The sequence below is a fragment of the Amblyomma mixtum genome, chromosome 9, assembly GCF_055824585.1.
Source record: "Amblyomma mixtum isolate Tamu chromosome 9, ASM5582458v1, whole genome shotgun sequence".
In the NCBI taxonomy this organism is placed as follows: Eukaryota; Metazoa; Arthropoda; class Arachnida; order Ixodida; family Ixodidae; genus Amblyomma; species Amblyomma mixtum.
This window is the reverse complement of record NC_143020.1, coordinates 58369987-58433530: the sequence shown is the minus strand read 5'-3', so window position 1 is coordinate 58433530 and position 63544 is coordinate 58369987. Positions and strand designations below refer to the sequence as shown.

Below are 63544 nucleotides of genomic sequence, written 5' to 3'. Positions count from 1 at the left end.
ATTTTTCATGAAAAAAACGGGAAAAAAAGTAACTAAATACGTTACTCGTTACACTAAAAAAAAAACGCGTTACCGCCCTACGTTACCTACCAAAAAGGTAACGCGTTACCGTTACCGTTACCGAAAAAAGTATCGCACGTTACTTTGCCGTTACTCTATGACCATAAATTTTATTCAGTGTGTCCTCGCTGTAAGAACTCAAGATAACAATTTGATAAATCTCATACTTCATAGAATTCCAACTTCACAAAGAAAGAACACTTGCTTCTGGGCTATTTGGTTTTGGTTGATATTTGAATAGGTTTTAGGCGCAAAAAACAGACGAGACACATAGGAATTAGGTAATAGGACGCAGGGCCATCGCCGAAACAGGACGATGGCGCTTCGTCCTGTTACCTTCCTATGTGTCTCGTCTGTTTTTTACGCCTAAAACCTTGTCAAATATGTTCACAACGAAAACAGCTGAACTCAACAAATTTACAGGAAATCTGGTGTGCTTCTGCTTACGAAATCACGCGGAAATCGTGTAGCAATAAAGAAATGCTTAAATGTCAGTTCCAGAAAAAATATATTTGCGCACGAAAACAATTTTTTTTTTACTTGAACCTGCATAATTATCGCAAAATGCGAGTGTTTATGTCAAGGTGTTCAAGGTCAGCTTTGCTCGCAATAACCAGAAACGTAGCCGCAGTTGCAGATAGAAACAGCCGGTTGACTGCAATCCCCTTTTCTGTGCTGTACCATTGTACTCTTTCCACGACTCTCTTGGGGCCATCTTGAAGTGAACTGGCGACATTCCTGAGTTGGTGAGTGGTTTGGGGACGGAGGCAAGTGTGTGACTGCGTGTTCGTGGTTTTTTTTTTTTTTTTAGTTGAGTGCGTCGTCAAGGACAGGTGTTTTTTGGCATGCACGCTAGCCGCAACACGGGTCGTCGAAAACACCTGTAGATTTTGTTTATTTGAAAAATCATTTTCGGCGTTTTTCTTTTTTCTTTCCGCCTCTTTTTCAAAAAGAGGCGGAGGCGGGCATTTGGAATAAAAAGTAGCTAGTAACGTGACACCTCACGTTGCCGGAAAATGTTAACGTAAGTACGTTACCCGTTACAGTTCCGAAATGGTAACGAGTACGTTACTCAGTTTCCGAAAAAAGTAAAGCGTTACCGGCAACACTGCGGGGGAGCCTCGATCGGTTGCACATGTAGCGAGCTGCATACGCGAAACTGCTCGCCCTACACCTTCTGTGGAGTACGGGGTCCACTGAGTAAGGCACTGGCGAGCCCTGAGCTCCGCCTACTTGTTTGTGTATTGCCAATGCACTCTTATTGGTTGGAATTACGCGCGAGCAGGAATAGTAAACTGCCGACCAACTGCCGAAGGTTTTGAAACCAGCCGAAAACAAAGAAGTTGAAAGAGCGCGCCGAGTCTCAATCTTAGCCTTTCTTTTAAACCACATTTTTCTTAAACTGCCTTCTATTTCCATCAGTCCTTAATAAACCAGTTCTGTTTGTTAAATTGGAATTACTGCCCCAACCGGCAACGTGTCGCCCGACGGGCGGACGAAGACCGGAAATGTTCATTGTACTACTAACCGCCGTGTATGCGACCACCGGCCAACGTGCCATCATCGTTCGTCGATCGCGACGAGCCTGCGACCAGCCCAAACAGACCACCCTACGTCGGAAGTTAAGTGTAGTTGTCGCATCCGAGGAGGACGCAATGGTTCCCACTGGATCTCGAGTTCGTTGTCTTAGCGCTAAATCCAAAAAAGAACAAAAACATGGTAAAAATGCGTCAAGCGCCCAGCTAGCGCACTGAAAACATGGCGCAGAGGAGGAAGCATGAAGGAAGGCAGTCGGAGCGCCGCCGAAGAGCGAGGTGCGAGGCTTAGACGGAACACGGTGCGCATATTCTGAGTAATTAATGTCAACGCTCTGGTAAAATCATATCCAAGTCGTTGAATAATTAAGGAGAATGTAAACAGTAAAGTAAACAGAGTATAACGCTTTACAGAATCTGTACAGAGTGAGTCAATAGTTTCTAGGTCGCACTGTCAGGTTTTCTGCAGTTTATTATGACACTTAATACGTGTGTAAAGCTACCAAGGCTTCCAGACGTGAGAATGATGCCTCTCCTAACACATACACTTATTTCGAGGTTCAGGGATGGTGTTGTAGACGTTCCAGTACGCAGCTTAAAAACTAACTCCGTAGCCCGGGGACCTTTGACCAGGGGAGGGGGGGAGGTGTACATTATATAAGGAAGCCTACTGGGAGTACTATCGGGGTCAAAAGTCTGTGAACCATGGGTCCCTCAAACGAAGCATATAGCTTTATTGTTAGCCAGCAGCTGGAGACCACACTTGTGGAGATGAAGGAACAAAGCTTTGACTTTCACCTCCCCAAGCGGGCTCTTTAGCCCCCGGCTAAATGTCACGTGTTCCTCAAACCAGCCGCCGCTTTCGTTTGAGGAACACGTGGTTCACAGACTTTTTTCCCCGACTGTACATATGCTTTCATAGCATGTATGCATAGCAGATATCTGAAAATATATTCACGTGAATAGTGAACAACCAACCTGTCATTATCATAGACACGTGTCCAACTCTCCTTTGTTAGTAAGGCACGCTGTTCAATTTGTCTTATGGCAATAGCTGACTCAGGTACCTTGTAAGCCTTCTTGAGCATTTCTGCTTTTTTTTCCTAATTGGCAGAGCGAAAACAAATTCCCCGCATGTGGCAAGCGCTGCTTTTTCAGTGGCACTTCTTTTGCTGCTTCCCAGATGCGATAGCTATTTATGTAGCTTGTTGTTTTTTGCAAGAACAACTTTTATTAGCGGTTATCTTGTCACTATGACATTGTTTTTAGCCTCAAGATGTTGCACGATGGTTCTGGCATAAATGCGGCAAGCAGGTGCCGCGACAATTTTTCATTGTGACGGTAGACACAACGGAGAAAGAGTGTAGCGTCTTTTAAGTTCCCAGGTATGATTTAATTTAGGACGGTGCATTTGTGAAGTTCCTGGCGAATCTATGCCGCTCTGAAGTAGCAAACCTCGCATCAAATCATTTGGAGCTTGCGGTGACTGCAGACTCAACCACCAAAAACAAAGTCTGCAGTAGCTTAGCTTGCGTGCTAATTTACAACTTATTTTGTGTCATATGCGTGTAGCCTTGGGCAGTGAAGCTCGCTTTTTAAACCCACCTTTCTCCTTCGCACATAGAACGAGAGCCGTCTCCATCTCCAGCCTTCGAATTGTCAACAGCGGCAGCGCTAGGCCTATAGTTGATTGCGTATCATAGGATAGTGCAGGCTCTCAGAAGATGGAGACGCGCAAAGATGGACGCACCAGCGCCTAGTGTGTTCATCTTTGTGTCTTCGTCTTGAGCGCCCTTTTACGGCCTTATAAAATCGTCAACCTTAAGGCGGGGGTACCACGGCGGCCATCTTGGACAAGACGTTAGTTCAACCACCAGGGCGGCTCCACTTGTCCGTGGAAGCGAAAAAGCGCTCCTTCGAGACGGTCTGGTCCTCCTCTCTGCGTTACCTTGACCTCCTCTCCCTCGCGTTGTGGCAGAAGGAGGCGGTTAGTCACGGAGGGGGATAAACGCCATGACAATGACGACCGCGCTCGAACGTGTTTGGCACACGGGTACTGCTTCTTTCGTCCCTACCCACCCCTTGGCGGCCCTGCCATGGTGTCTGGCGATTCTTTTTTAGGAGGCACTATTTCGAATGTGACCTTTTGCGGGGCTAGTTGATGTGACATTGTGTTCAGTTTAGTCAGCGCCCGTCCTGTCCGTCTTTCTGTGTGTTTTGTGTAGAATTTAGCGCTGTTTTTACTTTCCTGAACACGAAGTCTCTATATCTGTGACATTTACAGAAATCATATTTTGTTTCCATTTTTTCCAGAGTTGTACACGTTGTTTTATAGTTGTTCTTTTCTCACGACCCTGACAAATATTTTGATGACTAGCAGCGGCAGCCACGGCAAGCAATATTACAAAATAAAGCTTCGTAGGTTCCACTGGCATCCATAACAAAGGGCCACAAGACATCTATGGGCTATGGCCTTCGTAAAACTATGGATGATGTCGAAATGGATGCAGCGGAATAGTAGATGACCTCTTGGTTTCAAAGGGTTGTTGCCATGTGTGTTGTCACAGCCTTTTCTGCGGTCAAAGGCGCGTGGCGCGTAGCTTGTGTGCTATTGATTCCCGTTCACCATACAAACGTTTATTTCGCAATTCCAGGAAAAACACCAGCAGTGAAACATCAACCCGAGATTTCGAAGCATGACGAGTGTTTTTATTGTTTACTCACACACTGCCAGTGCTACGTAGAATTCTAAGAGACAGCTGATATGGTAACAGTAAATAAGAGAAAATGGGCAGAATAAGGCATATCAGAATGGTACAAACATATTGCGTTCAAGTCGTTGGGTCAGTAGCTGCGGAGAGGTAGTCTGTGACGTTGAGATACGTTGCAAGTAATGCTGATTTTCTTTTTTTCCGCCCGCGCATCCGTGTATGATAACAAAAATCCCGAAAGTGCTTAGGGCCGCAGCCGGCAACATTCTTTTCGTTCACTTTTTATTGTCAAATAAACTACTACCACCCCCAAGGTTCGAAAAACGAAAAGGAAACACTGGCTGCAAAACTTCGACTGGAGACTGCGGGACATAGCTGGCAAGAGCTAATAAGTACTCATTACAATCGCGTCGGGTTTCTCCCTACTGTGGCCTTAGCATAGCATTTCCATCCATTCATTGGAACTGCATTTTGTTGCCACACGAGGCAACGTTCCTGCTTTTGTGATATCGTTAGTGACCAGCACGAAATTGTGTTAATTCCAACAGTTCTAATTCCCTCCTGTCTTGTGAACACGGATGTGAGCGTGCGGCAGCATCTGTCTAGAAAATAAGCGATCGAATGTGGATATTGCACTACCCCCCCCCCCCCCCCTCCCATCTTTTTGTACTGGCACTGTTTGTGTAGTAAATTAGTATAGTAAAAGGCTCATTTTTTCTCCATTCCGGGGAATGCGGGAAGTCAGAGCTATACGCACCGTGGTAGTCCTCTAGCTGATGTCCGCAAAATAAGTGGACTTTTGCTTTCACGTCACTTTTCTACTGAAATCGCTTCTGCTGCTCTGTTTCGTTTGCTCTAGCATAAGAAAACATTTTGTGCTCGCGCTGAGGTCTGGGGCGAATCGATCCTTGCACAATTAGTGAATTTCGGCGATAGGTAGCGGAAATTTGCAGATCTGGCCTCCCAGTGGTCTGCATTGTCCAGGAGCCGATGCGAAATATATGGCGGCCTGGCCGCCTCCCGTCTCGCTACTCACAGCGTTCCCTGTGCTCCTTCTAACACGTAGCGCCCGGTAGCTCTCTCGCTGAAAAAAAAAAAATTTTTTTTAGAATAGCTGCGGAAACTGCGCAACGGCACCGGTTGTCAGAGCGTCAGCGAACACGGCATTCGTCCCGTGGATACATGAGCCCGACAGAAGTCGAGTTCAGTCCGCATTTTGAGGGAATGGGAAAAAAAAAATCGAGGAAGAGAGTAGAGGAGTCTCGGTTTTCCTTCTCAAAAGTTGCTCTTTCGAATACTCAGCTCGACCTGCACTCTGACGGCATTTCTTTTGATCGTGATAGTACGTTCAAAAAAGCGCTTGAGTAAGAGGCCTCAAGGGTCCAACTGCAAATTTTGCAGTAACACTTATTTCGTCGATCGTGTTCAAAAAACTGTGCGAAAAAATACCCAGGAAGCGAGAAAAAAATACGCCAACTGGCAGTACGGTTTTCTTTTTTTACTTTTTCGCGAAGTGTTGCAGTCACCTGATGCGCTAACCCCTGCGCCTTGGCAGCGACACGCGGTACGCCGGAGTCTCTAATGTCAAGTGCGAGCCATCTTGGGCCGGCACAGCAGCATACTCGATATCCGTAGCGGCAACTATTTTTCTGAAGAAACATATCTGTTCCAAAAAAAAAAAAACAACAGTGGAGCGAAGGCATAAGTCTAAACAGATCATATCAACATTTTGAAAAGATATCATCTACCAACCACGCGCACGGATGTCGAACCTGCTTCTTCAGCCACACCTGACTGTATAGTTGTTATAAAGGTTATTCGCGTGACAAAAGCGTGATAAGCCACTTGCCCAGAAAATTTGATAATGGCATCCACTCCAGAGGCACACGAGGGGCATAGTTTGTCAGTACCCTCCAGTTGATGCCTTCTGAAGAAATGAGCACTGTTAGGGCACCCCTGTTGGCACCCTCATTTTTTGTACGATGTGCACGATGATCGGCTACCGGGATACAGGGTCGCCACAAACGAGCCTCCTAGAGCCCTCAAATCCTCAATAGTCCTGGAAGCCAGGCTAGTCGAGGAAGACTGCATACTACATGTCTACTCGAAACGCAAAGCTCAACTTAGCAACTAATTTCTCCTGATGAGAGCTGTGCCCGCTTCAGCACTCCTGCGTAACACAAAAACTGCAACAACTAAAACTCTTTATTATGAGAAATAAATAACCATCCAAAAATATAAAAATCGGAAAAGAGAAACAGACAATAAAGTGGCTGGACTACCAATTGTTTATTCGCAAGTCTGGGGCTCAAATATATACAGGGCACTCAGTAACACGATCCGCGCACAACTGCTATCACATCAACCCTCCTTCGTGGAATCACAGTTTGCAACGACTTCAGCATCTTCAATCTGACCGTCTATCTCCAAGTTCCGGTTTCCTGCTTATTGTACAAAAGTATCTTTGCAGAAGCAGCGTCAGAAAATCATTGCAAAATACAGTGATATACAATAAATCGTCAAAAAGAACAAGAAACAACAAAAGCGACAGAACGCGTTCAGCGCATAGCAGTAAATCCACAACACGCAGAAAGGACTTCTTTATTAGAAGTCATTTGCTATCAAGGCCTGGTGATTATGAAAAAACATATAATGCAGCAGAACAATCACTACAACATGCGGCTCCTTTCTTTGCAAAGGAGCTCCTTCCTCCTGCAAAGGCTCCTTTCTTTGCAAGAACCTCGCGCGCTGTCTTATTCGCGACTCCTGCCAAGAACCTTGATACTGTCAAGTGCCGGCTCCCATTTCCACTCTGCGCAGTGAAGAGGTAAATTAGATCCAGTTCCCTTTTCTAGCGATTTTGAGTGCTCTCATGCTGCGAATTTCATATACCACACCAACTGCACAATCTGCAAAGCATTCACCATGCCTCTTTTCGCACTGGTGCTTTTTTCTTCGCCCATTACGTGTGCACAAACCGCTGAGCTGTCTCGTGGCCGAGAAAACAACAGGCACGCCATACCTGGCCGCAATATTTTTCAGGCTGTGTAAAAGCAAGGCTTTTCCCTAGTTGTCTAAGCAGGGATAAGATTCCTTATAAAGTGCTAGCATGCGTCAAGGTGCGGTTACCTCGTCAACACTCTACATATTCGCAGGACAGAGCCGTCGTCAGCAGAAGGTGCTAAGGCACGGTCAATGGAAGATAAAAATATATTGCATAGCACCGGTGCAACACCAGGAACAAACATGTTTGTTCCAAAAGAAACAACAGTGGAGCTAAGCACAACAAGAATCTTTGCACACCAATACCTGGTAAAATTTGAAACGATGTATCCCCATTGAAATCAGTACACTCGCGCATACTGCCTCAGGCAGTTCTGCGCGTGGCACAGACTATAATAAACCTTCAACATCAATTGAAAATAAAAACCCAACGTCCGTCTGCTTTCTCAAAAAAGGTGTCACATCTGTCACATCCTTGGTAGCGAAGGGAAGAACACGGCTAATTTGCGGTTGACATGAATTGCTCTCGGTAACAATACATCTGAAAAGCACATCGGGCATATGCGTTACCTCTAAATGACCCTTCTTGCACTTGCTTGGGCTCCATATCCTTACACGGGCCTATCGTTATGGTGTTCACTGTGCAGGCTTGTCTGCTCACCTGAACGAAGTTTTTCTATAGCGCGGATTCGTTGTGATGACAGCCCCAACCACCAACAAAAAGGCCTCCCTATAGGAGGCCTATAGGGACCCCTTTTTTTTTGGAGGTTGGGGCTGTCATCACAACGAATCCGCGCTACAGAAAAACTTCGTTCAGGTGAGCAGACAAGCCTGCAGAGTGAACACCACAACGATAGGCCTGTGTAAGGATATGGAGCGCACTAGCTCCTTTTTGTTTTATAGTTTGGGGCTGTCATAGACTGGCTTTCTCCCAAAAGGACGGTAGGCAGGGAGTAGTTGTAAGCTACTTCGAAGACGACGACCTATGACTTTTTTATGGTGATAAACAAGACGATTCGTGGAGATGACAGCCCAAACCTAAAACAAAAAGGCGGCCCTTTGTTGTAGGTTTGGGTGGTCATCACCACAAATCCGTCTTTTTTACCACCATGAAGAAGCCATAGGTCGTCGTCTTCGAAGTAGCTCACTACTTGCTGCCTACCGTCCTTTGGGAGAAGGCCATTCTGGGCAGTTCGCGTTAGGCGATCACTTCCGCCAGAAGCTCCAGGACTGCGTCCATGCCCGACGCGCTCCAGTGGACGCAATCCTGCCGCCTGGCCACTCCTATCCTCCTAAAAGAAATAACAGTCGTTATTTTGAGCGGAAAATGTTGACATATTTACTTACCTTTCATAAAAACAGTATTTCACGCGATTTTTCCGCAGTATGAACAGGCGGTCTATCTGCACTGGCACCACATTGTCTGCGTAGAAATGAAAGCAATCATTAGATTTTATAGACTACGTTACGAACTAACTTACCGTGGTTCTGTTGAGTAATCCACGTGTTGACTACTTTCAAAATGCGCCAGTGGGTGCTGTTGTGGGCTGCACGGGCGACGGGTGGTAGCGTGAGCAAAACAACCACGGCACAGCGCCCGCGCAGCCACTCCACAATCTCCCGCAGGGTGGCCACGAGCTGCCTTGCGTCGACCATGGTACGCGCCTGCAAGAAAAAAAAAAACAGGGAAATGAGTTTGCACGCATAATGCCGATGCCGTAAACAAGCGTACCCTGGTAAGGTCGTTGGTGCCAACCAGGACGGCGACCATGGGCTCCACGTGAGCCACCCTGCGTAGTCTCCCGAGCAGAGTTGCCGCAGTCCCTCCCGGCATTAGGGTAGGACTTTCTGCGCGGCGAAATTTACGAGCAGTTAGGCACTGCAGTTTCAGAAAATGAACCATATTTGCTTCTACGGCCAAACTTACCGATCTGGCTTCGCGGAAGTCCAGAAGCACGCTCCGCCAACCGCAGGAGCATGCTGTCCCCAATGAGCTGATGCTCGTAAATTTTCGCAGGTTGGTTTTGAAACATCTGAATCAAAAAGAAAAAAAATTACTTTTAGGGAATCCCCAGTTATGCCGCGAGTATATGGAAAAAGCAATACTTACTGCTGATGATCGAGGATCCTTGTGACGGGACGACGGGTCGCAATGCGGTTGCTACGCTGCTGGCCCGTAATTTATACTGATGGGTGCACCCGGCGACCTCTCTCAGCTTACGTCATCAGCGCAGGTGTTTCCCGTCTCGTGGACAAAACTGGCGCTGTACCAAGAAGGCTCTTACCAGGAAAGGAAAGGCTGCGAGGCGTCTCTCGGGGATAAAGGCCGCGGAGGATCGCTCGACACCTGCAAATTTTTTTCAGACCCGAAAGTGGACAAGTTTCTTTTCATTTCCTGCCTAGCCCCTGCTGCCTTGCTACAGAAGGTCGTCCACTCTTACTTAGAATGCGCTAGCGCGTGGCCGTCCTCTTTGGAGGGTGGTGGTAGTGGTTTATTTAAAAAAAAAACCTTCTTCTGCGCCACTTTGCTGTGGTGAGCGACTGTGTCGCACGCGGTGGCCCTCTGAAGAGTGCGGCCTTCTAACTAAGAGTGGACGACCCTGTACTTTCTCGACAGCTCCCTAGGAGTACTCGCGAAGTCACATGGCGACATTTCAAAGGTTTTTCATCACCGGAAGCATGGCTCTGTTCGTTTCCACAAAGAATGCGAGAGTGTCTTCCAGGAACGAGACCTTCTAAAACAAGCCTTTCCGAAAGCTCACTTACAGATTTCCGCAAATGTTCCATTCATCTTGCAGTTTTGCAGGGTGCAAAATGTCCCATTATCTAAAGTGACCATGCACTGCAATGGGCGTCGCGCAGGGAAGCCAGTGCTTTTGTAAAGGAAAACTTCAGTAACCGAAAAGCGGGGAAAGTGGGTAAGCTGCTGTGTGCGCTAACGTAGATGCAAGATCAACAAATAGCACATGCCTGCAGGCAGGCGTGATGCCATCTTCAATTTTTCGTATCAACACGTGGCTTGTTTACTCGAATATAGGCTTCACAAAACGTTTGACGCCGGGTATAAAAGCTAACTTCATTGGCTCATACTTATTATGTTGGGTATTGTACAATCATAACGAATCGCTGCACTGATAACTAGGTCTGCAGGCTTGCAAAAATTTGCAACCATGCTGAGCCCCTCTGACCACGCACCGCAAAAAAGAAAAACGTACATGGGTGCTTCGCTGCCTTACTTGGGGGTTTCAGTATACCACGCATCAGACAGGGCATTACACCACCTACTCCTTGCTGTTCATTCCTCCAGCGTCCCCTGTCCCTTTCAGTTCATTTTCTTTTTCCGTACAATGGTCCATTCTGCCATCCTATTCGTTATGTGAACGCGTAGCAATTTTTCTGACCTCACACGTTTTCTGGGTATCGCTTCCTCGACTCAACATGGTAACCATCTTTCGTCCCAAGTATTCGCTACCTGTCCGACTCAGTAAAGCCGGCACAGCTGCACCGGGTCCTCGCCTCCTGGAATATCTGACGATTATGTCGGAGGCTGGATGTCCACGCATTGTGCATGGGCATGCAGCACGCTTTGACAGAGCTGGTTGTCCTGCAGCTGCGAAGGTTGCCGAAAGCGTTTGCAGAAACAGTAACCAATTTTCATGCAATTCCACAACTGTAGTAGAGGAAAAGCCGCAAACTAAGCTACCTCGCTGCACATGACGCGAGCGCTGCACAGCTTGTACATTCCGTTGGGGAAACGTTGTGAGCGACGCTTACGATAAAGAATAAATGTCAGGTTTTTCGAAATGACCTACACGGTTCTCTGCATCCTGTTACGATTATGTGAACACGTGCGCTGCTTTTGTCGTTGCGAGATAAAAACGTCACTGGTGCTAATCTAATGCTAATCACGACTGTACTTCTGCTTTCCTGTTTCAGGCAGGGCTGGCTGCGTTGTTTATAAAGGAGGATGATACAACATCATACAAAAACCTTCTTAGTGAATCTGCAAGAATCCAAACGCCGGTTACGTACCCTGCAGAGCTAAAGCGCCTTCAATGTGGCGGCGTGGCCTATACTGGGAGCAGGTACTAGGTGGTGCACTGACAACAATCGCGCATCTCCATCATGCTTATGACACGCTTTACACTCGCACTAAAAGGACGTCTTCCAAGCCGCTAATTGGAAATTGTAACATATCTCCTGCTGATACAGCATGATTGATTCGAGTGCAGAACACCCGTTTCCAAAGCTCTGCCTTGTTAGAGCTGCGTGACAAACGCCCTTGCAATGTATGTCCCATACTACATAAACCTCGTGTGTCAAAAACCCCGTGCCAGAAAGCTTGCGACAAAAGCCTCGTACCAAAACGCATTTGCTCAGCAGTGAGTTTGGCGAACACACTACACTTGGTCCGGCAAGGCGAGTGTGTAGTCTCAGCAGCCGTGCTCCGCTGTAAATAAAGTTTTATTTTTTATTCTGGTTCTTAGTGCGAACTTTTTTTTGGTAATGAGCAACTAAATATAATGTACATACCTGAATACAGCTACTCTCGCTCTGCTAGTGACGACGACCCCTTTCCGCGATAGGCCTAACGATTCCGCAGGTTTCGTGTGTGCAATTTCCGCAACCGTCGAACGCGAATTCACGTTTTGGGGAATGCAAATGGCCAACAAATGAAGTTTTCACAACGGTGACCTAATATCGACTATTTTCACAGTGCAGGATGCACATACAATGAAAGGAAAGCTCTGGTCGGACCCAGACTGCCGCGCTCTTGGGCAACATGCAGCAGTCACCGGCGTCGCTTGTGGATTAGGAATAAGGACGTTTTATTTCGCCATCGAACGTACTTCAGGATAAAGCGATTCAAAATTGAATATCACATCGGAGAAAGCAGGGACAATTAGAAGCGTCGGTCCTACGCGATGTCAGCAATCCGGCCACCGAATGTTTCCGAGGCGCGCGATCACATCGGCGGTTTCTACAAAGTTGTCGCGCTGCATAAACAAGCAAAGGAACAACAAGTACACAAATAGGATTAATAAAACAAAAGCGTAGCTCTCGTTTTACCTCACGCGAACAAACATAGCTGTTTGCATACAGCGCTGTAAAAAGGAGTACTGGTGTGCAGTCGCCCTGTGTTATTGGCGGAGCGAAGGGATGGCGACGTCAGTGCGGGCCGTGTTCGTGACTCGAAGGGATTCCAAAATCTCGAATGCCTTCGCGGAGCTCCATTGACTTGATAGTATGTCAGCCAAATGCCATTGAATAGTTCGTGCAGCTGCACAAGGCGACATCCGACTCGAATGACACTCGGTTGGAAGGTATTTGAAACGCCCGTGTAGCAGAGATATTGCTAATCTCAGGCTCGTGATGCTTTCTTAGATAACAGCATGCGATCAGACGCGAAAGCAATTACATCTGCTATGACATATTTTGCAAGTATTTGCGAAAACAAACTAATTTTCACAATGTGCTGCAGCACCGATCGTCACTACCTGCAACACCCATCGTCACTATCATCATTTCCAAATAGCACCTCTTTTTGCCAAAAAGCATTTATAATTGTGGGTGCAGGTGGTCTCCAGAGCAGTAACGGGCAGTGCTGGCTTCAATAGGCAGAAATGAAAGGGGTGAGTCATCTGTGGACACGCCTTCCCCGGTGCACTTTACAAGGCTACGCTGGCGAACCTGACCGCGTCTTGTCGCTCGAGTCTGTTGACTGTCAGGACCACGCATGTAATTGCGAGCGCATAAAGGCTACTGGCAGTGTACGTTCCCCCCACCCCCCGCAGTTGTTGACGGAGCAAGCGTCGTTCCTGGAAAGAAACGCGCAACGCACCGCTTTACCACGACGGTGAGAGCAAGGGTTGGGTGCCGCGCTAAAGATTTTTATTACAAACCCCACTGCGCCCAGGGCGGGTGCGCCCTGACAAGTTGTACCCACTCCCCGCAGCAGAGGCACACAGGTCTGTCTCCTCTTTCTAGCCTGGCCTTGGCTGCAGAAGAACCTTGGATTGGAACGGCCGCATGTCAATCGCCTTCGCAAAACATCAGCTTCGCAGAACTGTGAAACCCCCTCCCTATTGTAAACAGCGTGACGTCAAAAAGTTGTGGCCCGGTTGGCAGAAGTGACAACTTTTGGTTCTGAGCCGGTGTTGTTGGTCCCGAGGGCTCCTTCGCCGCCTTTTTACCCCGATTAGAGACGCCTCGCCGGCCCTCACAGGATAGAAGAGGGGAAACGCTTGCGCTGAATGACTTAGGCCGGGTGGCAGGAGCGCGCTCGGGGCGCCAGTGTATCCGGCCGGTGCCTCATAATAGACCTCTCCCTGATGTAAACAGTGTGACGTCAAAAAGGTGTGCCCCGATGGGCAAAATCGTCGAATTTCGGTTCTGAACCGGTTTTTCAGGTGCCGAGCACTCCCCCACCAGCTTTGTTCCCTGATTCGAAACGCCTGGCAGCCTTCTTCTCCCAGTGTGAGCCTTCTCGGTACGGCGCATGTTTTGCCCTTCGGACCAGAAGCACGTGCGTTGATGACGTGTGTCTTGAAGGAAGCCAGTTTTCTTTGCACGTGTTGGCCTGCCAGCAAATCTGTATGCGCAGTCGCGTTTTTTTTCTTTTTCAGGTGAGAAAAATGTAGAGCCTAAGATGTGTGTCCCAGAAAATAGTGAAAACATTTTTTTTTTCTGTCAACTTGAAGGAGCGAAAATTGCTAATTGATCACGTGCACTCAGTGGAGCAGATTGTCAATGAAAACTACCTCCATGGGGAAGTGACAGAAAGTGTGTGTCCTAAGTGAATCAACTTGAAATTCGAGGCCAATACAATGGGGTTTTGTTACGTTTTGCGCTAATAATAATAAACACAATCTTTATGCGAGCATAAAGTGCCTCTAAACAGATATGCGAAGCTGAAGAGATTACCGCGCATGCGGGAACACTTTATTTGCAGAGCCATCGCTATATGTGCTCATTCATGTGCAAGCAAACATTTTGACTTAGAAGTTACATTCAGCCAGAGCAATGCCTACTCCCAATATCTTAGAATGTCATGAAATATTGAGGAAAATAGATGTGTGTGTAAATGATGGCAGATTTTTTTCACGTTTCATGACCATGCACACAAAAGCAACCGCTGTGGCAAATGCTATTTCAAGGCCGGAATGCGAAGACAATGCAAGCATGCTGCTGCGGTATGCTTTTTTGTAAACAAGCATGAGGAACCGTCCTGGGCAAGAGGCTGAAGCGTTCGTCAGATCTGGTAAAATGTAGAGTTCCGGACCCTTCCAATTAGGGTTTTTTCATAACCACGCTAATGAAAATCTGGTCGCCTCAAGTCGTTCCGGATTCGGCACGAGGCTAGGGCAGCCTCCTTTGCTACGTCTCCGTGCAGGCCCAATGGACACAAAAGCGCCCAATTCTCCGGAGTCGGCCCACGTGCGTGGGGACATCAGCACGTGGACGTTACCTCTCCCTTTTCGCAGTAACCGTTGCGAATGTCAAGGGCCGTCGTCTCGATGATTGTTCTGCGTACCAAGCACCGCGGCGGGCTGGCGGGGGACTTCCGCAATCTTCAAGAACGTCCCCAAAGGACAAAGGCCCCCTTCCGCCCTTTTGACGGTCTCGCATTCCGACCCTTCGTGACGGATGTCTTCTGACGGACAGGTGTCAACAGCCCGGGGGAACATTCGTCGCGTCCGAGAACTTCACCTCAACTTTACCTCGAGGGCCTCCTTTTCTCCCCGGCTCAACGCGTGACGTGTCCACAGGTGCGGGAGTGGAAGTGTGTGCGCGCGAGTGAGTTTCTGGCCTCACCTGCCCTGGAGTTGACGTCATCATCCTAGGGAAGCTAGGGAAGAAAGATGGTATAAAACTCGCAACGAATGCCGTCGAAGAGCACTACTTTCCGATCTTCACTCATGTAATTATGTAAATAAACTCAGCCTTCTTTTGCCACCTTCTAACTCCGTCGCTCTGCGGCACTCCTGTCCTTGGCCTGGAGGTGGGAACGGGCGTCGTGCAGACCGTGGATCCGTCGAGCCGCGACCCCGAACCTCGTCTTCAACACCATGCACACAAAAGCAACCGCTGTGGCAAATGCTATTTCAAGGCCGGAATGCGAAGACAATGCAAGCATGCTGCTGCTGTATGCTTTTTTGTAAACAAGCATGAGGAACCGTCCTGGGCAAGAGGCTGAAGCGTTCGCCAGATCTGGTAAAATGTAGAGTTCCGGACGCTTCCAATTAGGGTTTTTTCATAACCACGCTAATGAAAATCTGGTCGTAAATGTTTATCAGGTAAACGAGCACCATTTTGAAAATATTTATGGTCTTTCTTCTAATTTGTGAATACGGATCGACACTAACGTCATATTATGTTCCCCGCTTTGTAAACCAGGTCAAAAAACAATTCGCGATGTAAAACCTGCTTCCCACATAACCTTGCTGAATTATCCTGAAGTCCTTGATGGTGTTGCTGAGAGGGCTTCGAAATCTGCTGAAAAATAGCTCTTAGACAAAATGTTTTCACCAATGTCATCCACAGACCACCCAGCCAAAGGACTTCATACCGGTTTCCAATAAATTTCACCAGAAGCTCTCGGCCCCTCGTGTTCACGGAACTATCCTGAGTAGTAGTAGTAAGTGGCTTTTATTGTAAATGAAAAAGAAGGTAAAAGGATTCTTGCCAGCGCCGGCATCTGCTATCATGTCTAGAAGCACCTGAGCTGGGGGATGGAAATGGAAAGCGAGATAACAGTGAAGGGGAAAACAAAGGGTAGAGAGAGAGGGAAAACCTTCCCACCTGCTTGTATTTCCATTACGCGAGGCGATACAGCCAGTGGGAAGGACCGCGAAAGTTGCCGGCGACCTGACACGTGAGGCGCGCACTTCGGGAGAGGGCGACCGCGCTCTCTCTCTCTCACACACACATACACTACGCTCGCCCGCTCCGCAAGCTCCCCTCTCACTCGCATACACCAAGCTGCCCCGCACGCCCGCAGCACAATTTTCTCCATTCTTGACCGGAGCGGAATTCCAGCCATGACTAACAATGAGGGACACCACCGCTTTTGAGCACCCGCGAGCAGATTGGCACTTGCGCTGGCACGTGGCAAGTGCCAGCGGTGCGAGCAGCAAGCCCACCATAGCAGACTTCCATATTTATGCAACTCACCTACTCCTATCTAGACACTACACGCGCATTCGTGCAGCGCCATGCGCAGCAAATGTCGCTGTACTATTGTGGAGCAGCTCTTCCGGAAACCGCCATTTACAAGAGCTAGTTTTGAATCATAATACCCTGTAGCCGAGACTGACAACTGATTGCATTTCTAACGATTTCGGTATCCGTGGTGTGCACACCGCTGAGGGAAAGTACTGGTATTTCATGCAGTGCAAACAATGGCAAGAGATGCTGGCATTGTTTTTGCTGCATTGCGCGCATGCATATCACCAGCTATGCTCCCATATACCTTTCAAGAATGTTATCCGTGCATTCTTTTTTTCTTGCAGTGTGTGATTGACATATAATTTTGGGGGCATGCTTTGCCACTACAATGCTAGTGAAATCACACTGTCCACACATGCACTTCGCCACTGGTAGAGGCAGAAGCAGAAGGCTTCATTCACTTCCATTGATGTGCATTTTCAAAAGACAAACACATGTTCCTTATAAAAACAGGACCATTTTATTGCAACATCTGCTAAGCACGTTCAGATGCCTTGCACAACTCCCCCACACATCATGGTGGCAGCCTGCAACCAAACAAGTCCATACCAATGTCATATGTGAGTCTATTTTCAGGAAGTGACAGGAAATGTCAGTGCTCAAAAGTGGGTATTAGCTTGCTCTTTACTGCTCAACCATTGCAGTTACTTTCCATTGACTTAGTGTTTCAGTAACACACAAACACATATGCTTACCTCCCGTCATACAAAAATGTGAGGGCAGTAACGGAAAAGGAAAGAAAATATGTGCATAAACATAGCAAGTGGACTGAAAAGTCCTTACATACATCTAAGTAATTTGCTGCCACTGTAACAATGAGAGCAGATAAGTTAGGATAAAAGCCTGCTGAGCACGATAGAAACATATTCTGCTTACGCCATACAGGGTGATACAAAGCTGCTGGAACAATGATACACTGCTTGTTTTGATGTCACCAGCAGTTCACGAAGAAAAAGCTTACCAGCAGAAGGCTGTATCCATTACACACAAGCAGAAAAATGTGAGCTGTGAGGTTGAATATCCCTTGAAAGTGTATATTGATACTGTGCTTCCAAGGAAAGTGAACCCCACAAGCGGGCTAGTAGCAAAAGAAAAGACGCAGCTATAGAACAGAAGAAAGGAGCAGGCATAAGAAGTACAGCATGTCCAACTAAGCTATACTTGGGGAAAAAGAAACAACTCAACAGTGCCGTTGCAACGGACATATAAAAGCCCCACATTTTTGAAAATATAAAGCGGAAAGAAATGAAAACACAGTTTCATGTTTCATATAGCAGGGATCTCAACGGTTACATTTGAAAATCAATTACAAGCATATTTAGAGTGCATTCATCCACAAATGTGCTTCAGCGCCTTTTCAGCTAAGGAAAACACCCAACTCAAGGAGGGCTGTGTAGCTTTCAAGCATTTGTATGAAACAAGTGATAAGTTTATAGCAAAAATACCCTCTATAATGATTTTACCTCACATATACTCACCTACGAGGTCATAACAGGAGGGCGGAAAGAAAAACTATATTGTTGCAAAAGAGCAAACGACTAGGCGAGGTCTGATGGTCTGCAGCGGCAAGTCTTCAGGGAGTGCAGACATGTTGCATGCCATTTTCAAAATACAGTACCAGCATTTTTTCCAGCGCTAGATGTGGTGCGTATAAAAATTAGGCTCCCCGTGATTTGAACAGGACAGGAATAGAGGTCACAACTGGCTGTGGTCCTCCACTGGATGTGACCTGGCTGGTGATGGGAACACAAGAAAGATATCAACATAGGTTACAATAACTTATAGTTCATAGTTGCTCAACCATGAGCTAATCACACAGGACAACCCATGAGATAGAGGTGTTTCTGACAGTCATCGTAGTGGTTACACAGTTCTCCCTGGTTGAACCGACTACTGATTGTCAAGCAGGATGTGCCATGAGAAAGAGGTGTGTCCTGACAGTCATAGTAGTGGTTACACAGTTCTCCCTGGTTGAACCGACTACTGACTGTGAAGCAGGATGTGCCATGAGACAGAGGTGCGTCCTGACAGTCATCGTAGTGGTTACACAGTTCTGGCTGGTTGAACCGACTACTGATTGTCAAGCAGAATGTGTCATGAGACAGAGGTGCGTCCTGAGAGTCATTGTAGTGGTTACACAGTTCTCTCTGGTTGAACCGACTACTGATTGTCAAGCAGGATGTGTCATGAGACAGAGGTGCGTCCTGACAGTCATTGTAGTGGTTACACAGTTCTCTCTGGTTGAACCGACTACTGATTGTCAAGCAGGATGTGCCATGAGACAGAGGTGCGTCCTGACAGTCATAGTAGTGGTTACACAGTTCTCGCTGGTTGAACCGACTACTGATTGTGAAGCAGGATGTGCCATGAGACAGAGGTGCGTCCTGACAGTCATCGTAGTGGTTACGCAGTTCTTGCTGGTTGAACCGACTACTGATTGTCAAGGGAATGTGCCATGAGATGGAGGTGCATTCTGACAGTCATTATAGTAGTTGCACAGTTCGGGCTGTTTGACAGACTACTGTATTTTCAGGTGTACAGGTCGCATTTCTTTCTGAAATTTTCGTCGGTGCGACTTATAAACGGAATAAATGCGGGTCGCACCAGCTGCTCCCGAAAAGGTGCTTGTGTGCTGGTATGGATGTGCTGCGCGATGCCTAACTGAGCCGACCACTACCGCGTCCCTTATAGTCCATGTCACTTTGTTATGTTTAACCCAGCAACTTACAATTTTGAGATTTGAAAATATCGGTGCGCGCTGTCTCTTGAGCGAGCGGATAACTGTCTCCAACATACTGTTATCTTGTGCATCCGGCAGTCGGCGGCGGCAGCTAAAATGAGTGCACGCCATTTTCATAATGCAGTACGATGATTTTTTCCGGTGCTAGCTGTGGTGTGTATAAAGATTGGTTCGCCCAGTTAGATAGGAGTCAGCAAATACCGTGCATGGCCTCTGGTATAGCCAGTAGGGAGCGCATGCATGGTGACACCAGACAAACTTCAGGGTTTGGCCATACACTGCTGCTATTATGCCGTGTCACTAACATAACGTGCACACATTTTAGCCGACGATGACGAGCGCCAGACGCGCAAAATAAGGGTATGATGGATGCAGTTTTCCATTTGTGCATTTTATTTACTTTTGACTGCGCCTTTGCGTGCCTTCCGTATGTATCTCAATAAACATTTTTAAAAGTCCTATCTAGTTTTTAGATTGTATATGAGCTGCCACAATTGTCGGCGCAATTTTTTTACAGGTGATCCTCAACGACCCCAGTGGACAGGTGCGTCTTGTACACCGGTGCGGCTTATGTACGTTTTTTGGATAAACAGCCATCTGAAGGGGGATACGACTTATACACCACAAAACACGGTACTGATTGTCAAGGGGGATGTGCCATGAGATAGAGGTGCTTCTGACAGTCATTGTAGTGGTTACACAGTTCTCGCTGGTTGAACCGACTACTGATTGTCAAGGAGGATAGCCACGAGACAGAGGTGCTTCTGACAGTCATTGTAGTGGTGACACAGTTCTGGCTGGTTGAACCGACTACTGTTTGTCAAGCAGGATGTGCCATGAGAAAGAGGTGCATACTTATAGTCATCGTAGTGGTTACACAGTTCTCGCTGGTTGAACCGACTACTCGTACGGGAAGTGACATGATTGTTTTCAGACAGTGGCATTGCTTTTCTGCTTCAAACATACATAGTTCACTCCTTTTGGGCACACGCTTCTTTCTTCCGTTTGGAAGAAGCTGTTTTTTTTAGTTGGCTTTTCTCTATGGCAAGCCTATTCCATTCTGGTCGGCGGATTTCCATTGAGCGGGTAGTTCGGGGGTCAATAATTTCTGGAAGAATGCAGTCTCTGTAGAATCGAATAAGACTTTGCTCCATTTTGTTCCTCCAGAACTCATCATCTCGCAGCAGCTGCTGCACATGAATTCCTTTTGTGGTGTACACAACAAAGTCACAGTACGACCTCCCAGTAATGTGAAGCTGGCCCTGAATTTGATAAAAGTATTGGTGAGACTGCGGAAGCGTAGGAGCAGTACTGCTATCTGTTTTCGCACAGATCTTTCGAGCAGCTTCCAGTGGGTCCTGGTCTTTTGTTGTGTACGGACATTTGACCTCCACAATACCATCAGTACCAACCAGACCATCAGGTGAAGCAGCCAAAAAACCATGCTCTATATCTACAAAAAGCCCGCACTGCTGCACCTCATTTTGCTTCAAAGTTTCATACAAGCTCAAGGCTTCTTTCTCATGGTGCCTTCCATGTTCCAGGGCTGCTGTAGTGAAGCTCTTTCTGTGCACAAGGCTTTTGACAAGTACGTCACATGGAGTAGAGTCCTTCCGTGTACAAACGGAATGGAAGTATGATGCTGTAAGGCGATGCTGCCTCTCAGCATGCCAGGCTGGATTATCAGCCTGACCTCGTGTTGCGTTTTCAATTTCCTCCTGCTGCTTGCGATCAACTTGCAAACACTGAAGCATTTCTCTAGTCTTTTCAGAGAACTGTTCAGGTGGCATATCTGGCTGTTCACAGTTAGGCCCATAGTGACGAAAAGATTCGCAGGCCATAGGATCTTTGTGTCTAGGCTTCTGCTGACCACAGTCATCAAAGAGCCGTTTCCTCTGCAGCCTTTTATGCACTCGTTCGTCATTTTTTTTTGCTACATACTTTTTCAGGACAGGTGCTGGACTCTTGTTAGTTGCAGCTTTAGCAGCTATGGCATGCCACTGAGGTCCAAGCTGAAAACTCAGTCCAGCACCTTGGCACCGATGCTCATAAGAGCCTTTTTGGCACCGGTTGATCTGTTTGCCACCTGAAAACTTGGCAGCAAGAGACATGTAGTTCTCTGCAAGGTTGCTTGTATCCCCTGTCACCAGGCGGGCAGCCTTGTCAGCAATAATATTTGCTGCAGTCATTATCTTGACTTTCAGCATTTGAGGAATGCACCCCCAGGAATTTTCACTCTTCGTTCCATCACAAAAATACATTTTGCATTTCTCATGGCAGCCAAATACATGACTTGGCCCATTCAAGAGATCAGCAGTCAGATCTTGTGCGCTGCGCTTTATCAGCTCTTGCCTCTCCTCTGAGGAGCCCTGAAACTCCCGCAGGGTGCGGGCATAGTGGCTGATTGCTTTGCGGGCACCATTTTTGATGCGTTTTATTCTAGGGCCACTTAGGATGCTGGCACTCCCTTTGCATTCTTTCACAACACCGTAGAGGCGAGTGGTATAACATTTGACTGCATGATTGGCACACTCGCTCTTCTTTATGAAACGACCGTAGTCTACCTTCGTGCTGATTTGATGGTAGACAGATGAATCACCATCCCCTATGAAGGTACGGTATTCCAGGCCATGCATCTCTGTACTCATTTTGAACCCTTCCACAATAATGTCAGCCTCCATAGCACCAGAGCTTGCACTCCAGTTTTTGTAGCACGCATGCTCTTTCACCTGCTTCTGTTCTCTTGTGTAGTACTCACAGGTACTGCACAGTTTGTTCCTCACACCCAGGTAAAGCAGCTTCTGCGTGCGTGCTCCAATGATTACCGCAACTCCAGAATTTGCTGAATACCTGTGGCCATGGCTTCTGTGTGACCAGCCGCCGTCAACCACCACCGTGATGTGTGGAGTGCTCTGGTCCTCACAGAACTCCCCTGCTTCAGCCGCCAACCTTCGCTCCTCTTGGCCAGCTTTGAGCATATGCTCTATGAGCACATGCTTCCAATGCTGAAAAACATAATGGTTGTTCCACATGAGTACAGAAATTACCACCCACAACGAATCACAACACACAAACGTGGGTATGAGAGCATGCTGGTTGGTTCTTCATGCTTTTGAAGTGCAAAAGATAAGGACAATGAGAGAGGCTGAAAAGGGAGGGCGTGATGCATAGCTGCAAGCCCTGAGCTTCCTGACCACCCATTTTGCATGTGGTGGACTTCCACAAAGACCAATCCGTGTGTGTTGTCCCTGTGGACAATGACGGTGTGTGCAGTTTTGCCTTGTCACTCGCAATATGCCGCTGCATAGGTGCTTAAACTTTATGCACACCGTGATGTCACAGTCATGTCTGTGGACACCTATGTACTCACAGTTATGAGGTAAAACATGAAATAACAGTGCACAAAAGACCGAAAAATGAATAGTGTTCTTGTTGTGCTTCCTGCTAGCGTGGCACACAAGCTTGGGTTTAACATTTTCCAATCCTCTCCACAAGTTCAGGCTTAGTTTTCTTTGTTGCTATTTGAAAAAAAGCCACAATTACTACACTGCTGCCTGGTATTAGTTTCCAAGAACACTGCCAGTGAGAAAACACACAAACTACATTTGCACCTTTTGCAAGATAAGTGGACAGTTAGTAAGACACGCAAAGCTACCTAGCCAAGTGTGCACAGAATACTAAGCATAATATGTCCCTGTCTTTTTTTGCGCTTCATGCTTCGCCATTATGACCATACTAAGCATGTTTTGCCCCTTGACGTGGCCAATCCCCATATGTTGGTGCTTGCAAATCATGCAAATACACGAGAGCAGGTGCCAAAACCAATACTCTGAAATACAAGAAAAATATTGCAATGGTAGGTACACCGTCCTACCTTTCCAACACAGTCCTCCCGGCGCATAAATGCTCCTTTGCTCATGACTGGGACCTGCATAACTGACATCACCTCCTCCAGGTGAGAATGGCCACACCCTATACTCATAAATGCCCAGACAGCAGCATCATTGACGCCAAGCTCAAGGCTGTTTCCGAGGGATGCCGGTTCCGGAACCGGGTCTGTGGTGACCTTTCTGACCTCATTACAGCCACTGCATTGAAAGATCAGCTCAGACCACAGCCCTATTTTTCGCTCCTTTTGAAATACAAAGTGGCCCTCTTTCGACTGAGGGCAACTATGAGTGTCAAGATGCCGTATGGCAGCTATGAAGTGTGTCAGTGACACCACCCTCCTCCCCGAAATAGCCTTAGGCTGTGGCGTCTCCACTGCATCTGTGACTCTTTCAAAGGAAAGGTCTGGTAAGGGTTCGTCACCGCCGAGTCCCAGACCATTCCAATAGTCAGGTCCTCCAGCATCTGTAAGGCCCATACTGGGTTCCACATGTGGGGGAGTGGACATTTCTGCACCTCTGCTGCTTTCTGGCAGGGTTTCTTTCTGCCTGAAATATGTGGTGAAATGAATATACTCTTAAGAACAGAATCATTGTAAATAAGTCCATCATTGTAAAATAAAGCTTCAAAATACAGCAGACAATGCTCTCCATACGAAATTGTGATGTATCCAACAGACAATGGTAGCAATTTGGTTGCATCATGATGAAGCAATAAAACCATAAATGGTTGCTCATGCTCAGAAGTGTGCAGTCTCATCGACTGCAGAATAAGCATGTCTGGCCGTTTATCAGAAATACTGCAGCAGATGTGCAGTGAAGCTGCTTCACACAAGTCCTTGCTGTGTGCTATACTAGTGCACGCAACCTCCAAGAAATAGCTATATTTCAGTTTTCATTTCCATTGTTTTATAATTTCAGTCATGTTGAAGACATGATTGTGCGCTAAAATGCGGTACAACTGGCAATACTAAAAGCATATTATGTAATACAACCACAATGCGTAATGTGCAACATGAACTACTAAGAGCAGGTTACATGCTTTTCATTGTCTTTTATTTTCCTTCAGTAAATGTTTCAACAAGAACAGTTATAGTACACCATATCTAATAATCTTGATTTTTATTTTGTAATCCTGCATTGTGGAATGGAAATGATGTTTTTGCCCGATAGCCTAGGTACTTCACATGCCTGCACAGGATCGCAAGACTACATTAGTGCAGCCTGGTGATAACTTTATACCGTGACTGCCAAGAGTGGGCTGTTTGAAGTTTGCTTCAGGCTTTTGATACAGAATCCTAATTTGATTGGTTTGATTTGAATGATTGAAGTCTTTATTCAGACAAGTTTGGTGTGAGGGACAGGACAAAAGGCAATTCACTTTTGCCTGACGAGTCCCTGTCACTCATTACACTGCTAACACTTCCTGTTTTCTAGAACCACAAACAACATACACTCAAGGCAGACCGACGTCTTGATAACATGGTTGGCATGGTTCTCACTGTGTCAAAGGAAGTACACTGGATAGTGCACAGAGCACAGTTTTCATCTGGGGCACTTGAACATCCATCACTTTCATCACAAGTTTTGCTCTCTGGCCCCTTTTTCAACACTACAGACAATAAAAAATGAGCAGTGGGGCTTCTTCGACATCCCTAAATTGTACTTCACAATTTATTCTTGCAGCGAAGTAGGAGAAGAAAAATTTACTTGCAGTGAATACGAAACAGAAGCATGCACTGACTAGTGCGTTTCTCTAGCCAGAGTTATGCAGTGAATTTCACGAGCACAATTATATTTCTTTGAAAGCACCGGCCTCATAGCACGAAACTAGAAGATAATCAGCATCATAGGCGCGAGCTAGGTGCATGAATGAAGAAAATTGAACCTCCTCAGCAAAAAATTTCAAGTGCTAAGAACTAGTTTATCACCGGTACTAAGGTATCTGCAGTAGCTACGGCTCGCAGTGCGCTTGTACGATTTTTTATCACGCTTTGCCCCTCCCTCATCATAATCTACACATAAGCTGCCAAATGCCACTCGCATAGAAAGGTGTCCATCCCCCCACAACGTAAACTGCCGCTTCCACGCACTGCACTGCGAGCTCCTAACGAAATCAGGAGGAATGCAAAACGCAAACGCGAAATGTTTTGCGCAATGCAGAATCAGCAGGTGATTTTATCGCCCTGTATAAGCTGTAGTATACTTTTTTAGAAATGCCAACAGTTTATAGACTTACTTCAGAGCGGAGTGAAGAAAAAAATTCCATCTGCCACATCTGGGATCCAACCCGCGACGTGCGCATGCTCAGGACGAGAGTCGTCATATACATAAAATATCCCTCAATGCCCTCTGTGACTTTTAAAACTCATCGCTTATTTCTAAACACAAGCCCCTCAACTCTCCAATTTAGAGCCACTTCTACAGGACCCCAGCTAAGGAACAAAGAATTATGCAGCAGATTTCTGCTCTCGCCTTACGAAATGTCACAGTGCCGTGACACTGGTAATCTTGCACACGCGTTCATGAAAAACCGCACTCGATAACACACACTACGAGGTAGCTCACGCACGCGACACAGGTACAGTTGGGACTTCAATGCACATACTAATAACAAAATTGCGGTCCGAATGGCTCACCTGCGTTTGGCCCTGACATCAGCCATGCGCGTACGACGCTTTGTGATCGTCGACCTTTTGCTTTGAAGGTATCGCCGCCGATTCCCCATTTGACACTTTTACACACAAAAAACTGGCAAGATAACGTGATAAAAAACGGCGCTGCACATAAATACAGAAGCACAGTAAAAAAAAAACACCAACAAGCAAAACAGCACGATACGCCGATGACAGCCTGCGGAGCAGCCGAAGAAGCGACCGAAAGGCAGGACAGGCTTCAGCGTAGTCAGCCGTCCGTACCGGGGCGAGAGTTGCGGGCGTCACACACACATGGGAGGCGCTGCGCACACGTTTCAGTAAACCCCAATAGTTACTGTCTCGTACGTCTTGCTTCAAAATGTTTGACAGCGCCACTGTCGTTGACCGGCGGAACTCCATTGTTGAGTCAAAACGCCCGCGAGATTCAAATGCAGCAGCCCCGTCGACCAACAAACGGGGCGAGTGCGAGCTAACATGAGCCGTTTATCATACCCAAATTTACATCACTGGTAGTTTAAGACCAGCGACTTCAGTTCCTGTCAAAAAAGCCTGGAATATAACAGTGATCTTTCGAGCTGGATGTATTTTGCGGAGGTTACGGCGCACCAAAAAATAGCGCAATTGAATGGCGCAGTAATACCGTTCTGTTTGTAATAGCGAAATTCGGCCTTGAGCAGATCCTTGAATATTTCCTAAATATTTCGCGTGCAAAATTTGTTCCCTATACGACGTTTACTTGCTTCTAAAACTTAGATCAAAAGAGCGCAGTTTCTAGGTTACGACCAACTTTGAACAATGAAAACTAAAAAATTATGACATGTAGCTCAATGAAATTTTCAAGAATTAACAACATGGGTACTATCTACAATCCTGCTAAATATGTTTGTGATTTATGAACTGGACTAGGAGTTATTAATGCGCCATTCTTTTAAATTTCACACTTTTTTATGGCACCAGTTCTAAATAACTACCCAATATAACTCAATAAAATGCCTGTGAGGTCCTTGAGTCACACTTAATCTAAAAGCTGCAGAAGCAGTTTTCTTTTCGGAGCAGTAGTTTTCGTAACCAGCAAATCCAACGCAGGCAAGTCGAGCAAAAATATCGTTTTATGCCCCTCGCTTTTTTGCTCACTGCTATCATACTAACGTGAATAGCTTTTAGCGACACATACCATCGCAAAGAAGATACAATTATCTTTACAATGCGCTCAATATCATTTCTCTAGCGCAAACGGATGAGCCACACCGCTCACACAAACATGACGAAAAATGGCTGCTGACCGCCGCTAGCGTGGTACCGCCGCCTTAAACCCTTGCTAGGCATCCCAAAATTTCTTTTGCCATACTCGGTGGTGTTCCATGAGCGAAGTCATGTGCACTGATGTTACCAAGTAAGTACTCAGGAGCAAAGACCGAGTCTTTGTGCAGGAACTCTGCCTCGAAGACATGATCGAAAGGTTTGGCGTCATCGCGTACGACTGTACTGAATCACCGACTTTGGACGACGCTATAATGACAAGCTCGAGGTCGCATCTGCTGCTATGAGTGCATCAATTTCTTATCCGATGATAATCATTTATCCCAAGTGCCCCGGCGAAGGTTATCCAAAAGAAAAGGCAATCCCTTAAAGAGGGAAACCGCTAAGTAAAATCCGAATCTATTACAGCCCGCAAGAATAAGTGATGGTTTTCCGCAGACTAGGGCAGGCACGTAGCCAGCAGTATTTTTCGAGAGGGGACCAAGTTAACGTTTCGTATCGAAGGTCAGGGACGGGGGAGTTTAGGCTAAGACGCCGCTCCACCCCCCCCCCCCCCCCCCCTAAACCCTTAGATACATGCCTGCACTATGGCTCTAAAAATATAAGCCCAATACCATAGCACTTAATGTTTGCCCTTTGTCGCTTCAAAATTGAGGTGTCATGAGACGCATGAATATGCGTCACAATATGCATATTACACAGAACGGCGAAGAGTTCGTCGACTGTCAAATGTTACCAGAGAAGTCTGTATCCTCATGATTGTACTGTAAGAATTCAGCCCCGAATTAAAAGAAACTACTTGGGACAGTCGTGATGTTTTATCTCTCGTTCTTACTGTCACGTGTTTAAAACACGCATTACGTTTCCAACGCAACAAGCTGCATAATACATGCAGCACAAGTATGCACAAGAGCTGTACGTTTCTTCCTTCCCAGCCGCCCGCGACCGTCTTCCGAGACCGTTTTTTTTTTGTGGTGTGCTGCACTCGCTCGTTGTGACGTTCCCTTGGACTCCCCACCCCCCCTCCCCCCCTCCGCCACTTCCCTTTTTTTTTCTAAACCGCGTCTCCGGGATTACTCTGCTCGTTGTCCATTGAGTTCCTGGAAGGTCCTTGTCGTCAAAGCCGGCAACATTCTTGAGCGCGATGCATTCCATGGGTTCTGCCAGGTGGCTTTGGTTCTGGTGACCCTGATGCACGTGCACAAGAGATCGGCCATGTGCCCCTGTCATCTTAGCCTCTCTTTCTCCCCTTCACCTGAAAGGGAACAGGACCTCACTAAAGAGGGGCCGAAACGACGTTGCCCCGGAGGCAGTCGTGTCGTGACTCGACAGGTGTGGCGCCCACCTGCCGCCAAAGAAAAGGGGTACCTTCCGCCCTGTCCTCTCGTGGTTGCTTGGCCTACAGAGTCAGACGCACAAAACTGGATGTTCTGAATGTTTCAAGACAAAAGCCACATTTGGAGCGTTCGGAATCGATTAATACTGTTGCAACACTATTACACATTTATATTTCGATATCCTGATCCTGAACTCTAGTCAGCCAATTAAGCAAACGAGGGGAGGGGAATGAGAGGCTCGTTATAAATAATTATGAGAGAAGCCAACAGCCACAGAAACCAAGGGACGTAGAGGATTTTTAATTTATTTATTTCGTGCTGTTGTTCGATTTAGAATATTACTGAGTATGTTATCACTCAAAGCTAATTGATTAGAAAAGCAGAAGAAAAAACAACCACGTGCCGCCGGTGGGATCCGAACCCACGACCTCCGAATTACGCGCCCGGTGCTCTACCGCTGAGTTTCGGCGACGGCTGTCAAGCCATCGAACGGCGAGGGTGGAAGCTGTGTGAGAACCCTCTTATGCTTCCTATGGCGTCAAGGCTGCTTGAACAGAGGCCCTCGCTAAGCAATTAAGCAAACAAGGGGAGGGGAATGAGGGGCTCATTATAAATATGAGAGAAGCCAACAGCCACAGAAACCAAGGGACAGCCAAGTTTTATGTGGCTTATTCCCGCGCTTTTTAGGTCCTTCATAATCATTGTAACTCTGTGAAGAAAATTCCGGCATGGATGTTCAGAGACAATAGTTTACGGCAATGGTTTTCAATTTTTATCATTTGACACATTTAATTTTTATTGCTGCCGTTATTTATATGTAACGGTATGCAGAAAATTGTGGCATGGATGTTCAGAGACAATATTTTACGGCAATGGCTTTCAATTTTTATCATTTGAGACATTTCATTTTTATTGCTGCCGTTATTTATTTGTTTCTTCATTTATACATTTGTATTTCTGCAGTGGTATCTTTACCCGGCTGATTTGCATCTCGTGGCAACTCAGCATGTGTTACTGTTCGTGCTCCTGTGGTTTTCGTTCAAAATTTACTAACGATTTTTAAATCTTAGTTACCTTGGTACCTTTTATTTTCCAACATCAACTTTTACCTCGTGCAGTTGCGGGGTCTCTGCCTGTGCCCTTCTTAGGTACAAGAAATATTACTGTTTGTTGCCGCAATAAATTAAATTTTTCAATCGGTCCTCGCTTGTCAGAAACCGCACAGATTAAAATTCGATAAAAGGAATCAGGTTAATCACAGCGCTGCGCACCGAGCGTTGAAGATACTCTAGCTTCATCCATTCTTGATAACCGTCCTTTCGTTAAATGTTCAGCTCAGGTTCACATCGACAAATTTAAAGCGGAACATTTATTTCATGAATGTTTCCACCGTTCAGGCAAATACCACAGAATCATGCGTTCCTTGAATTCCAGAAGGCTCATTAGGATGCTGAATAGTCAATCGATATAAAAAAGCTACGGGGACTCTTAACATTGCCCTAGGAGTGGAATCATCAGTTTTCTCATTTGTTGAAGCTCCTTTTGCAACTTCCGCACACGTTTGGATCAGTTAATTTGGCCATGATCGACTGCTAGCTGCAGTAGCTTGTGTACATCGCATTCTTTTTTTTTCTGATTGTATGACGTCCTACCAAGGAAAAGTGCAGGCAAAAAATAACGAAGCGAATAGATGGCGGGCCACTCGTGAACTAAAGCATTCTTGTTATGTGCAACGCCTACAGCTAGGTCGCCTGAGGAACGGAAATGGCGGTTTCCTCGGGGCAGCCTTGGTACAATGCAAGAACGCTCCCCCTCAGGTACGGCGGGTCAGCAGAGGACAAGGCGGCGAGACGCGCTCGTGCGAGCGAAGTAGCAGCAGCGTTTGGAGGGAGTGACAAGCCATCCGCACCAGTGGCATAGCCAGAATTATTATTCGGGGGTGGCGGGCTCATGTTCCAGCGTGACCACACAGAATTTGTGGACGGATCAAACTCAAGAACAATAACTGCATTGTCATTGTGCATGAGATAACGCTACGCAATGTCTAGACAAGTGAAATATGTATTTTTTTAAATAAAAGAATGTAATCGTAGGTCTTAAAATTCGTGGCAGATATAGCTAATACAATTGCATGCAAGTTTTTGCGTATTCACTAAGGAAATAAAGTAGCACACGATGTCTAGAACTATATCAGTCCGAAAGCAGCAAAGCAGTGCATGCCGCTGATATGGGAAACGAAAAGGCCATGAAATCAGCAAGTACAGGACGAATATTTTAATGAATCTTTGTCGTTCAAGAACCTTTACATTTTTGTACACATGCAACGGCCAGGGGAAAATCTCAGTGACGCTATGAATCTTTGTCGTTCAAGAACCTTTACATTTTTGTACATATGCAACGGCCAGGGGAAAATCTCAGTGTCGCAGTCCTTCGTTCCAGTGTACTGCAACAGCAGCAGCAGCTGTCACCGGTCATGTATTGCGAGTAATTGCAGCGAAATTTTAGTCGCAACTGCGAGCAAATGAAGAAACGAGTTGTGAAAGATATACATTAGAAGTGCGAAGATAAAATCGAGTATTATAAATGCGAAGATACAACTTTATAAAGGACAAAAGAGTGCCCCTGGAAACAAAGTCACAGCATGTATACACAGAACCTCGCAACAAAGTATTTAAATACACGTATGTATCCATTAAATTGGACGCGCATTCAAAATGGACTGAGGTGTACGTCATGACATGTGCGTCCGCGCAAGCCACCATAGCAAGATTACGTGATTTCTTCGCTCGATACGGCGCGCCGGAGACTGTTGTAAGTGATAACGGCACACAGTTCACCTCATCCGAGCTTCAAGCGTGCATGAAAGAGCACGCCGTTCGACAAGTTTTCACTTCTGCCTATCACCCGAGAAGCAATGGGCTGGCTGAAAGGTTTGTGCAGACGGTAAAAAATGGCTGAGGCTTAACTTAGTTAAGCCTGGAGAATGCGAAGCATCATCGTGTCGCGTAATTTGGACTCGCACAACCACAGCGACGGCGCGAGGTGGGCCCCCGTTTCTCCACTGTCGTGACGTCATCGTGTCACGTGGTGTGACGTCATGTATCTAGTGATTTGGAGGCGCACAACCACAGCGACGGCGCGAGGTGGGCCCCCGTTTCTCCACTGCCGTGACGTCATCGTGTCACGTGGTGTGACGCATGTATCACGTGATTTGGAGGCGCATAACCACGGTGAAGGGCTGAAGTGGTAGCTAAAGTAGTATGCTTCGCATAAAAACGCCTTACGCAAAGGCACAGCCACAGAAAGCCTTGAAGAAACATTATCCAAGTTCCTGATGGCATATCGGAACACACCGCATGCGACGACACTTCAGACACCATCTTATCTTTTCCTTGGTCGTGAGCTGCGCACTTGTTTGGACGCTTTAAAGCCCGCCCTATCGCGTACAGTCGGAGCAAGCCAGTTTCAGCAAACGATGCTGCGAAGTGCTGATCATACTGTGTTTCAAGTGAATGAACAGGTTTTGGTGCGCAATTTCAGGAGCGGACCAAGGTGGCTCAAAGCAACTATCGTGCAGCGCACCGGGCCAATGTCGTACGAGGTCAAGGTGCAGACACCCCAGGGATCCTGCATGTGGAGGCGATACAAGGACCATTTGCTACGAGCCTCGGCTGCGAACACGCCGTCACCATTTGCGGTGGGGGAGGAGAACGACATCTGTCATCCAGAAATTTCAGATTGTCCGCCACCCTCATCAACCGCTTTCTCCGCAACTAGCCCTGCACCCGTGGTCAGCGGAAACAGCCCTACGAGGCGGTACCCTCAGCGAGTCATGAAGCTGCCTGACCGATACCAGCCATCGTGACTCTCCAAATTGCGGTGGAGGAAGTGACACGTGCCGGCGTTCTGTGCGAGCCGAGAGAGACGTGTGCCGGCGTTTCGTGTCTACCGAGTGAGACGCGTGATGACGCGCCAAATGACGTCAGCAGTGGCTCTACAAAAGCGAGCGCCTGCATGAGCGCCGCGGCAGAACGCATCTCAGCTGTTGCCCAATAAAGTGCTACGCAGCGTTCTTATCGCTTCTTACTTGCCGGGACCCTGCGAACACCACAGTCATCTCCTTCACCCGTAAAAGTATCAAGTCTAGCTATACTTATACCGTATTCAAAATGATCTACTCTCTCACGTATCACATTACAAATACCTTGGCGTTTCTTCATATCTTTCATGTCATTCGATATCTCATCCATATGCGCCGTCGCCTCCAAGTCATTATAATCTCCGAAATCCACCATCTGATATTCGAAAACTAGCATAGCTCACTTTTGTTCGTCCACAACTTGAATTTGCTTCTTTCATTTGGTCTCCCTGTCACAATAACATGATCACCACGTTAGAATCTATCAAAAACATGGAAGCGCGATTCATTTCACGATACTACAACTACTGTTCAAGCGTCACTCAGATTAAAACCGATCTTTGGCCACAATCACAAAGCACACGCCGCCACCTCACTCTCCTAACGCTATTTCACAAATATGTACATACACTTGAATAGAACAAGTTCATTTCACCTCGATGTCTCGGCCCGCACGTTGGAAAGATTATGTAATCAGCTCAGTTTCGCAATGATATAGGTGATACATTCGGAGTCAAATCATCCGCACTACCACGAGCCATGAGATTACGGATTGACATAACAGACAACATCGCTTCCACATATAATCTAGATTCTTTGCATACCTAACTCATCACACATTTCACTGAAACCGTCATTTAGCACGCCTTCGTTCAAATCATTGTTATCTCTTATTTTTTGTTCTTTACTTTGCTGCAACTGTCGTGCTATTTTGATGTTTTCTTACTTATGTTTCCTTTTCTTTTCACTCCTATATGCTTGCCTTAGGGGCGCTACGCTACTCACTGTTACCACGTTCCGCCAGCACAATATCCTTTATTGCTGGTATTTATTTTGGTCGGATGTTTTAGGGGAATAGCTTTCCTTTGTAGCCGTATGGCTGCGCTCGGGTGGATGTCAACGAGTAAGTACTCCTATTTGGTATTTATTTTGGGTCGCGCATTTTTTCTTTTATTTCCGCGTCTCTTCTTCTTCTCTACTAATTTGTTGATATGATGTTTATCATGACTGTATGTTTCCCTTTTGTTTCCTTTGGTTATGAATGCAGAGTATAGTATTTTTACGCACTACTTACGCAATGCCCAATGGGCCTCTAAGGATTTCAAATAAATAATTAAATAAGCACAAGCGACGCCACTGGAGCCTCCTGTCAATTCTGGGAACGAAGGTTGTCTGCTTTTTGGAGGGTGCGACCCAGGAGACTGTAGCTATGAATTTGGCAACATCCCGCATTTGCATCGTGGGGGAGCGGGAGGGCGATACGAATAACTTAATAGACAGTTTTAGCTGTGCGTCCGCAAGGGCTTAGCGTACGCAAGGAGATTGCGGGGACCGTAGTGCGCATGCGCAGAACGCAAGCGCGATCCGTGCGTCTTGCGTACGTACGCAAGCCAGCGGACTTTGCGTTGCGTTGCTTGCGTGGCTTGCGTGGTTAACGTGGCAACATGGTGGCGCCCTGCACGCCCGCTTCGGACCAAATACTGCATCGCCGGTGCATTTTTCGACGCGATAGCTAGCTCTAAACGGTTGTATTCACTTTTATTTTGTGCATTCTCATCCCTCCGTAACGATATATGTGACAAATAGTAATCGTTTTTTAGATAAATCCAAGAATTTCTTGATGTTAGGCCTAACTATCTACGGCGTACGCTGTCGTCATAGCAACGACCTGCGGTAAAGTACTTCTCCAACTTTGCGCGAGAATTTATATTTTCATTTGATTCAATTGATTTACATTAAAAAAGAAACAAAGCCTTCGTATACAACCACCACTGCCATTAATAAAAGCGGAAAAGACGCGGGTTCGATCCCGGCCGCGGCGGCAAGAATTTCTTTGGAGGAGAAATTCTAGAGGCCCGTGTACTGTGCGATGTCAGTGCACGTTAAAGAACCCTAGGTGGTCGAAATTTCCGGAGCCCTCCACTACGACGTCTCTCATAGCCTTAGTCGCTTTGGGACGTTAAACCCCATAAACCAAACCAACCAAAAAGTTTCCTCAGCACACAGTTCACAAGCTTTGACTTCCTGTCGCTAGATGGCGCAACTGTACCCGTTCTGCGAAGAAGTTCAGTCGAGATTAGACGTAAATCAGAGAGCTGTTGGAAGATTAGCACTAGGTGCCCACGGCAAAACCACAAACGAGGCAGTACAAGGGGATATGGGCTGGGCATCGTTCGAGGCACGGGAAGCTAAGAGTAAAATACTATATGAAGAACGCCTGAGGAAATTGGACGATAACAGATGGGCAGCTAAGGTATTTAAATATTTATACAGAAAGAACGTTGACTCACAGTGGCGGAAAAGAACTAGAAAACTAACCAATAAGTATGCCGGTCATGAGGACGGAGAAAGAAACGCATTAAACGACAGGTTAAAAACGCGGAAGTTAAAAATGGGATGAATTCAATGGAAAAGAAACATAGTGTAGAACTATATCGATTCTGGAAAAGGCAGATCAGGAAAGAATTTTTCTATGATAACTCAAGAGGGAGTGCCCTACTTTTTGAAGCTAGATCAGGGTGTCTTAGAACGCGCAGCTGTGCAGTGTGTGGTAGATCTGTGGAAACAATTGAACACCTCATAATCAAATGTGATGGTATCCATCCGGATGTCGATGCAGGCACTGTCACTCTTTCTGAGGCCCTAGGGTTTAAAGATAACAATGGTCATGTAAATAAATCTGCAGTGGAAGTCAGCAAAAAGCGATTGGAGGATTGGTGGCTGAAAAGCAGAGATGTGGCATAAGGTTAGAATTGTAGGAAACCGTAGGCAAAGGTGATGAAGAATCTTAATGAGAATTGCCAACACCGTAAACAAACAAAAAAAATAATAAAGAAAGAAAAGCTGAGCATGGTGGCAATTGCCACCACCCCGTTTCAAAGGGGGCGCTCCTATCCATCCATCCATCCATCCATGCGAACGAGGGCTGCACGGCGGATGCGGCAAACCAGGCGGTGGTTGCAGCGACGAAGCGCCGATTGACAGAGTGGTGGACGCTGGTGCGACACTAGAACAGTACTGTTTCGTCGGTATTTGCGTGTGTGTTTGCCGCTTCGCGTTTGATAGTAGTGTTTTTATGTGTGTGTATATCCAGCCACCTTTGGTAGGCGCCCACCCGTTACAAAGGGAAGGCTACATCATCATCATCAGCAGCAGCAGCAGCATCATCATCATCATCATCATCATCCCGGGCGCTCCAAGGTGGATGTAGAATGGTGGCGAAGGCTGGGCCCCAAAATCGGTTTAGCGCGACTGCAGCACAGCCACTTTGGGCGGCCGAAACACTCACATAATAAAATTCAAAAGCACAAATTAAAATGCTATAAAACAACAAAAATAAATGAATATTTTAATGCCACGTTTTATAAGTTACGTAAACTATTTCAGCTAAACGTTACGCCGAATTCTGTAATTTTTTTCAACGCTCTTGTTGCGCTCTCTGTTGATCAGTGTGCGGTGCATTTGCAGCGCGACTTTGCAGGCCTAGTTTCGGTACCCGGCCACAGTGGCTGCGGCAGCTTGCGAAGCGATTTGTTATCTCCAGCTGCCTGCTATGGCGCGCCTTGGAAAACGTGCAAATTAAGCTCGCCGGTCTCCAAATGGCCCCTTTAAGAAGTTTTTGTCGTCCTTGCCCGTCGCCTCTCTGTCACCGTTTGGCAAGATCTGCACTCCGCTGCACCGCTGCAGCGTTTCCTTCGGTGTACGGCCAGTGCGAAACCTTTTCCCGAGGCTTCGCGCTCATCGCTTCGAGCGCTTAGCTCTGCATTTCAAGATGAGCTTGCGGCATGTGAAAAAACCTTGCTCCGTGGCACATTGTGACAGCATGGGTTGTACCGTGAGTGTCTTACCAAGTTACTACCACGCTTCCCTCTGGACTTTCGCAGGTGAGCTCTTGCCGTTGTCGTCTGCTGTATATATGCTTTTTTCGGGCTGTCCGCGCCTATCGTAGCTGTAACCGTTTCATGCGCATTTGGCTTCATGTTATCGGGATATTTTAGTAAATTGCAGGGCACGCACGTGCAATCATAAGATGTCCAAAAGACACAAATCATTTGTCTTATTTGTAGCTAGTTTCGTGCAGCCGACTGTCATGAACATGAAATTGATACCGGGGTCTCATGAGCAACCTCGTGCCCTCTACTTGCCGCATGGTCAATTTAAAACCAACTTCGCTGCATAACAGCTCTGAGCATGACATTAATGGGTTTTGCAGCACCGTGAAGCCAATTTGAGGATCTCCTCGCAACTGACAGTATCGAAACTCAACCATGTGTATGTGCGCCGCATTGACTGTGCCCTAACTGAATTCGGCCAGCAGTAGTTATTGCCGTTTTACGTGTACATGACCGTCAATGTAGTTTTAAACTCATTGCGCTGCATCGCTCTCGTCACTCTTTGAGCATAGAAAAGCAGCTTGCCGCGTGTATCAGGCGAGCGTAACCGCACTCTGAGGCTTGGAGGCTTGGCGCGAGCATTTTCTGCCATAGTTATAACGTACTGTATTTAGGTGAAAGGAGTCTTGGCGTATTGACGTTTGGAGTATATGGTATTCATTTGGGTGCAGTTGTATAACGTGGACGCTGCATCATGTCCAGGTGCAAAACGTGGGTGCAGTTCTGCCGCAACCTCAGCCTGGAGAAGACGCCGTGACAGCTGCGAGACCTGAGGACTTCTTCCAAGCACTTCGAACTGTTTGTGTATCTGCGGTCAGGACGGCTGCGTCTCCATGCTGTGTCTACTCGAGGAAAAAGTGGCTGTATTGAATGTCCTTGCACTTCACTTTAAACTGCACTTCATGTATGTTTTAGTTTGATTAGAACTGCTTCAAATTACTTCGGTTAGCGACAAGAATCAGGTCTCGAGGTTGTGCGCAGGCCCTACGTATGGTGTAATGCTCTAGCGTTGAGCAGATTTGTTGATGCTAAAACTTGTTTTCAATATTGTCATGCAGGTGTAAACATAGCTGCTATATTCTTTCAGTTGAAGAAACGAAATGTGTGAAGAGTAATCCTTGTGTGCTGCATGGTCTATGTGTTGATGCGCCTACTTATGTCATGTCATGTTTGCCTCAATGGAAGCTGTCGTAGCATTGTTTTCTATACTTTTCAATTTCCTACTTGGCAACATTCGTGGAACTTCGGGGCTTTTTCCTATCCGCACTGTGACCATTGAGATGAATAGCCAGCTTAAAAAAAGTACTGCTTGAGCTGCCTGTGACGCGCATTTTTTGTTGGCGTGCTTTATCACTGTATTTCTTTGGTTGCTGTAATAAACCATAAATATCAAAACCATACTTGCCGTACACTGTATTCCAAACTGTGCATTTGAGCCTGTGCTTTGTGCATCATACCTTGATGTACTCAAAAGTACTGGCACCAGTATATTCACCAATGTTTCCACTACGAATCATGCATCCTTAGCCAGCGTCTGGAAGTGTTGCTGCCTTTCTATGCTGCCTTCTTTGCCAGTGACTTTCATTTGGTTCCCAATTGCACATTAACAAGGCCATAACTAGCAGGAACGCGAGCACATTTGACTGGCAAAGGTTCGTGCGCGCTGAAAGGCAACCTTCTAGAGATACCGGTTCGAAAATGCGGGTCCTATAAAAAGACCACTTTATAATTCGCGCCAAAGGCATACGTATGCGTGACGTCATTCAACGTCACTCATACGTACGTTTCCCCCCGAAATGGGGGCGCGGGGGTGCCCCATGAGTCGCCATTTTTTGGACCAATGGGCGTCTATGGAGCCTTCGCTACCATGGTATATCTACCTTGGGCGCTACGCTAGCCACTCCCAACTAAAACTGTCGTTGCCAGGACGGGTGGCACTGCGCGTAAGGTGCGCCCGTAGCGTACGCACAGCTTTTGCGGACGTACAGCTAAAACTGCCTAATGTTGAACAGTGACTTTCTCAAACACTGATAAAAAATTATAAATGCAATGTAGCTTCCATCCTTGAGCGAAGAGTGAGGAAAAACAATCTGCTGTTGGAATTTTTTTCTTTCTTTATTACCATAACATGAATTAAATGCGTATGCGTATCAATTAAATCATACGCATAAAGCACAAAAAAAGTCACACACACAACGGTGATGTTCATTAACCCGCGTTTGTTCTCTCACCCACTCCGCCGCTTCCGATCTCTTAACGTTACACCTATCATATGTTACGTGGTTAGCCTTACATAAATAGCACAATTTATTTCTCATTACACTTCGAAGAACTGCGTATTCCTCAGTCCTTTCTTGAACCCTAGGTCAAAAAGAATTGCTACTTAGGCTTTTTCTCAGCGCACTGAAATGTAATTAGTAAAGAAATTTGTCTAATATTTGCAATCTTTTCCAAAGTAAGCAAGCAGAGGACAGCAGTACACTAAGCGAACTCATCTGAAAGCAGCATGGATTGCTTTTAAATGCCAGGATATTTTATGTTGCATTATTTTTGGTATTTAATGCCAAGAAGTTACACGTGGGCTATGACAAGAATCGTAGTGGATGACTGTTGGTTAATTTCGATGAACGAGGTCTTTGATGCGCACTGATATCACGCAGCATTGGTGATTAAAAAAACCCGAGGTGGTCACAATTAATCCACAGGCCTCCGCTACGTTGTGCTTCATAGACAAATGAATTCACGGGGCCACTTCCTACACTGGTCATTAGGGAGAGATGTTACCACAGTGCCTTTCAGTATCTGGAAGAGGGAGAGTGAACGCAATTGGTGTAAATGGCGAGTGGCTGTTCCTGCAGATGTTCGTTTACCCTGAAGAACTTGGCACTGATGGAGATCGAAAATGGTGCTACAAATGCAATTGAATCCTTTTGACTAGCATAGAGAAGCGTTTCAAATTGGCTTTCTAGGTCGTGATGGAGCCTATGTATTTTTCGTTCAACTGTTTACATCGCTTGCAGAGCAAGCAGCTAAACTGTTACATACTTTTGGCTAGTAGCGTGAGCAATAGCTCCTTCTAACTCCTGCAGGTAGCAGGACTTGGAAGGTGCTAGGTGCTGAAAGTTGGAGAAGACCGAAAGGTGACACTATACCGAATCTTGTAACGTACTTGCAGCAGTAACTTTCTTAGCAGCCATCACAGAACGTGTCTCAGCGACACCCTTCCATGTGTAACCCATCAGAAATCTTAGGCTGGTTATTCAACGCTCGCAAAAAGCAAATAGGAATTTTGTTATTAATTTTATTTTATTCTACCTCAATGCCGCAGCAAAATACATGTCGAACCTATGTCAGGCCTATATGCTGGTACAGCTGCGACGACCAGGCCGGCAAGCCTGGTCATTAAGATATGCTCCACCGCAATGCATGAGAGAGCAACTGGAAGCATGAACGATCTGGTTCCGGGCGAACACTATTTATGGAAGACACGGTGACTCGAAGCAAGAACCGAGCCCGCAGCTTTGTGTTCTCACGAAAGTTCGCGTACATGGAGTTTAAATCACTGCGGGTTCGTGGTTAGCGTGAGCCGAACCATGGAGACGATGGCCGAGTGGAGCGCACTCTCAACTTTAATGAGAAAACGGCTCACAGCAAGGAAAATATCAACGTTCGTGGAGCCGGCTTTGGCACATGGCAGAAAATCCCACATATGCGTCATGTTAGCATGGAATTACGCTGGAGTAATATTTTGCGTTTTTGCGCTGCAATCGAACGACCGAAGACGTGGTGTTTGTCGTGCGCGTAGCAGCGCAAGCAGTTCGCTCGTCTCTGCGAAGCTTTTGGTAGTTTAACGCCACATTCGCGACTTTTGAGGAAATGGAATTGTAGAAGGTGGCCATTTGGCCAGACAACGCAAGGACATCCTGAGTATGACCTCAGAATGTATGACCTGAGTATGACCTCCTGAGTATAAACTCAGGATGTCCACGTCGGAATGTTCAGACATCTTCAGGCTTTCTAAACTGGTCCTGAAGCAGTCCAGCTGGGATCCATTTTTCCATCCGTGTCGCATGCTCAGATCGTTTTGAGGATTTAGGTTGGGGACATTTTCAGTGCTACTTCTGAATTTGTATCAAGAACGTTTTTTTTCGTAGGAGTGCTGTAGTCAAAGCTAATATGAAAGAAGCTAACCAGAATAAGCAAAAAAGGCGCAGCACGGGTTTACTGTGCCCAGTGCCACAGAGAGCTATAGCTCTCTTTTCCCTAAATCTAAAGTTGAATGGTCCAAAAATGTAAACATTGTAACCTCATGCAAGCATCGAAAAATATTTCGAGATAACTCCTCAAGGCGCCTAATTTTCACAGGCACGTAATATGTCTGTGTACACACTTTTTAATGAACCTACAGTTCTTAATAATGAGATCCTGAGTGCATGAGGTAAAGTTGGTTTGATCTCAGTCCCACGATATTGTTCTGCAATAGGACGATTGTAGGATATTCAAGGAATTTTCATCCTCCAGAAGCCTAGCAAAGTACAATCTGAGGACATCCTCATGACGATAATCTAAACCGTGCAACCTTATGGAAAGCATGCAAAATTATTGCAGGATATCTCCTCAAGGCACATAATTTTGGGGTCGCAATGGTCTACTTGATTATATACATGTACTAGCGCGATGGAAAGAAGCACGAGAAGAGCGGAGCCTAGGCGCTCTGCTGTTCGCGTTTCTTTTAAACACGCTTATACTTCAGTGGTAACAAAAAGATGCCAGATTTGTTTGTGATGCATTCTAGGACGACTCTAACGTCTTTTTCTTACCACCCAAGTAAACACACCGTCAAAAGAAATTCGAACAGCGGTGCACATAGGCACCGTGCTGTTTGTGCTTATTTGCATCGTGATTGTACAGACGTTTTAATGAACCTACAGATTTTAATTAAAGATATCCATAGTGCGAGAGATGAAGCTAGTTTGATCTCAGTTCAGTCCCACAATAGTCTCCTGCGATAGGACGATTGTAGGACATTCGAGGAATTTTCATCCTCCAGTTGTCCAGCAAAGTACAATCTGGGACATGCTCAAGACGATAAGGCATCGCTGCCCTTCAAAGGTGCTCAGAATGGCCTCTTCAGAATAAGGACGTTCTGAGCATTTGAGGACATCCTCAGGACAATTAGTGCTGCCTGGGTTATATCTCTGGCTCTCGCTCAATAGATGTGGCGACGACGAAGTTATGTCGTGCACTCGATAGCGAGACCAAATCTTGTGCTCATCTGAGAATATCAAAGGGCTGCCACATGACCTGGAATTTTTTTCCCCAAGGGCCTTGAAGGTGCACTGAAGAGGAATCTGAACTCGTACTTTTTTACCGCTGGAACTCCATCTACACGTTCCGAGTGTTCTTGGAAACTTTGAATTATGGAACTGTGCGGCCGATTTCCCTCATTTAAATCCGATTAAATGTCCCAGCTCCCACCTTTTTTTTTAAGGAGTTTACCAACGCATGGGGTGCCTTTCAGGCAGTCGCGTGGCAACTTTGCTTTCGCAATTATTTTGTTTCTTTTAGGTTTCCGTGAATAAATAGGTCTAGTCAGAGACTACCTAGTTGAATATTAGGCCCACCGAAGTGAAAATACGCGTGCACTCTTTGCTTTCGCCGATCACTACGTATCACCCCGCCGATGGCAGGGCAACAAGCTGCCACGGGACTGGATGAAAGGTTGGTCGACTCCTCCCACCATTTGCGGGGAATTAAAAATAAAAGAAGGGTTGAGCTCGATGTTAATCTGCTTTAAATTAGGGAACTTGGCCGCACAGGACAATAATTCGAGGCTTCCAAGAACGCTTGGAACATGTAGACCGAGCTGCAGCGCTAAACATACGAGTTCAGATTCCTTTTCAGTGCACCTTTAAAGCTAGTTCCTTTAAACGGTACATGATGATGCTAGATTTTTATTGGTGCAAGTGCATCTAAGGCGAAAGAGCGCCAGACTCGAGGTTTTTGGCCAGCTCAGGCTAAAATATGGCACATGTTAAAATCAACTCCAGGTGTATAGGGCCTACGAACAGTTAGCATGTTCATGATTATGGTGTGTCATGAGGATGTATAATTGAGGTGGAATGGCCTAAAATGGTGTATAGCACCTAAAGGTTGTGGTAAGAGCAGTTATACATAAAAGACGGTAGCCTAAACCTCGGTCCTTGCTTGGGCAAAAAGAGCGACGCATCTAGCAGCTCAGCCTTCTCAGCATTGAGGACGGGCTGAGGTTACTTTAAATAAGATATCTTGCCAAAAGTCTATATGTGTAAAATGTTTGTAAGCCCTATCCAATAAAACGTGCGGTCATCACCTGAAAATAAAGAAGAGTGGAATGGTTTTTTGAATGTGGACAGTTCTGGGAAGTGTCGTCTTTCTGTCTCCAATCTCGGGCACGTGATTGATATGTGCACAACTGAGATGTGGGGTCCACATCTCGCCCAATGTGGTGCCGGTGTAGCCTTTAAAAGATGTGAATGTGTGATGTATTGATATCCTATCCTCAGTCTGCAGATAGCAACTTCTTTGAATCAATTTTGTTCATCTGTGGCCTATCTTCCAATCCTTGGTTTTAACGTGTGTGGTTTTTTTTTCTATTTGTTCCAATCCTGCAGGCATTCTTTGCGGAGTGCACTCCTAATATGAGGCCTGAGTATGGTGTGGAAGTTGGTTTACATGAATAAGACTCAGTTTGGCAGCTGACGCAGCAAGGCTATCTGCTTCCTCATTTCCTTCTATGCCACAGTGATCTAGTACCCAGTATAATGAGCCATAAGGCATTTCAAGAGGGAATTCATAACAGGGTTTTTACAGGGTTTCCCGGAGGACAGGGCCATAACCACACTTAAAGGAGCTGAATAAATAACAGAGGTTGGGATTTTCTTTTGTAGGATGGATCTGAAAGCCAACAGGATACCATGACATTCTGCATTAAATATTCTTGTGTGTCTATTCATTGTTCTCGTTTCGGAAGATTGACAGCTGCAAACTGCACTTGCAACTGAAGAAGTCTTGGAGGCATCAGTGTAAAACTCCCTGCACCAATACTTTGCTTGTAGGGGCATGAAGTGCTGTTTTATGCCTATTGGCAACCCATGCTTGCCAGCCTCACGAAACAAAGTGTCGCTGTCAACTGGAACTGCAGACGGTTCAATTAAGAGCCACAGATTTGATGGAAAAGATCGGAAGAGGCCCGTCGAGTGCAAACTCTGGTTCGCTTGGCATGGAATGACCCCTTTGAAACCTGCCACGTTTAGGTTTGCAGGCGTAAAATTCAATTTACTTTGAAGGTGGTTGATGAGTTAAACTCAATTCCGTTATTTATGTTAAGATCAAAATTTCATGAAGCAATTAAGGCTTCATAGCTAATGAGTACATCCCATGGTAGAAGGCAGGGATATATGTGTGGCAAAACAAGGCTATAACAGCCTTTGCTGCAATATGTAATTGCATCAAAATAATTGCGCCTTTTATAACGAAAGAAAATTCTGCCTTACAAAAAATGCTACTTGATCACTCAGAGTCTGAGTTTTATTGCTCACTGCAAAACATAAAAACAGTTTTATTTCACAATCAATCTGCTCACAACAAAAGTGATGCGCAGAGGTCAGTCGATATAAACGTCAGTCAAGATCGACTTAAAATTTCTTGAGGTGAAATTTCTTCCACAACCACCACTGGCCTTCAGGCATTTGCAAGATGTCCTCCTCACTCCAACATGGAAGTACGGCTCACGAAATCAACTCCAGTGTCATCCGAAGCTGGTCTAGACACACATAACCGTCACGTGCAAGGTCGAACAGATTAAACGACCCTTCGGTATGATAAAAAGGCTCGTTCGATGATCCTGTGGGCCTTCGTATATATGTGCATAAAGGCCAAGGTTTAAATTCGAGCTGCCGTTTTGTCCATTCGTTCGGGTGCACCACACTAAGCCTAAATCTGTGTTGAAATGGCCATTGAACTACGTCATCCAAGTCGCCCTTGTGTAGCTGCAACCCCAAATAAAGCAACAGAGCCTGACCATTTGTCTTGAACACAACCGCAGGAGACACGCTGTAGCCACACAGGTACACTCGCTGGGTGTCATAGGCGGCGGATCCTAGCGCCACAGCTGTATCGTGGAGCAGTTGAATGTTTCTGATAAAGAAATTGCACTGTGATACTCCGTGTTCACTCTGACGAATGTGTCTGTTCAATTGGCCCAATACCTTTCTGTTTGCATTTTCTCTATCCTTAGCTTCATTGATGGCTGCAGCAAGCCGTGAAAAGCAGTTGTGCCTTTGTAGCGACGCCTTTTGAAATTCACCTTTCATTTTTTCTTCTAATGAACTTATTCGGCTCGAGAGAGTGTCGGCTGCCTCACTTCTAGCGATCAAGGATCCTTCTATTTGCTCAGATGTGGTTATTTGGAGAGCGCTTCCGTTTAAAGTGTCGTGGCCTTCTCGGGCTTCCTGAGAGGGTTCCTGCTTTATAGCTTTACTGTCAGCGTTTATATGTTGCGACTTCCTGTTCAAATGGTCGGCTCGTGCATTGCCATCGCTATGCAACTGCTCCAGGAGTGCCCTCATTTCGCCTGTGTGCTGATCTAGGGCTCTGCTCAGAGCTGTCAAAAGTGATTCGTCATGTTGTCCAGTCTGCCCTCCATGTTCTGAAGGAAGACGAGTTGGGAGACCTGAACAGCCAGATCTGAGGTGCTCGCACACGTTACTGCAAAGAACAGACGCCGAACACTCTGGGCATTGAACAGAGTGGTGTCCACAGTCGTGCTGGAAGTGTTGGGCGATGTCTGAAGCAGCCATTACAGCAGTGCAACCGTTCTCTTCGTTCCAGCAGTTGACCTGCATTCAAAGCGGTAAATGTTAGTTATTGAAATTACTAAAGGTGCAAGCGAGAAGAATAATGAAACATCAAGATGGGATGGCCTTGTCATCCCCGGTATATGGCTTCGATTATTCAAATTAAAATATAAAAAACATCTCCTCCACGCTTGTATAGGGTAGGAGGAAGCCGCTAAACTGAAAATGACTCAAGCTATATAAATATCACTGAAGGCAGGTGCGAAAAAATTAATAAAAGATGTGCTCACAATCAGAATCTTGACTGCAAGAATGGGAATTATAAGTGGAATGTTACCGCATTACATCTACAATGCTCTAATTGATCGCCCCTAATTTTCATCGTAAAAAGTTACCTTAAGGGTGCGATGCGGTTGCGTTAATAGGTCTCTTCAGCAGCCTGAGGTCCTCGTTGCAGATCACTCCACAGATATCAAAACTGTTCTTTATTGCATTATTTTGCTGTTTATGTCATTTTTTTTAACCACACAAGGCCTCCTTTCAGCCAAGTCGAACAAACCTTCCTCAACGGTATCAGTGGTTGAGGAGTAGCAGTCCGAGTCACAGACTCGCATCTCGATAATTTTTCTTTTCAACGCAAGTGCTTTTCGTTTTTCCAAGGCACTACGTAATGGTGATGGGATTGCGCCACCGCACAGTAGACCCGTGAGGAAATATTAGCAACGCCATCACTGTTTCATTGTTGTCTGTTGTTTGAATTACCCGCGTTGGGTTATGTGCTTGGTTTTGACGTCATGACCCTCTCGACCAATCCAGATTTTCTCGACACGCTGTTGCCGATGCCCGGTTCTCCGCTGAATAGGGCCCTTAATGCTTTCACGTTAAAATTTCCCCTAAAAAGGCAGTTCTCAAGTGCGTACGCTCCAGAGACTGCATTTTTCAGGCTTGCATTGAGGTTTTATATTTTGCATTGGCAGGGGGCCCGATCGACGAGCCTTTAAATTTGGCGTATTGCGCAACCCTGCAGTTACTGCTCTACTGAAAGTCGGGTTCAGCTGCTATCAGCCGACTGAGTGCTAAATATTAGACACCTTTAGCATACCGTGTACCGGTAGTCTGCGCGCATCCAATGCGCAAGTCAATTTGACGGCGCCAGGTACCAGGCAGCTGCGCGCATGCCTGCAGCATCCGGACCAATCAGCGCATGCTCACTGGCAGTAGGCGGGCTCCCGGTACTCCGGTAATGGCAACGGTTGCATGGTACGCGGTATGTAGATGTCTATTAATATAGACGCCTTAGCATAATGTACTGTGTTAGCGTTGCCATTTTCCGGAGCACCGGGATCCCACCCACTGCCAGTGAGCATGCGCTGACTGGTCCTGATGCTGCAGGCATGCGCGCAGGATGGATGGATGGATAGGAGCGCCCCCTTTGAAACGGGTTGTGGCAATTGCCACCATGCTCAGCTTTTCTTTCTTTATTATTTTTTTGTTTACTGTGTTGGCAATTCTCATTAAGAATCGCCATCATCTTTACCTACTGTTGCCTACAGTTCTAACCTTATGCCACATCTCTGCTTTTCAGCCACCAATCCTCCAATCACTTTTTGCTAACTTCTACGGCATATTTATTTACATGACCATTGTTATCTTTAAACCCTAGGGCCTCCGGAAGAGTGACATCCGGATGGATACCATCACATTTGAGTATGAGGTGTTCAATAGACGATATGCGAAATTGCTTGGCGGTCTGGCAACACCGCGCCCACAACTTCCGGTTTCCATCTTGGCGCGGTCGAGCTCGTCGAGCTGGTGCATAGTTTGCTATGCGTACTTTCTTCTTGCGAGTGGAATTTCAACAGGCAAGCTTCAGCTGCTGCGTTGTTTTCACAGTTGATCTTTGACTAAATGTAGGTGCTTTCAATAAGCGCCAGCTTACTCCTACCGCGTCCTCAGCTTCGCTTCAAGTCTGGCGCTGATGATCGCAATAATCGGCACTCGAAAGTGGGTTGGAAAGTCGAACAGTGACCGTGTGTTGTTGTCGTTTTAATGCTCGCATTAAAGCGCCAGTTCAAGCATCATGCATTATCATGGCTATTTTATTCCCAGGTGGACGTGAATTCTTCTGGTAGGGTAGCGAGCGGTTATTTTGCGGTGAGTGCGCACGTGTGTTGGCAAACTTCTGTGGTAGTGCGAGCTTTCGTTCGCGCCGACGCCAGGAGCTTCGTGCATTGCAGTATAATCACACAAGACCCTCGACCAGCTGCGTAATTCGATTCCTTTACTGTAATGTTCAATGCGCATCTGCGGTTTTCAACGTCACCGTTTCAGAGCCCGGCGTCGGTTGATTTTCGCCGCAATTCGTTGAAACCGCGTCTTGCTTAAGACGCAGTTGAAGCGAGTATTGCGATGTTCTCAATCGATATTACCAAGAGGAAAGTGGGCATATATAATTCAAAATGTAAGCAAAGACGCAGTTTTTTTTTTCAGATAAGCACTGAGCTACCGCGGCGGCTTGATTAGAGAAAGAGCGTACAGCTGTAGGTGCTTGCACGGACCCGATACGCTGGTCAAGTTGTGTGTGCAGGGGCGAAATTAGCATGTTCGGTTGCTTCCGAAACTTGATTAGCTTACTCCCAAACTTGGACAAATGGCTTTGTTGCAAAGCAAGCTTTTGGAGGTTGCCACAACGATAATAAAATCTGATGGCCTGAAGCGTTTTCAGAACATTGTTGCACGAACTTTCTAGCTTAGAAATGCGTCCCTCCTTCACGATAAAGTAGCTATGTTATTCCCTTCTTTTTTTTAGATTTTCGTCGCCGCAGATATGGAAGGTATAGAAATCCTCAAGAAATAAAGCATTCGCACCTCAGTTTTTATACGTAGGGTGTATTGCTTCACAGACTCCTTAACACGCATAACATATGCGTATGGTCCAGAGAGTTTGCTCGCGCTTCTAAAACTAATTGAACGCGGGAAAAACTTAACTGAACACGTAGCAAACTCAGCAGTAATCGGCATATGGTTCTTCGAGTGAACTTATTTCGCCACGGCACGAGCGATTGGCCCGCTCAAAAAAATTACCTTCTCTATTACTTTGTTCAAGTATGCGTCCATATATATTCACGCCCGACCGGGGAGTTGATAAATGCACGAAATCGGCTTCTAATTTTGATCATAGAACACAAAGGCTCTGGTCCTTATCTTAATTTAAACGCAAATCACCTCGAGAGATTTGTCAAAAATCAGCGCAGAAAGCGAAAGCTGCGCACTGATCCGCGTGCTGACACATGATACCTCGCATGGCGTTTTGTGTTACTAAAACGTTGGGACGGAGTAAAAAAATAGAAAAGCGAAAAGCTGGAATGCACCTAGTTCTGGCACGCATCGTAGTGTCTTTTCACAGTGGAGAGGGTAGCGCAGCACTGCATCGGCATTTTACTTTTCAAAAAAGCTCAGCCGTTTTAACCCAACGCTGGGCAGCGGTTTCGTTTTCTGTACCGTGCCAACATGGAGGACTTAGTTCTCGGAGCGTCGAGAGATGGCGCTGCGCATTTCGCATATCGTCTACTGTTTCCACAGATCAACCACACACTGCACATGTGTCAGCTTCTTCGTTAAATTTCTTTTTGTAGCTGCGCGTTCTAAGGCACCCTGACCTAGCGTCAAAGAGTAGGGTTTTCGTAGAAAAATTCTTTCCTGATCTGCCTTTTCCACTATCGATATAGTTCTACACTATGTTTCGTTTCCATTGAATTAATCCAATTTTTAATTTCGGCGTTTTTAACCTGTCGTTTAATGTTCTTTCTTTCTCCGTCCTCATGACCGGCATGCTTATTGGTTAGTTTTCTAGTTCTCTTCCGCCACTGCGAGTCAACGCTCTTCCTGTATAAATATTTAAATACCTTAGCTGCCCACCTGCTGTCGTCCAATTTCCTCAGGCGTTCTTCATATAGTATTTTACTCTTAGCTTCCCGTGCTTCGAAAGATGCCCAGCCGATATCTCCTTGCACTGCCTCGTTTGTGGTTTTGCCGTGGACACCTAGTGCTAATCTTCCAACAGATCTCTGATTTACGTCTAATCTCGACAGAACTTCTGCCCTTAAGCACAGAACCGCATTGCCGAAAGTAAGCCCCTCACCATTATTCCTTTCCAAATACCTCTTAACACTTCATATTTGTTGTACCCCCATAATGCCCTACGTTTCATTATCCCATCATCTCTTCGTCACTTTGCCCTAAGAGACTGTTCATGCTTTTCCGTGTATATCTGCTCTTCGTTTAGCCATATCCCGAGCTATTCGTATTCGGCCACTTTGGGTATTTCGTGGCATTGTATTATAAGCAACTGATCAGTTGTATGGTTGAAAATCATCACACCTGACTTAGTTGCGATAAAACTGAATCCTAGAGCGTCTCCTTTGTTTCCACAACAATTAACCAAAGTTAGTAATTCTTCCTGGCTATCTGCTCTCAGTACAATATCGTCCGCATACATTAAACCCGGGAGTCGCTGCTCAACTGCATTTCCGCCTAATCTGTACGACAGATTATAACATAGATTACTTTCTTCTGGCCTTGTTTCCATATTTACCACTTAAAACGTGAACAGCAGCGGTGATAGAGGTCAACCTTGCCTTAATCTTTTGTGCACCCCCACAGTTGTGGTACTTTTTTTCCCCTTCCCATATGTAATTTCCACTTTATTATCTCGGTAGATTTCCTGTAGAAAATCAATTACCTCATGACCAATACCTAAATCTTGTAATATGCCCCACAGGAGTTCCCTGTTCACGTTATCGTATGCACCGCTTATGTCGAGAAATGCTAAATACAGAGGTCTGTTTTCCGCCTTACGAATTTCTATGCATTGGGTAAGCACGAACAGGCTATCATCTAAGCGCCTACCCCTTCTGAACCCATTCTGAAGTTCCCCGAGTATGCGATTACCTTCTACCCATGACTGCATTTTTAATTTCACCGCCTGCATTGCCAGCCTGTACATACCAGATGTTATCGTAATCGGACGGAAGGATTTTATGTTCATCTTATCTTTATGTTCATCTCGCAGCTGCTGGGTACCTGGCGCCACCTGGCGTCCTCGAGGCGATCTGCACATAGGCACTGACGTAGGGCCGGCTCCCGGCAGGTATTCTGGCAACGGTACACGGTATCCTAAAGGTGTCTTATTCGTACAGTGGTAGGAAGCGTGCCATGAAACCGCATCAGGCGTCTCACCGAGTGCTAGGCACTCTTTATTTGGACTAGGGGTTTTTAAAATTATCAGCCCAGACAATTCACTCAGAAGTGCCAAAAATTTACATAATTTCCACTTGACTTTACACTCCTGTGCAGAAAAGCGCACTTTATTAATTGTTTTTTTTTCTTATTTTTTTTAAAACATGATTTCATTTCTGTAGAAACACGGTATGATGAGCGAAATCACGTACAGTGGTCAGAGCAATTCTCTAGAGCAAACGAAAGCCGCGATGTAGCAAAAACAATGTGAAATTTTTAGCAGGTACTCTGTTCCAGAGACGCATAGACCAAGTTGCCTTGACAATCGCGTTGTGCCACGGATATCTCTGCCGCCTGATACAAGCCGGGCAAAAAAGCGTCACGAACGCGAGAGTGGCAATGAAATTTTTAACGACTAAATTAGGTGACTTGTAATAGCAAAAACGATTGAAAACGAATGCTGAACGAGAAGACTTGCCCTAATAAATTTTCGTGCCCAGCCGTTAGATCACTCGAAGTGTTTACATCCCAAAGCGTATACCGACGTTTGTGCGTGGACCACATGGGAATCTAAGTCACAAAGCAGACTCGATTATGTGTTGTAATTCTACGATAACGAAGCGCTTTTAATCTCCAGAGATAGCAATTAAATGTCGCTGCTTGGAAAGTGCCGCACGCGGATGTTTCCCGTGCGGATATTAAAGGGTCCGCTCCGGCGCTTGCGAGGGTATATGCCTATCGGAAGGAATAATTTAGCGAATAGTGCTTCCGGACTCTAGGGATATGTCTTCCTCTACACAGCTCACGAAATAAATCTCTGAGAGCAACACTAAACGAAAGCATGGCCTTCAGTTTGCCGCCCAATTACGTCTTCGCAGCTGTCGTGGCGCACCGTGGATTAAACTTCCTGTCATGCCTGCCAAGCTTTTATTTTCCAATTTTCCATGACTACCCGGCTGTAGTCGTATCAATCCGTAGGCTAAACTTTCGCAGATTCCGGTCAAGTCTCGCGGTTGGATTGAGGATAAGGAGCTCCGAACACCCCCCACCCGTAGAAATAGAATTAAGTTCCTTACGTGAGCACATCTGAGTGGCAGAAAGCTTGCTTAAAGTCAGATAGTACAAGAAACGTACTCGAACAGTCAGTGCGTCACCGCTAATCGCATCCCTGAATAGCGATACATTCACCTTTCGTTATGAGAAGGCGTCGTCATGTCGTCCGCTTACGCGAAACTTCTAGCCTTTATTGCATGTAAAAACACCAAGCATCAGACGCGTAAAACCTGAACAGTTCGCCCTCTTCACTCACCTCTTTACTTAGCAGCTCTTGGACGGGAAAGTACCTCCAGTTCACGCCTTTTTCCGGGCACAGCAGGCCATCCAGGGGACAGACGGGCTCGACGCCCTCCGTGCACTGCTCGTAACAGGATATGCAGAGGACGTGCTGGCAGGCAAGGACTGCCGCCTTTGTGCGCACCAGTCCGCAAGCACTGCACGCTCTGATGCGTGGAGGCGGCTTCACGAAGTGCAGAGGCCTCCAGTCGAGCTCGGCTGTGAAGCCGACCAGCGTGTAGGGCACTTTTCCAGGAGGCATTCCGTCCTGCTGTCGTCCTAGTGCTAAAGACGATGGAAATGCTGTGCCCATCCGAGAATGCTTGTCCCGCTATCTCTGTCTCTCCCCCTCTATCTTTAGATTTTGTTTTTTGCCCGTCGTCAAGGCTCCGATCGCTGTGAATAGCCACCTGTTCCGGTTCCTTGCCACGTGGTGAATCGTCAGCACTTTCAAGTCACTCTTAGGAATGCTACCCCGCAGGCATGCGCATGTCTGCCGCTGAGCTGAAATGATAGCTCGTTGATCACCGAAATTTTGACCATAATGGGAAAGAGAGAGAGGATTCCCGGGGCTTTGTTAATGTCTTCGTCCAGTGTTTCATTTTTGTTTTGCAGGTACGTGTTCCTTCGACAAAGATTACGTGGTGGCGGGAGCGAGAAATAAGACGTTACTGCAGTTCCGTGACACCGTCATGTTGTGGGATAACCGCGTACCCCATTTTCTTCGCCAGCCAACGGCGAGCGTGCGAACGCCACATGGCGAACCGCGCGAGCCGCTAGGCAACGCTGCCAAAGCTAGCGCGACTGTTCGCGCAGGCTAAGTGCGCGCGCGAAAAGTAGTTCGCCATAAAACCAAAGCGAACACAAGCATATTTCGTTGCGACAAATCACGTACCGCGACCTCCTGGACTTCTCTTTATCTCGTGCCACATTTTCGTAATGCGACCTTTCGAGACATCGAAAAGAAAAAAGTACACGTGGCGGTATGATACGCGGTTGGTAGGGCGAATCACTCCTACTCAATCCGCGCCCAAAAAGTAGTTCCCACTGCGTGAAAATTATTGCAAGAGAGCCCGCTCACTGAGCGCCTGAGCGCTTCGACCGTGATTTTCAATGCTACCATATCGTTTTATACCGCTCTTTATTTTCGTTTAAACACTGACCGTGAAACGGTCAACAAGCTCGCGGGCAAGGCGGCTGCGGCAATGAGACTCATCAAGAGGGTGTCCAACAGAAAAGCGGGGATGAAGGAGGAGAGCCTGACTAGGCTCGTTCAATCCTTCGCAGTTAGCCACATAACGTACGTGGCCGCCTTCCACAACTGGAGGCCGAGTGAACGTAACAAGATAGACGCCACCATACGCAAGGCGTATAAGGCGGCACTCGGTCTCCTCGGGGGCACGAGCACCGAAAAATTGATGGCGCTGGGAGTCCACAACACGCTGGACGAAATAGCCGAAGCACATAGAACGGCGCAACTCGAGCGTCTCTCCGAAACGAGAACCGGAAGACAGATACTGCGGGACCTTGGCCTCGAACCGAGGGAAGGCAAGCAGCAGAAAGACGTACCTATACCAGATAGCATCAACAGAAAGCTCAGGGTCTTCCCGATCCCGAAGAACGTGAACCCCGAGCACAACAGGGAGCGGAGGTTGGCGAGGGCCAGGGCTCTCGTGGACCTCCACGCCAGAGAAGAAGGCGCCGCCTACGTGGACGCGGCAGAGTATCAAGGGAGCACCGACGCATACGCGGCGGTGGTTGTCGGGGCATCTACGGGTGCAACGAAGACCGCGGTGAGCGTCCGGACTCGAGAAGCGCACCGGGCGGAGGAGGTGGGCATCGCCTTGGCCGTTTCCGACCCCGGATGTACTACAGTGTTGTGTGACTCTAGAACGGCAGTGAAGAACTACGCCAAGGGTAGGGTATGTAGTGAGGCCGCGCGCATACTGCGCAAGGCCGAAGACATCGGACGCAACAGTCCTGTGGTGATCAAGTGGTTTCCGGCCCACATGGGCAGTGACGTGTCGGAACGCGGAAACGTGAACCACAACGAGACGGCCAACTCGGCCGCGCGAGGACTAACCAACCGCGCGGCTGAAAGCACGGCCGACTCGGAGTCCTGGTCGCGGCGCAGTGCCAAGGACAAGATGACCACCTTCAACGAAATAGTGAAATGGTACAGACTGAACTGACAGACTATGCCGCCACCTCACCCGGGGCTTACCCGGAAGGAGGCAGTGTTATATAGACAGTTACAGACGGGGTCCCTGCTCACCCCGGTGCTAGCTAAGCACGTGTGTCCGAGTGTGCACGCGAGCGACATATGCAGACTGTGCGCGAAGGAGAGAGCCACCGCGGCTCACATCCTTTGGGACTGTAGCGTAAATCCGCGCGAAGCCAGCGAGAAGACGACGATCCCGCCGCAGCTAGAGGCTGCAACGAGGAGCTGTGATCAAAAGACACAACTCAAGGCCGTCCAGCAGGTCTCGGCAGCTCTGGAGAGGCAGCGACCGAGCGAAACCGAGGAGAGGGGGGCGGCACCCCCAGGAAGGGGGCGGCGGCCCTCTCGAACCCGCGGAAGTAGCGAGGGACGTAACAAGACCTCAAGGAGCGCAACGCACGAGATTGACGTAGTGGCCGCGTCGCGGTAAAAGCTTGTCCTCCCTGCTTGGAGGGAGCCTAACCGACTCTGCAGGCTTTCTAAATAAAAGTTGTTCTCCCTCCTCCAACACTGACCGGAGTTTCGAAAAGAACGAATGATACGTGGCAGAGTAATATGGTTTCCCGGACTGACTTCTTCGCTGCTTCTTCACCCGTACCCCCCTTTCCCCTCCCCGCCCCCTCGACGCCGCGGGAGCGCGCTGGCCGCTCACGTAACGCTGCTGAGGGGAGAGCTGTCGACTGCCACCCCGAACAGTAATCGGGAGGCAATAACAGCCAATTGCGCGGGAAGGGACTGACGCGCTTCGCCTGCCCCCACCCCCCGACCGACGGCCACGGTAAGCCTCCCGGATTGGACCTTCTTCCGGCGCGTAGTTCCTTTTTTTTGGGTTTGTGCTGACACTAATGAACAAGTGCTAACTAGCTCTGCCTCTGCCTATTTCGCAATAAACCCTCCGTGGCCGCAACTGGTTGCTTTACAGGTTGGGGGTGACACGTGGGCGTACAAGTATAACGCCTGTGTGTGACTGGCTCAGAGGCTTGTCTTCCCCGCCGGCTGCGCAGTGTGAACCCCGTAATGTAGACGCTGAACTGCTTTTTTTTTGAAAAAAAAAAAATAACTCATCCCAAATTAGAAGTCATGTTGCACATTAGTATTTTCTTTGCATGACAGGGTCTTTACAATGCGTTTCGCTGGATGGTCCTTAATATGAAATCACAGCTTTCACCATTTCGTCCAGTATAATGCTTTCAGTACTTCTGTATAACTAGATAATAGAAATGATGCCGTATCGGTAATACCCTTGTCGTCATATCGTCTTGCTTTGACACTTAATTAGTCGTGAAAGTGAAGTAATCGATTTTTAATATGAGAATGACTGCGGACTCCTCTCATTCCTCGTAGCGTCTTTGCTTAAACTGTGGCACTTTTGCACAGGAAGGAATGCAACGTACGTACTTTTACAGTGCTTTACATCAGCTCAAGTCAATACCCGAGTCTGTGCAGCTCTTGAAACCTGAACCGCGTCGAAACGAAGGTATCGTGGGGTTAAAGAAAGGAGACCATGCGAATTTATCTTTAGCTCTGGACAGCACGGTAAAATGTTGTTTTGTGTTGCTACGAAATAAAAATTTACTACAATGCAGGTAGCCGTGTAAAGCTTCATAGAAGACATAATAAACAGAGTTAGCATAGAGTGCAGAAAGTCACTGTACACCGACATTCCCTCAAGAGAAAAGTATACACAAGATGCATGTCACCGGCAGTTACCTATGGGGCAGAAACGTGGAGGCTAACGAAAAGTGTTCAGCTTTTAAGTTAAGGACAGTGCAGAGTGCTAATAAAAGAAAAATGACAGGTACAGGAACAAGACACAGTGGGTCAGGGATCAAACACGGGTTAATGACATTGTAGTCGAAAGCAAGAGGAAAAAATGGGCTTGGGGAGGGGAGGTAATGTGAAGAAATGATAACCGCTGGCCCTTAAGGGTAAAAGTGAATTCCAGGGGAAGGCAAGCGTAGCAGGAGGCGGCAGAAATTTAGGCGTGCGGATGAGGTAAAGAAGTTTGCGGGAATAGGGTGGCCGCAGCTGGCACAGGAAAGGATTAATTGAGGATATATAGGAGAGGCCTTTGTCCTGCAGTGGGCGTAGTCAGGCTGACGATGATCCTGAGAGAAAACAGTCGAATACAGTTAAACTAACAGAACAATTTGAAGCGTAATGGAAATGTTTGCATTTTTGCCGGAGACATGCAGAAGGAATATGTGCAGGATAAAAGAAATAATGCGTTAAAAATCTGAAATGTTTCAACAAGTGATGATCAATCGAAAGAGAAATAACATTCAAAATAATAGGCACAAAATTGGTGTACGTAATTAGGCCAGAACAGAGAGATGACACTGGGTGTCGTTCAGAGAACAGCTTTAAAAGATTTTGCTGTAAAATTTTATATCGATCGCAATTGAATAATACTGGTGAGGCATTGTGGGTGGTGATTACATAACTAAATGCCGGTATTAATGACATGGCGATCGTTGTGAGGCCATAATTCATTTCAATTAATTTCAAACACATTTTTCCACTTATGGTCACGCTTTCTGCCCCAACCACCAAGTTTCTATTTGTTAATTTTTAGAGCGAAAGCTCTACTCCTCACTTCTCACTTGCAAACCTGAAGGTCATGGCTATGAAATTTGACCTTCAAACCAGGAGGAGCGGGGGCTTGGCTCTGACGTCATGCCACGTGACTCGTCACTTATGGTCTCGCTTTCCGCCCCACCCACCAAGTTTCTATTTGTTCATTTTTAGAGTGAAAGCTCTACTCCTCCCGTGCACAGCTGAAGGTCATGTGGCTATGAAATTTGACCTGCAAACCAGGAGGAGCGGGGGCTTGGCTCTGACGTTATGCCACGTGACTCGCCACTTATGGTCTTGCTTTCCGCCCCAACCACCAAGTTTCTATTTGTTAATTTTTAGAGTGAAAGCTCTACTCCTCCCGTGCACAGCTGAAGGTCATGTGGCTATGAAATTTGACCTGCAAACCAGGAGGAGCGGGGGCTTGGCTCTGACGTTATGCCACCTGACTCGCCACTTATGGTCTTGCTTTCCGCCCCAACCACCAAGTTTCTATTTGTTAATTTTTAGAGTGAAAGCTCTACTCCTCCCGTGCACAGCTGAAGGTCATGTGGCTATGAAATTTGACCTGCAAACCAGGAGGAGCGGGGGCTTGGCTCTGACGTTATGCCACGTGACTCGCCACTTATGGTCTCGCTTTCCGCCCCAACCACCAAGTTTCTATTTGTTAATTTTTAGAGTGAAAGCTCTACTCCTCCCGTGCACAGCTGAAGGTCATGTGGCTATGAAATTTGACCTGCAAACCAGGAGGAGCGGGGGCTTGGCTCTGACGTTATGCCACGTGACTCGCCACTTATGGTCTTGCTTTCCGCCCCAACCACCAAGTTTCTATTTGTTAATTTTTAGAGTGAAAGCTCTACTCCTCCCGTGCACAGCTGAAGGTCATGTGGCTATGAAATTTGACCTGCAAACCAGGAGGAGCGGGGGCTTGGCTCTGACGTTATGCCACGTGACTCGCCACTTATGGTCTTGCTTTCCGCCCCAACCACCAAGTTTCTATTTGTTAATTTTTAGAGTGAAAGCTCTACTCCTCCCGTGCACAGCTGAAGGTCATGTGGCTATGAAATTTGACCTGCAAACCAGGAGGAGCGGGGGCTTGGCTCTGACGTTATGCCACGTGACTCGCCACTTATGGTCTTGCTTTCCGCCCCAACCACCAAGTTTCTATTTGTTAATTTTTAGAGTGAAAGCTCTACTCCTCCCGTGCACAGCTGAAGGTCATGTGGCTATGAAATTTGACCTGCAAACCAGGAGGAGCGGGGGCTTGGCTCTGACGTTATGCCACGTGACTCGCCACTTATGGTCTCGCTTTCCGCCCCAACCACCAAGTTTCTATTTGTTAATTTTTAGAGTGAAAGCTCTACTCCTCCCGTGCACAGCTGAAGGTCATGTGGCTATGAAATTTGACCTGCAAGCCAGGAGGAGCGGGGGCTTGGCTCTGACGTTATGCCACGTGACTCGCCACTTATGGTCTTGCTTTCCGCCCCAACCACCAAGTTTCTATTTGTTAATTTTTAGAGTGAAAGCTCTACTCCTCCCGTGCACAGCTGAAGGTCATGTGGCTATGAAATTTGACCTGCAAACCAGGAGGAGCGGGGGCTTGGCTCTGACGTTATGCCACGTGACTCGCCACTTATGGTCTTGCTTTCCGCCCCAACCACCAAGTTTCTATTTGTTAATTTTTAGAGTGAAAGCTCTACTCCTCCCGTGCACAGCTGAAGGTCATGTGGCTATGAAATTTGACCTGCAAACCAGGAGGAGCGGGGGCTTGGCTCTGACGTTATGCCACGTGACTCGCCACTTATGGTCTTGCTTTCCGCCCCAACCACCAAGTTTCTATTTGTTAATTTTTAGAGCGAAAACTCTACTCCTCCCGTGCACAGCTGAAGGTCATGTGGCTATGAAATTTCACCTTCAAACCAGGAGGAGCGGGGGCTTTGCTCTGACGTCATGCCACGTGACTCGCCACGGCGCGCGTTGAACCAAAGCCTCCTAGAATACTTTGGTTGAACCGGCGGTGCTCGTTCGCCTGGCAACTCTCGAATCACGTTACTCGCTGCGCCTCGCCCAGCTGTGCCGCAAATCGCGTGACGCACTGTTCGCTATATAAAAACGTGTGGCTTGTGCTTACCTTGACACAAAACCATGGATGAGCAACGCGCCGGAACAAATGTTTCGACTTCGACGATGTATCATCGCCGTCAAGCGGAATCTGTGATCTTTACGATATTGAAAGGCCTCAGGCTGGATAGCCTTATGCTTAACAGAGCGTTTGCTTATCTTTCTAGGTTCAGCCGAATTTTTTCCGCGTTTTAAGGCATTAAGTTAAGGCATCATAGAAATCGAAACACACATGTAGGGGTGCGTCGCGTATTATTCGGAATTTTGACGCGAATGATGTTTGTTTTTTTGTTCTTTTGTTGAGTTCTTTGCTTATCCCCCGCAGCCCGCATCCTTATCATTTTATTGATCGCGCAAGACGGAATCAGATTTCTTTGGAATATCAAGGCGAAAGGGCTGGGTTTAGTCGAGTTATCGGATCAAAAACCGGTTACTGGGTTCACGTAAACGCGCGACTTTGATTGGGAGCCGACGGGTCGGGTCAAGTCAACTCCTCCGCAAGGGATCAATTCAAGGGATCAAGGGATCAGTTCCCGACGTGCTTTTTAAAACGCTGTCGATTCGAAGAGACGGGTTAGCGGTAGGATAAATACGAACCTGTTTTTCGCTTGGCCTTCGCGATTCTGAGACAGCGGTGCCATGTCGCAATCTTGGAGGCTGCCACTGCTTGCTCTCACTGCGCTGCTCGACGCTTGGTGTCGCTGCAGTTGAACCGGTTTCGACTCGCTAAAATCGAGTTCATGTAAACACGCAGTCATCGAGATGCGCTGACCTTGCTCACTCCGACTCGGCCCGACGCTATCGGGTTCATGTAAACAGGGCTACTGTTTCCTTGATGTTCGAGACACCTGTCGGTGCTTCGTATTTCCAAGCTGTTGTCCTGAAACTGAACGCGGCAGAGGGCGACCGGCGTTCTCATCTTCGCCTTGCTGGGTTCATATTCTTCACAGGACACGAGTTCTTAAATATAAACATTCTCTACTTCGACAAAAGCATTCCGTGAAAATGTTCCAGAATGCAGCATGCAATGTCAGCCATAATCATGTCGCTCGTAGCCTGAGTCGCTTTGGGACGTTAAACCCCCATAAACGAAACCATCTCCGTCAATCGAATTTTACTGTGGGCATCTCGAACTGAGTAGCGCCGTCTGTGTAACAGCGCGCAGGAAGTGACGTCTGTTGGGACTGGGGCATCCCGCCGCTGCCACCACTGTTGGGACTGGGAGTCCGAGCCAGGAAACGGTCGAGGCGACGGTGAGTAAAAGGACGTTTATGTACAGTATGTGAAAGGGCTTTTACATGATACAAGGGTCATGAGCACCACGGGCAGGCACACAGAAGAAGGGCGGCCCCGGCGGCGAGCGTAGCTCCGGCGTGATGGCTCTCTGCTGCCCGTCTGCTGCTCGGGTTCAGCGCGGCTCCGTTTTTATAGCCGCTGGTAACGGTTACGGCAGCCAGCCGTTCAAATCCTCCAATCACTGGCCACCGTTCAAATTAGACCAATGGTCGAGAGGCGGCGAGCGTCGGAGGAGTTCGCACCGACGGAGAGGAGGAGAGGAGGAAGGGTCCGTGTCGGCGCCGCGGCGACGGGATGAGTCACGCTGCATGTCGCGACTTGTCCGAGAAAGTCTGGGCCAGCTTTGAGCGCCGGCGGGCGCGCAGCGCTGGTTTAGACAGGCCAACCAGCGAAATGTGGGCTCTGGCACTACAGCACCACCGCCGCCAGACAATGCGCCACGAAGACGAGCTACTTCCGCGTGGCTCGGATGCGGGGCACGCTCGTACGCCAGGCTCCTCCAAGTTCTCGTCCGGTGTTCAGCCGCAGGTAGCTCCAGGCTCCTTTCCATGACCAGGTCCCGTTCGTCAGGACAGGATCACTGCTCCGCAGCTTTGTCGTCCAGGTGCCGGGACCAGCTTCACTCGGTCCTTCGGAAGAGCTTGCTTCTCAGCATCGGTCGTTGATCGTTCTGCATGTTGCCAAGAACCGACCGACAACAGGCAACACCCAACACAAGCAAGTGCCCTCCGTCACCCGTCAAAACGCCAGACTGAAAGTCTCAAATCTCTGTTGGCTACATTTCTGTCCCCTTTTTGTTCCCTCTCCAACAAGAGACGCATGTGGGATACGAGAACTTGAAAGTAACTAACTCAAACAGAGTGTCAAACACATGAAACACTCGGAATGAAATGAATGCAAAATAAATTCGCTCTCTTGAGATCACTCGGCCAGAACACACAGCTGAGACCACAAATGAGGACATAAAATTTTCCCCGATCTACGAGCGAACTTAAAACAGCTGTTCGAGAAGAGACAAAATGTAGGTCACGAGGAGGCGAAGGCAGCCTTGCTCAGAGCGCACGGCTTAGTGCGTCTGCGTTCGCGTTCAACTCGGTTCTAACGGACGTTACACGACACCCGCTACAGTGGAAACTAGTGACTCTGCCTCTTTCGCTGTGCTGCGCTTTTCTCTCTCTCTCTCTACTACCGCGGTAGCTAATGTCTCTGCCTCTTTCGCGGTAGACGCGCTTTTCTTTCTCTCTGTACTTGTCTTTCCAGTTTCTACGGGCGGTACAAAACGAGAAAGATTCGCTTTCACTGACTTGCGACTTGTCCTTTTCTTTGCGCTTCGCGCGCCAGTTGCGGCGTTCAACTGCGATTGCGCAAAGCTTCCGGTGGGACCTTTCGTTCCTCTCCTTTGTTCTTCGTGGCAAGTGAGACATTCCACGAGTCTTTAATTTCTCGCGCACCCGTTTGCCTTTCCGCTCGATGTGTGGTTCGCCTCTACCCAACCTGTTAATTTTACGCCTACCGAATAGAGTTATCCGGACACGCGGCTTTCCATCGCGATAAGTGTGCTTGGCCGAGCGCTTAGACGGTTTCTTCTTGGCAATTTTCTTGCCCCTGTCACTGCGGCCTCGTACAATCTCTCGCTCTTTGAGCCGTTCTCGCGTTTTCCTTGAGCGCGTGCCGGTTTCTGTGGGAGCGCGGTTGCTCCCGTGACTGCAGCGGAAAGAGAGAGCCGTCCAGAGAACACGCGCCTTTGCGCGTCTCGCTCTCTCTGTGCTGGCGGCAAGATTCACACTTATCCCCCTCCTTAATTTTTCGCCTCACGGGCAGCGCTCTCATGTATCTCGGTTTCCTCCCAAGATACTCTTTCTCGCGTGAATGCTTGTATGCTTTCTTTTTGCAGTTTATTCTACTGTCTAGATCCATGTGCCTCGACACACTTATGCGCTTCGCTTTGCGCGATAGTGATGCCTCGCACATTTCTTTAGCTCTGATTCTGACGTTAGTTTCAGGGCTAACAACGTGACTGATTTTACTAGAGTCATTTTGCCGGCGACGCTGGCGCTTCCGATGGTGGAAACCCGTTTTCGCGTTTTTGCCCTTTCTCTCTTTTCGGCGGCGCCTGTCTTTCTTATGCCTGCCTTTCATCTTTCGGCGGCACCACTCTTTCTTTTGCCTGCCTTCCATCGTCTTTCGGTGACAGCTCTCTCTCTTGAGCTTGCCTTTACTGTCCTTTCGGCGGCAGCACTGTTTGTCGGTCACCTTGTGGTGATAGCTCACTTTTCGGAACTGGCTGTTACTTTCCTTCCGGTTGCAGCTCTCTTTCGTGTGCTTTTCTTTCATTTTCTCCTGTGGAAGCACATGCTGCTTCCGTCGCCTAGGTTCCTGTTCTCTGACAATGTCACTATGATTCTCAGCCGATTCACGTGCGCTACCTCGATCAGACCTGTCTTTGGCGCCTTCACCAAGTTCCTCAAAGCTGCGCTGTTCCTGCTCAGCGTCTCTGAGTGCGCATTCGGCCTCATCTTTCTCGGACGGGTTGACGTCTACCGTCGCTATGTTGTCTGGAACGTTCTGTTCTCCACTGTCGTCCAGCGCCTTAGCTTCTTCAGGCGCAGACGAACCAGTGTTTTCTCCTGACATTAGTGTTGACACGCAGCTCGCGTCGTGCTCCTGGCGCGTTTCAGCTGATAGCGGATGAGGGTCGGCTCTGCACTCAGTCGCGGTGTTCCCGCTACTGCAGCTGCTTTCTGGAAAGTCGCAAAGCTCAGAGCGGAGCGAAAGCACGGGACTCGTTTCGCATTCCTCGCCAGAGACACTAACGCACAACTCATCGTCCGCAAACTCTCCATGCGCCTGCTTCCGTTGATCGTAAGTTTCGGGTTTCTGCATCTCTGCCGAACGCGCTGCACAACACGGTGTGCCGACCTCATCTACTTCGCTTGCGTCGGCGCAGGCGTTTTCATTCATGTCCAGACGGACGTCCTCTCTGCCCTGTTCGGCAACTTCTCCTGCTTTCGACACGCTAGGAGATTCGCTTTCCGGTAACTCCGCCACAATTTCAATGGGCGAGACCTCTAAATGCATCGTCCGATGCTGTGACTACCTTATCCGATGGCATAGAGGTTTTGTCGGTTGGCGAATGCGGGACAATTCCCACTGTTACAGCAGCAGTTACATCTGCCAAGTACGGACTACGTTCCTCTGTGCCGCACTGGCAGGGCTGCTCTACAGCGACGCATTCTACCTCTGTGTCACGATCTTCCGAACCTTCCGCATTTTCGAGCCATTCTAAAATGTCGGCTTTAAACTGGTAGGGAAAATCGTTGAACGATGGGGTACTATTCTCTCGCAGGTACCTTTGACGAAGGTCCAGCGGTGACACGTTATATCTCGTCAGTAAGAAGCTTTTTAGCTCATCGTAGTCCGCCAAGCCGCCGTCCAACAGGCGCTTGACAACGTCATACGCTTCGCTGGAAAGCAGG

At 47.3% G+C, this 63544-nt stretch overlaps 3 protein-coding genes across 3 annotated transcripts; all 3 read right to left on the bottom strand.

The window, feature by feature from the left end:
- Positions 1–8507: 8507 nt before the first annotated feature.
- Positions 8508–9729, bottom strand: LOC149329190 (uncharacterized). Its single transcript, XM_089562148.1, has 6 exons — positions 9420–9729; positions 9237–9342; positions 9042–9157; positions 8791–8974; positions 8657–8732; positions 8508–8601 (listed from the first exon to the last, which is right to left on the bottom strand). The coding sequence occupies exons 2-6, from the start codon at positions 9340–9342 to the stop codon at positions 8508–8510; spliced, it is 576 nt and encodes a 191-aa protein (XP_089418274.1). The 5' UTR covers positions 9420–9729.
- Positions 9730–18663: 8934 nt separating this feature from the next.
- On the bottom strand, positions 18664–26386 carry LOC149329189 (uncharacterized). The gene is made up of 3 exons (XM_089560133.1): positions 25804–26386; positions 23152–23713; positions 18664–22282 (listed from the first exon to the last, which is right to left on the bottom strand). The coding sequence occupies exons 1-3, from the start codon at positions 25890–25892 to the stop codon at positions 20249–20251; spliced, it is 2685 nt and encodes an 894-aa protein (XP_089416259.1). The 5' UTR covers positions 25893–26386; the 3' UTR covers positions 18664–20248.
- A 17832-nt stretch (positions 26387–44218) lies between these two features.
- Positions 44219–52118, bottom strand: LOC149329188 (TNF receptor-associated factor 5-like). The gene is made up of 2 exons (XM_089559193.1): positions 51834–52118; positions 44219–45328 (listed from the first exon to the last, which is right to left on the bottom strand). Exons 1-2 carry the CDS (start codon positions 52116–52118, stop codon positions 44219–44221), a joined length of 1395 nt encoding a protein of 464 aa, XP_089415319.1.
- Between the last annotated feature and the right edge of the window lie 11426 nt (positions 52119–63544).

Coding starts and splice junctions, on each gene's coding strand:
- LOC149329190 (XM_089562148.1), bottom strand. CDS start 9,342: ATGTTTCAAAACCAACCTGCGAAAATTTACGAGCATCAGCTCATTGGG. Junction 8,975..9,041: donor GCACCAACGACCTTACCAGG/GTACGCTTGTTT, acceptor TTTTTCTTGCAG/GCGCGTACCATGGTCGACGC. Junction 8,733..8,790: donor GATTACTCAACAGAACCACG/GTAAGTTAGTTC, acceptor ATTTCTACGCAG/ACAATGTGGTGCCAGTGCAG.
- LOC149329188 (XM_089559193.1), bottom strand. CDS start 52,118: ATGCCTCCTGGAAAAGTGCCCTACACGCTGGTCGGCTTCACAGCCGAG. Junction 45,329..51,833: donor AAGAGCTGCTAAGTAAAGAG/GTGAGTGAAGAG, acceptor CTTTGAATGCAG/GTCAACTGCTGGAACGAAGA.
- LOC149329189 (XM_089560133.1), bottom strand. CDS start 25,892: ATGGGGAATCGGCGGCGATACCTTCAAAGCAAAAGGTCGACGATCACA. Junction 23,714..25,803: donor GATGTCAGGGCCAAACGCAG/GTGAGCCATTCG, acceptor CACATATTTCAG/GCAGAAAGAAACCCTGCCAG. Junction 22,283..23,151: donor GGGAGGACTGTGTTGGAAAG/GTAGGACGGTGT, acceptor TATGTTTTTCAG/CATTGGAAGCATGTGCTCAT.